We start from the raw sequence: 61,087 nt of genomic DNA on the forward strand, positions 1-61,087 counted from the left end.
CAAAAGAAAATATGACAACAAATTCACTATTGTTCTTAAACATAGTCGTTGTAAATCAACAGGGCCAATTCCAATTGAAATAAAACATGCTCTGCATCTTCCCGACAGGTCTACTGAATAACTGTATTTGTTGCAATATAGAATTCATCATAACCTTGTAAAAAAAACATTTGTTTTGTTTGGGAATTTTTCACAGTTAGTGTAGCTGTAGTTAAAAGTAATGGTCGATATTCATAGTTTATTAGAAATGATTCATTTTAAAAATTAAATGAAAATCAGTGTTCCTCTCAAAGTTACAAACAAATCAGCATTGATTACTTATCGCAGGAAAGAGATGCTAAAATACCGTCTTACTTGATTCTAAACGATAGCGTAACATTCATTAAGGGTGTTTCATTCGAACAAAATTCTCAAACAATTAATGACAAATTATTCGATTGTAATGAATACAAAATTTCTATTTATAAAGTCAAGGAAATATTATACAGAACCATCACACAAGGACATTCATTTGTTTGACAAATCAAATACACCTTTGCAAAATGATAATCGCTTTACAGATATTCAAGTGAAAGAGTTGACAATCCACAATGTGAAATGACTTAAACTATAAAGTAATTAGTACATTTAAATCCAGTAGCTATATGTGTAGCGTCACAAGAAACAAAAATGAATATACCTGCATACAAAGTTGCTGAACATTACACAGAGAAATCCATGTTAAAGATCATGAATCAGGAGGAGGATAGCCGTGTTAAATTTGAATATTAAACAGGTGATTCAGTACAAGTAATGTTCGTATAAGTTGGTGAGTTTGGAGATGAAATTCATCATACTTTGGTTTGTAAAACAAAAACGATAAAACAGGAACATAAAAGAATAGTGGAACCTTTTACGGGTGATAATCTGGAGTACTAGTTATTTGCAAACATGACTCTCTGTCAACCGAAGACATTAATCAATTTACATACAGCCTAGAAACATCGACTGTTCAAGGAGTTTAACTGGTGACTTTTCGGAAAGAACAAGAGTCTGGGTTAATCTACAAAACTTGAAGCATCGTTCAATCTGCTGCCATACTCACCCCAACAGCTGGCAAACTGTACTGCAACAAATGCGCAAAATTTATTAATGGTCAAAGGATGGTTAAACTAAAATGCTGAAATAAAAGACGATTCTAAACAAAGTGTATGGGTGACAATATTTAGTTGTATTTATAATCAACGCTCGGAATCATCTTAGAAAGACAATATGATGCTTTTATTGATTGTAGTCACAGCGAAGGAGAACAGGTTTTGAAATAGTAGATTTTAAGGAAGCCAACACTTCAAAGTGGTGAAGTTGAAATCATCTCTTCGTGAATTTTACGGACGCCATCACGAGTTGGCTGACCGTTATGATATATCTGTTTCACAGATGACAACGGATATGTTCCTATTATCGTAATTACAGTCCCGGTGCCTTTCCCCAGAATGTGACCTAAACCGAATAAGACTTATCACCAGGTTTGTATTTGCATGAGCAACACGACGGGTGCCACATGTGGAGCAGGATCTGATTATCATAGCAAAGAGTATTACAAAAATGGAATGATCATTTGGATGGACTACTGGACAAAATATATTGCAAGCATATTTTTCTAATAAAAAACGAGTTATAGATTAGTTGTAAGAAAACATTATTCTTTTCTGATATTTGACAGAATAAAAAATATTGAAAATACTGTGTCTCACGAAACCCATTCTCTTACTTTATTTCCAGTTCATGACTTTTAATATCGTACTTAAACTGATGCTGTAACTTCCTCAAGGTTTTTTTTCAAGAAACTCGTCTTGCCCTCGTAAATCGACATTATAAGTTGAGTTTTATATTTAATATATTATTATCTAATTAATTTATGTTTAGTTTTTGGTTTGATTTTGATTTGGTTTAGACTTCACATTTTTTTGTATTGATTTATAATTTACTATCAACGTTGACATAGTTTTTCTTTTTATTATACCAGTTACCTTACTTCACAAAGATGTGAGGTTAGTGTCTTCTTTCGTTACAAGGATGGTAGGAAAACTAAAATTGTCTATTATTTATAAAGTACAAGGCCTATGAAAAAAGTAAAATACAACAACACTGAACTCCAAGGAAAATTCAAAACGGAATGTCCCTTAACAAATATTAAAATCAAAAGCTCAAACACATCAGACGAATGGAAAACAACTGCCATATTCTTAAGCCTACCACATTTTGTGTCTGTCTCAAGGAAGGCGATTTTGACCAGGAGTTGTTTGTTGTTTGGCCTTTTTTAAACACCTTGTTTTTTCGGAGGAGTCGAGTGCTGGCAATTGGTGAAGTCTGTTTGAACTGTTCAATATTTTTTTTTTACAGTTCATGTTCATGATGTTATCCTTTCAAGTTTTCAGGTACTCAAATGGATGATCTTTTATGAAATTTTGCATACAACTAGAGCATGAGGGACTGCACATGATTTTCGAAACAGTTATATATATATGTATTTTGTATCTTTTATACTTTTTGAGATATAGCAAATCAAATATTTGGAAAATTGTAGTACGAATATATGTATAGAATACACGTAGATATCGTTAAAAAGTTTATCAATTTTTACTAAAAATTAATTTTCTCGATATACTGTCCTACGATTATTTTTCACAAATGATATGTTTGATGCTACTGAAATTTCTGCTTTATTGATTTATAATTTATAGGGGATCACTGAATTAGTTTTTTGAGTATAAAAAGTTGAATGTTTTGTACAGCATGGAAAAAAAGAGCGTCGCTAGAAATGTTATTTTTGACGATTTGAATATTGAAAGAGACTTGATTGATATATACAGCAAAGACGAATTCGGTGACCCCTATATTTTTCACATTAGTAAAACGTTAATTTTTACGGCAATAACATATCAATTTTAAAGAAATTTGATACCACACGTTTTTAAGAAAAAACAAATTTATTCAATAATTTTTAATTAAAAAAAAAAATACGTGCATCCTATACATTTGTAATCCTTTCTACAAAATATTCTATTTGCTAGATATCCGAAAGTGAAAAATGTACTTATATAATTTTTCTATATTCATATGTAGTTCCACATTCTCAAATAGGTTGCAAAATTTCATAAAAATCCGTGAGATTGTCTATTTACGTACCTGGTACCTTAATATATTATTACAAATCCTGTCGTTATCTCTTTACATTAGAAAACTACGTAAGTAATTTAACACATGATAGATACAACAAAAAATGGGCGGAGTGATTACTATATATATATATATATATATATAGTATAATTTACAATATAACTTTTATCTAAAGTAAACTCATTGTCAGCAAAGTCATCCGTGCAAAAAAAAAAAACAACATGAAATGTTTTCTATCGAAAAATAAATCTACATGTATATTGAATGGTTGTTCTTAATTACAAATGACAATCAAATTTAAAAACAAACGCTTCAGAGATGACAGGCTTATAATGTGGAACGCCAAAACAAATATAACGAACAATGTGTGTCTGCAGAGTGTAGATTAAGTACATTTGGAAAATAATTAAGTCATAATTGACAGCATATCAAAGAATAAAGATAACAAAAGCTAATTAATAACAAAGATAGAAGGATTGTTGCAAAATCATAAATCATACAACAATTTTAGTCTACAATGATTATGCTAATGATATCAGAGACATATTATTATATGTCTCTGATGATATCAACAGAGTGCATTAGTATAATATACTATACTGACTCACGTCATCAATGCTGCTTTTTCATGTGATTGAGTTAATTATAATTTCAAATATGGACAATGTATTTCCGGGCAGTTTAGATAATTTTGCAAATGTAACATATTAGAATACACACATTTAATAGACCAAAAATAATATACAAGCATGCCCAAAATGATACTATCTGACAGGGAATTCCAGTTTGTAATTTACTTGATTGTACTAAAACTAAACGTGAGAAAGTGTTCATAATTGGTTTGGCCTTCCAACTGGTTTGATTTGATCCCCAGATAAGAGTTATCTAGACGAAATGCGCGTGTAGCTTGTAAAATTATATGCCTTGTATCTTTGATATGTTTTTTTCTAAACCATAGACGGTTTTGTCTCTTTTGCCAAGGTAATTTGGTCATTGGTGCTATAATACGTTTTCGTCTTCACAAATGGTGCTCTCGAGCGTACCAGATAAAGGTTCCAGCCACAAATGTCTTGCCACTAAAATTGGTCTCCTTCCTTTATATGATGCAAACACCACAAGAGTATGGCAACACTAAAGGGTAAATACGTTGAACAAAAGCCCAGATTAAAAACTATCTATGAAGCACTTGTAGTCTTGATAGTTATTAATAAACAAATTTAACACACAATCTGACATGAACACTCAATTCTAACTAATATAACAAAAGATAAAATTTAACAATGTCCGGTTAACAGAAGACCAAAAATAAAAACAGTTCCGGGGACAGGACATTCACAAACATGTTGAGTCCTGTAACATTCTTTATGCAAAAATCCCAAGTCAGGAATCAGTAATTCAGTGATTGTCGCTAGTTTCTGTCTGTCTTAATTATTTTTCGTTAATTGTATTTATCATAAATTAAGCCGTTTGTTTTCTCTTTTGAATTGAAATTTTTTCGTGATAGTGACTCTTATAGCTTACTATTAGTATGTGTTTTACTCATTGTTGAAGGACCTACATTGACCTTTAATAGTTAATCGCATTCTTGTCATTTCGTCACTGGTGGAGAGCTGTCTCATTAGAAAACATACCACGTTTCCTCGTCATTTTTTGGGGGGAAGAAGAAAAAGTACAAAAACTAGTTACTTAGCCAAGGATTTCATCTGGACTGAATTCAAACAAAAACCTATAAGGGTTTTTCCCCCTTGAAGGTACCATATCAGAAGAAAAATCGATTTATCATTGTTAACAGAAGTACTATTTTTCTTTTAATGTGAGGAAACTGTCTTATTATTCAAACAACATTCATTTATATGTTTAATTAACCTGTACTGGAGCAAAAACATCTAACTCTTCTAGAGCACTGCAATCGTCAGGATTTAGAAGGGGTTCGTGTTTCCTAATCCTTAGTGTTCTGAGTAGTAATCTGTTATTTTGTTCTTTTTCTTTTTGCCAAGATTTTGTCTTACTTTCCTTAACTTATGGTTTTTGACCCCTCTTGGTATCTTCTTAATTTTTCAACTTATATGTGAATCTTCCACCTTAAATTCTCCCTAATAAATTCGTCCGAATTTTAAACATTTCTAATCTATCTACATAGCTAAATATGAGGCAAGTCAAAATGTAGGCTTGGTTTGCTCGCAGTAACTTATTATTTTCTGTGCGATGCAACATTTAATAAAGATTGCAAAAACATTACAAACATCTCTAAACAAACACACATCTAGCTATTCTACACTAAATCATTATAATATAATTCAAATAATATATTCTGCAGAACGTGTTGTACTCAGAAGTTACTGTGAGCACCTCAATACATGCTATACAAGTATCCAACTTATATATGACTATAGAACCCCACCCGTAATACCGCCTAAGAAATGCCCGTGCAGTACTAACCAAAGACTTATAATTAGATACTAATCAAACTAGTTCTACAAACTAGTTCCACAGTTACTAAAGATAGAAATAGGAAAGGGAGCATCTAAACATAACGGAATAGAAATAAATTAACATATGACGGTATTGCCCAGCCACAGGAATTCTGAACCAAACTCGATTATGACACTTGAAATAACTATTTATTACAGTAAAACTTTTATATCTATTGGAGAAAACGTTTACTCTTCATCAGTACTGATCTACCTACCGAAATGGGAGTTACTACATGTAGCGTAAAAATGTCTGCCTTTTAAAACACACTTAGAATAAAAACAGTGTTTCGACTTGGAGGACTCGATTCAATATAGCTACCTTCAAAAATCAGTAAGTAGTGAGTTAAAATAACAAAATAAAATAAAATAATTAAATTTTTTTATATTTATATCCAGTCTTGTGTTCTATGATGATCAGAGTCACATCATCAAAATCTAAGATAAAAATGAATTAATAAGAGCAATACATGACTGTGTATCATACATGATAAATAATAACACAGTTTTGCTTAATATGAATTTGAAGTCATTTGAGGCAAATATATCATGGTAGCCCTTAATGTTTTATCTTTCATTTTTGATACTCTGCAGTAGTGTCTATAGGGTCCAAAATTAAACTGTGTTTGATTTCATAAAAAAATATATGGGGTTCTTTGATATGCTGAATCTAACCATGTATTATAGGATTTGGATTTTGGACCCCGTTATCAAAATGGTCTACATTAAGGTCCAAAGGGTCCAAAATTAAACAATGTTTGGTTTGAATTAAAAAGACTCCTTGGGGCTCTTTGATATGCTGAATCTAACCGTATATTTAGATTTTTGATTTTAAGCCCGGTTTTTAAATTGGTCCAAATTAAGGTCCAAATGGTCCAAAATTAAACTTAGTTTGATTTGAACAAAAATTGAAATCTTAGGGTTTTTTGATATGTTGAATTTAACAATTTATTTAGATTGGATATTTGACCATAATAGGTAAATATCTAATATCAAATTTAAGTTCTTAGTCCACATTCATTTTGTGTCAGAAACCTTTACTATGTCAAATACCTAATCACAATTCAAATTCAGAGCTGTGTCGAGCTTGAATGTTGTGTCCATACTTGCCAAACATGTATTTAGATTTTGGATTTTGGGCCCAGTTTTCAAGTTGATCCAAATCGGGGTTCAAAATAAAACTTTGTTTGAATTCAACAAAAATTAAATATATGGAAAGTTGTTTAATTCGCAATTGATATTATTTTAGTATATATTAATCATAAAAACTACTTAGTACTCAACCGGCATCTTTATTTTGCAAAATTGCTTTCGTTATTTTAAAAGAGTACTTTTCCGAAATCCATGATTATAAAAGTACTTCATGGATCATTCTGTGTTTCGGCGAAACGTGATTCAACCAAACCAGCATATTACTAGAAAACTGGCTTATATGAATCATTTTATCAGTGTTTACAGGGGACATTGTAGTATTTTATCGTGAGTAAAACGAATGTCCCTCACAAACTTATCATTCCATAGGGGTTGCGTTCAGTCAGGTTCCACTACAAGAATAACACGATTGGACATCTAAGTGTAAACCTGGGATTTACCTATGAAACCAAATAAAGAATATATCCTTGTTTTAGAAATATTCTATACTTAATTTCATTATCGTGAATAAAAGAATATATCCTTGGTTTAGAAATATTATATACTAAATTTCATTATCGTGAATTAAACATATCACCCCCCCCCCCCCCAAAAAAAAAAAAACAAAACACAGAAAAAGCGGAGTTCATAATTCAGGAAGACCAATGAACTACAATACACTTATGACTGTTTGAAAAAATACGAGCGATAAAATTAACAAATAATGATAAGGGAGATAAACAAAAGATTATAACTGTATTCTACCTATGTAGATTGTAAAGATAATAATTACATTGCAATTAAATTGGTAATATTTTTTTCCTAAGTTAATATGTTCATTTAGTTGTTATATTTAACGCTTATTGGTCGGTTTGTTGTTGTTTGTCTTTTAATATATATATAAAATTAACAACGGAAACGGGGAATGTGTCAAAGAGACAACAACCCAATCAAAGAGCAGAAAACAGCACAAGGCCACCAATGGGTTTTCAACACAGCGGGAAAAGCCTCTTTAAAGATAAAAGTGTAATAAGGCCTCCGCCATGTGAGTTAGTTATTAAGCAACACGTACTACATTTGTACGTGTACTATGTCAAAGCAAAGTTTGGGTGTAGGCAAATGTTGCCAGCCCAAATAATGCCATAATGATCAATTATAGTCGTAAGATGGCCTGTTGTAAGGCAAAATGTTTGCCCTATCCAATATACCCTCATATTCTAGTGGTAGTTCAAACTTCCCGGACCTTCATCCCAGACGTCCTATATTACAGGACCTACCTATTGTATTAATTGCCACTGGACGTTAAGCAACTAACAATCAATCATTTTTTCTTGCACGAATTTGTGTTTTGTCAAAATGTAGGTAATTGTAACAATATCCAGGCCTTATTAGCATACATAGCTGATGGCACAGAAATCATATCATGTACATCATGTATTGAAAAAATTTTCCTCGTTCATGTCGTATGTGAATTTTAACATTCTATAATCTTTTTCAACGTTTCACTTTGTATATGAAAACGGTCATGTCTTACTTTTTTAATTTGTCATAAAACCCGCATGATTTCATTACAGTACATTAAAGTTAATCGTAGTTGTCACTTCAATAAATCATGCTCCTTGTATCATCTGAAAAATTATCGTGTATTGAGACTAACAGTGGGAATTGTTTTCAAGAAAACTCAGTGACATGTCGAATCCTGAAAAACTGAGACGAAATCTAACCTGCAAATGTTGTCGGATTTTGTCAAAAATATATTTCGGATACGCTTTGATACCTATTATTCTCAAATGTATGTTTATCTTGTCCAGAAATGCTTTTTATCGAGGTCGACGATCAATGTCATTCTGTTGCAGTTATTTATTAGGCTGTGAAATTTCCACCAAATGTGTAACCTTCGAAAAAGTTAAGTAATGCGTTATTCTGACGTCATGGGGAAATATGAAACATGTCTAAATCGGAACTTAAGCATTGAAGAATAGTACTACTTGTATAATTTATTGAATGGATTATTGATTTTGAAAAAAAAATCTGCAGTTTGTTTCTCTAGAGGAAAATAACATTTTTTTTAGTGATGACCTTTGACCTTGATTTTAAGCATGATGGCACCAGCTTTCAATTTAACGACACATATTTTCAAAAGATACACGATTTAAGCCTTCAGATTTGCGATATAACGCATGAGGTATGTAGGTCATTTAAATTTCTAAAATTGTCCTCTCACACGCTCCACTATTACTAACGGGATAAATAGCTCTAATTTTAACGGTGTTAGATAGAGCCCGAAAATTTAAAAACAATCCATGTAAACTTATTGTTACTTGTCTTTCAAATGTATGGGTTTGAGCGTTCCTGATGAAGGTAAATCCAGAAAAGCGCTTTGGACGCACGAATTAATAAAGTGTTATTTTCATTGAATAATCTTATTCTTAAAAGTTATCAATGTAACATTGTAATAAGATCTTTATCGGTACTCATATTGATTTTGTTTGTTGATCAGTTAAAAGATAACTTTATATTTATTGCTCACTGACTGTTGTTGTGTGCTTTGGGTCGATCTGATGAGTCTAGCCCTTTCCTGCTGATGTTCATAGTATGTTTTATGTTGTATTGTTACATCACTGCCCTGTGTTTGCGAGAAATGGGGATGGACGTTCAAAAACATGTTTATTTCCGAAACAACATTTTATGTAAATGTCCCAAGTCAGGAACCTGTAACTCACTGACTGTCGCTAGTTACTGTCTATCTTAATTTTTTTTTTAAATCGTTTTTATCATGAATCTGGCAGTTAGTTTTCTTTTTTGAATTGACATTTTGTCATGCTAGGGACTGTTATAGCTTACTATTAGTATGAGTTTTGCTCATTGTTGGAGTACACACGGTGACCTTTAATAGTTGTTCACATTCTTGTCATTTCGTCACTGGTTGATAGTTGTCTTATTAAAAAACATACCACGTTTCCTTATTACTTTTTGTGGAAGAAGAAAAGGTACAAACGCGTGTTACTAAACCAAGGATTTCATTTGGATTGAATTCAAACAAAAAACTGTGAGGCATCGTTTTATAAGATTTTTTTCCCCTTGAATGTACCATTTCAGAAGAAAAATCGATATATCACTGTTACCAGAAGTAATATTTTTCTTTTGATTTAAGTAATCTGTATTATTATTTAAACAACAGCCTAGTTACATGTGTAATTGACCTGTACTGAAGCAAAAACTTTTTTGAAGGGGTTCGTGTTTCTTAATCCTTAGTTTTCTGAGTAGTTATTTTTCGGTTTTGTTCTTTTTCGTTTTGCCATAATTTCTCTGACTTTCTTTAACTTATGGTTTTCGAACCCCTCTTGGTATCTTCTTACATTTTCAACTTTATATGTGAATATGCCACCGAACATATGACGGTATTGCTAACACACAGGAATTCTAAACCAAACTCGATAGTGACACTGGAAATAACAATTTATCATAGTAATACTTTTATATCTATTGGAGAAACTTTTACTATTCATCAGTACTGATTTACTTACGGAAATAGGAGTTACTACATGTAGTGTAAAAATGTCTGCCTTTAAAAAAAAAACGTTAACATTAAAACAGTGTGTCGATTTAGAGGTTTCATCAATGTAGCCCCCTTTTTGCCATATCCGGAATATTCCTTGGTGCCGTAACCCGAGTAACCACTGATTCTACCGTAACCCTTCTTGCCATATCCAGAGTAACCATCGTAGCTACTGTGACTTTCACCATATCCTATTTTGCCGTATCCACCAATTCCACCATAACTTCCCCAATATCCTCATTTGCCGTATCCACCATAACTTCCCCCATAACGTCCGCCATATGTTCCGGGATGTCCATAGCTTCCTGTACCGCCATAATAATTATCAGTGAGAATGCCGGTAATGCGACAAAGACACCTTGTAATGGCGATTGTGTTGATTGCAAGTTTCATACTGCAACATAACATTGAAAACCAATTCATAATTAATAAAAATCACGAATTTTTTTTTTATTCGACAACAATATTGCTACATAACCTAATGCTCTCATGCTTGGGTAAATATGATACATATCATAACTAAATTATAATTAAGTGTATTTAAATCGTTACGTTACGGATTTCAATGTTATAGTTTTTCATTTACATATTTATAAATAAAGGCAACAGTAGTATACCGCTGTTCGAAACTCATAAATCGATAGAGATAAAAACAAATCTGGGCTACAAACTAAAACTGAGGGAAACGCATCAAATATAAGAGGAGAACAACGACACAACAAAAACACAACATTAAAATGTAACACACACAGAAACGAACTATAATATAACAATGGCCATTTTCCTAACTTGGTACAGGACATTTTAAGAAAAAAATGGCGGGTTGAACCTGGCTTTGTGGCATGCCAAACCTCCCGATTTTATGGCAATGTTAAATATAACATTAAAATGACAACATTACATGACATGACTACAATACAAATAAATGGGAGAACATATAGTACAAAGAAACACACGAATAATAGCTAACAAAAGGTTCTAGGTTTAGAATTTAATACGCCAGACGTGCGTCTCGTCCACACAAGACTAACCAGTGACGCTCAGATGAAAAAAAGTTTGAAAGCCAAAACAAGTACAAAGCTGAAGAGCACCGAGGACCAAAACTTCCAAAAAGTTGCGCCTAACACGGCCAGGGTTTTTTTGCCTGGGACAAGAACATCCTTATTATTTAGAATAATATATACTTTTGCAAACAGTAAATTTTATAAAATGACTATATAATAGATATACATGATAAAACCGAAGTGGGGACTAACTACAGAATAAAAACGGATACATTACATAAAACAACTTAATCCAACACATAAAACTACACAGCCGATTTAGCCAAAGCCTCAACGCACAAAGTGACGTCACATTTGAAATTCTAAAAAAAAAACACACAAAGTGACGTCACATTTGAATTTGAAAAAATATTTCCCAAAAATAAGATAGAATTAGGATTGATTCAAGATTAGATCTGTAATACTGACATTACATTTATTAATAACAATGAAAATTACAATACTATTAATATCAAATTGTGGTAGTAATTAGATAATTAATTGTATTATCTAGCTATGTCGGTGTTTCTTCTGAATCAAACTGTAAACTAAATATATCGTATAAATTTCGTTGAACCAAAATAAAAACTAATAAATGAAGGGGGTGATTAATTATCTTTACCATAACACACGAATATAACAGAAAAGACGTTAAGACATTTGACAAAATCCGACGAGAATAACAAATATAACATCAAAATTAAATACATGAATTTGGGATATAAAGGTACCGTGACACGTCTTATAGCAATGCGGTTTAATACTCAACAAGACAGTCACAATCGGGAATAAGTCACGTTCGGTAATTAAAAGATCAGACGACGTAATGACAAACCACAATTTAACATGTGGTAAAAATGTCCTTAGTTAGTTCGGACAAAGACACATCGTATGGATCAACCAATATAAAACGGTTCAATTACTGGGTTTACGCAATGTTATTGGGATCCAAAGGATATTTTTTGTTGTTTTCTCCTTTAAGCAGCTTATAATATTTGAGTTATATGGATGTATGGTATTATTATATCTTAATTCAATTATCTCATTTAATCCTATTTCATTTCGTGTGCATGGCGCTCTGATAAAATCTTCAATTCAGAATATAATTTCGTATACACGTATGAGATAATAGAGATTTTTGTGTAATTTGAATCACTTGTTTTTAGTATAAAATCGTTTGTTGAACAATACGTTTCTCTTCTTTTTCATGTTTTTATTGACTTTGGATCACCGATCTTGAGGTATTGCCGGTGTCTCTCTGCTTTCACATTCTTTAACGTTTTGTAAGGTTATAGATGGCCATGTCCATGTCAATTCGGTAATATTTGTTCGATTGTTATCCATATCACATCACGCAGTTACCCATTTTGAATTGCCGAAAATACATCTTCGGTTTCAATAGGATTGATCTAAATCACTGGCAGTGGGACCGTGTTTAGTTTTCTATTTTGTTGTTGTGGTGGAAAAAAAAACAGCAACGTTCAGCCGGAATAGAATCGATATAAGTGCTGTACCGATAAGAAGAGGTCAATGCTCTCCTTTGGTAACAAATCCTTGCAATTACTTAAAAGGTGTTATAAATGCCATACTGCAAAGAAAAATGTCAACCCTTACAAACAAAAACTTTGAAAAACTGACAATCTATATTTCACGCTCTTAAGAATTGACGTTTTGAGATTTCTAAATATACAAATACCATTTTCAAATGGACGATATTATGGAAAACATCATCCTCGATCATGTTGAATAGTGCATCATAAACCGCTATTAAACGAACAGTCCAGTATAAAAATATGCAGATAAAACCAAAAATATGATGGACAAATATCGTTGTGGTCGGAAAACGAGACACAACGTTTACTTGATATCATACATAATTAAAATGGGTTAGTTTTTTTAATTTTTATGCCCCTTTCGAACGAAATTCCTTCAGTTTTACATCTTCAGCTATGCAAGTTTTACGGTCACTATCACGAATTGGCTGTCTGATACGATATATCTATGTCTCAACTCACAAGGAAATATTTTCGCGGTCTTCAGTCTTTGATTACAAAAAAAACCAGTTGTCTGATCTTTACATTTACATACACCTCTTCCCTATTATGACAATCTGACTGAGTGTAGACTTACATACCACTATTAATCGATAGTAACTTTATTTTGATAGAACATCTTTTAATAACTTCTGTTTAAATATTTAAATTAGATATGTTATGTCTTTTTAGTCCAAACTTCCTGTTACGGAATCATGTATCATTAAGTTCGTAGAAAGATAAATTCGTCATTCTGCTTTTTTTTTAAATAATGGTAAAATGATTCAGGTGTGGCTGTGAAGAATAGGGCCAGTCGGTGACTTGTAAACCACATGAATATTACACTTATGTTACCTTGTGAAATTGGCACTGTTTGAAGTCAACTGAAAATGCTAAATTGAGGGTACAGTGCCCAGTGAGTCATAGTAACCAAAATTGAGTTGAGCTTTTTTTTTTTTTTTTTTAAATGTGTTCCTTGTTAGAATAATATATGGATGAATCATTATCATCGTCTGATATAACAGTATGTCTATACTTATAAGTTCTGTCTATGTATGATTCCAACAAAACTCTCGAAGTGTGGATGACTCATATTTGTTTCAATCTTTTTGTTCTTGCTATTAAAAGTTTCCCTTGAAAACAACACATTGTGGGAGAATTTAATAATTTTAATAACTTCAAACACAAGACTAGACCCATATCATAGGAATATTTTATTCTGTTGGCCATCAATCTATTGCTCTATAGAAAATATTACAGTAACAACACTGGTTGCGAAATACGAAGTATGAATAAAAGGGTACTACATTGATAAATACCAGGTTTAACATTTTGTACTCCAGACGAGCGTTTCATCTACAAAATACTCATCAGTGACGCTAAAAAAAAGTTAAAATAAAAAGCCAAATGTTGTGATGAATTTTTGCTGCAAAAATAACGTGTACAATGATTCAATGAACTTACATATATGTAATACAAGTATACTACTTTTGAAGATTCAGGATTTTTTTACTACGTAATCATATTCCTAACTATGACGCCTACATGATGACAATACCTGGAATTCAACATTACAAATCATACTACAATTTCACTGTTCCACCCGGATATACCAGCTACATAAGTGTAGAAGTGGGACGAAAGATACCAGAGGGACAGTCAAACTCATAGATCGAAAACAAACTGACAACGCCATGGCCAAAAATAAAAAGACAAACAGACAAATAATAGTACAGATGACACAACATTGTAACATATGTTGCAACAAACATGAAATTACGATATAATCAATTTGATGAATTCAAAATCGATAATCGAAAGATGAATTTGACAAAATTATTTAACAAAACAATCAATGATTATTCCTTTGCAACATTTAGTCATGAAATAAAAAAGATGGTGCTCATGAGATACGTCATGAATTAGATTTGAAGTTTGGATTATGGATATATGGATAGAGGGAATCTGTAGGTTATGGATATTCAGGATGAATGGCTTTTATCAGTAAACCTTGACTTTGAAATACCCGAAAACGTTGTTCAAGTCTACCCATATGTATGCACATTCAACGCTTTTACCATTGCGAAAGTTTCGAAAATCAAATATATATTAACAAATTAAAAATAAACCAATAAAACGAGTGAGTGTATACAAAACTAAAAGAGTCATAACTATATAAATCTATCTGTTTTGCCTGAGAGTATAGCATCAACGTTTCCTGGACTGACAGACAACAACGATGGTCACTGAGTTTAAAGCTCGGAAAATGTTCATGATTTATTTTTTACTTTAATAATAAACTATATATATATGCTACTTATGTGTATGCTTTATGATGTCACTTCATTGTGTAAGGCATCATTTTGTTACATGACTGTCAAGAGTTTATTTGAATATTGTCGAAAACTTCCAGCTATATATTTACTATTGATTTCTTCAAATGGACAGAAAATCATTCGGCCACTATTGTGCATACGTCTAATTAACCTGATTTAATACGATATGCTCCGCTGTAGAATTTATGGGGAAATATTTGAAACCACATTTTTTTTCTGTTTACCTAGAGATAAAAAATAGTATCGTATACAATTAAAGTCAAATTTAGTCAATAATTTAGTACCTTCGTTTTATAAATCGATCGATGTCTGCATATTTCCTGAATATAAAAAAAAACTTCTTGATATATTTCCTTATTCGGCTGAGGGAAAAATATTTGTTTGATAGAAAAAAGGTGAAGATATTAATGAATAGCTGAGGTGAGGTCAATTTTTTGATATACTTTCAGGAATGTACCTTTTTGTTGTAAAAATATGCACTGGTAGATGTTGTATATCTTGACTTGCTAATAGAAGATTTGTATTATGGGAAGAGTATTGTTCATATCGACCTAAAAAGATATATCCAAGTTTAATTTGTAATGGAGTTATTTGTTTACGAAGTTACATTAATACTTTTATGTGTTTAACATAAGTTTTTGTAATTTTTGTATAGGTTTTTTTAAATATGCAATAACGGCGGGTTTGCATCGAGTGGTCAGGCTCTTTTAGTCGACTGGTCGACTTTGACCGGCTGACCGTTATGGAATAACCGTTTCACAGATGATATCGGATATGTTCCTTATGTCGTAACTACAATACCCTTCCCTTTTCACGAACGTGACCTATCGAATTAAACTATTTACCGGATTTGTAATAACATAAGCAACACGACGGGTGCCACATATGGAGCAGGATCTGCTTACCCTTCCGGAGCACCTGATATCACCCCCAGTTTTTGGTGGGGTTCGTGTTATTTAGTCTTTAGTTTTCTATGTTGTGTCATCTGTACTATTATTTGTCTGTGTGTCTTTTTATTTTTGGCCATGGCGTTGTCAGTTTGTTTTCGATCTGTGAGTTTGACTGTCCCTCTGGTATCTTTCGTTCCCCTTCTTGAATATCATGTCAATGTAGGATAATTTGGCTTCCGGTGAACTGTTGCCATGTGAATTAGCACTTTAAAAATTCAAATAAGCGTGTTGGTGTAAAACATGCATAATAAAATGTTCATACTCATGTTAACTTTATAACCTCACAACAAATGTACTACATGTGTATTTATATTTGTACGTTTGATTCAAAAGCATCCTTTTTTCTTTTTATTTTAAAGTTGTTTTGGGGGCTTTCTTTTTCATTGGAAATGATGCATTGTGTTTTTGTAATTGCTATTGGGATTTCGTTTGTTTGAACAGTATTCTAAATATATTTTTATGCAATTAGAAGCAACCTTCCTCAAGAACGCTTACACTTAGATATCTGAAAGCCAGGGATGTACAATTATGCAGAAACATTTGGAGATTTATAATCGAAAGAGAACTAAAATATAGCCAATTCATGTAAAGCTAATTTTGAATTATAGACCTATACTCTTGTCGTGATCGGTTACAAGAAATGATGTCTCTCCTTACCCTTCAAACCTCTTTTTCTAGTGGAATTTAACATTCCCTCCCTTTATCCCTGTCTGCATGTTTTGCAGTTAGTTTCGTAATCGTAATATAAAACTGTATGTTATTTGAATCAATGTAATACTATTTTTTTATCGTTGATTAACTGCTACCTTTGTTTCCTATCGCAAGGAAATTTCTAATCGGGAAGAGAATCAGATTTCTATTTTTATGCATTAGTTGCATAGATTCTAAAATTCATATTTCTATTTATACATGTTATATGTTATGTTGTTTTCTTCGAAACACTTAACCGGACTAATTGTAAGTAACTTGAAAAAAAGGGGGCGTTCAAACACTAATAAGTGATTATAGTATGATATTCTCTGAAGCCCGTGAAGGTAAGCCGCTGTACTTATATAATTATCCTATATGTTCAGTTGAAAAAAAATGAATTTATTTTACCTAAACAAAGCCGATATTGGTCATCCGTACGTAAAGATGACTTAGAAAGGGGTTGGTTATTTTTTCACTTTTCGCAAACCAGTTTCATGACAAATATTAAAGACTAAAAATTAAGTTAAAGTTTTCTTTTTCAAATTGTGGAAAACCTATATCAATGAAATTAATCATGTGATTTGCATTATAATCAAAAATTGTGCAGGATTCGCTCTAGCAAAATATCCTTATTTCCCAGTTGTTTTCCAAAGTTCTTGTCTTTTAACCCGTCGAGTTCTCTTATTACTGGACCTACATATTGCTTGAATTCTTTATTTGTTATCGTCGTAAAATATAAGAAATACTTGCCACTAGACATTAAGCAAATAACAATAAATGCATCAATCAATAAAACATCTGAAGTGTTTTAAATAGCCATTTGATTAAAAATTCTGCATAATTTTTAGTTTGATAAGATATGCTTAGTAGGATAGCATGTTTTTCAAAACATGACTTATTCAAATAGTCTATTGAAGTGATTTAACAAGCGTTGGAAATAGACACGAATTCTTCTTGTGGCAAATAAATAATAAGAAAAATAAAACTTAGTTTGTCAGGCTTATTATATAAGTCAAAAGTAGAATCTTGATATGTTGAACTACAAAGTTTTTCAACTTATGACAACTATTAGTTTCAAGTCTTAACATAACCATCGGCCCATTTTTATCTATATGTCAATTGATGCGTTTTGAGATCATGTGATTATCTCGTGTTTGTTTTTTTCCTTGAATTGTACATTCTAAAGGGTTTTACGTGTTTTGGGCATAGGTAGACTACTTTAGACTAAAATTTTAGTTCTGTCTGATTTTATTTGAATATTTTTGTTATCTGTCAGAAAAGTCTGTGTAATTACAATCTCTCTGTACTGCGAACCTTGTCGCTATCCGTTTGGAATTCTTGTGAATACCTCATATTTTGTTTTTTATCGTGATTTGTATTTTCGAAAGGGTTTTATTTGTTACCGACATCAGCAAGCTACTTTTGACAATAATTTTAACCATGTCTGATTTTTTTGAGTATCGGTGTTATTTGTCAAGGAAGTCAGTGTGGTGAACACAAAGTCTGTACTGCGAACGTAATGTTGTCTTTTTTGGAGACCATGTGATTGCCTGATGTTTGTTTTTTCCTTTGATTTGTATATTCTAAAGGTTTTTACGAGATCCGGACATCAGTAAGCTACTTTTGACAATAATTTTAACCCTGTCTGAGTTTATTTGATTATTGCCATTGTTATCTGTAAAAGACGTCTGTATAGTGAACACAAGCTCTTGTATTGCCAACCAATTGACATCTGTGTAACTCAAGTGGTGATAATTATAAAACATACATACTGGATACTCCAATTGAAATATTGTTTTAATTTACAATGTTATATGCAAGGTCTACAAAATGCTCCACGAAAGTATTTAAAAATTAGTTAATCTGTTTTATTTAATAGACTGCTCATCTCTAGACCCCAAAAAATGAAAAATAATGGATGGTTGAGAACAAAATTGACGTGAAAATGCAATATCTAATAATTTAATTTATAACTTTACATTCCGCAGCATTTACAAGGCATGTGAAACATTTCGGAGCACATTAGTTCATCCCTATTGATTTTAGATGAAAATACCACTTTGCGCTTTTATGGATTTATTAGCTACTGTAAACAAAAAGAATCCAGGATGTATAAATACGTGAATACTTAAAAAAAACTATATGTCAATTGGATATATAATAGCAAAATCCACCTAAGGTTGACTTTGCACGAGAGAGTTGGAACCTTCGTTTTTCTTTTATTTCTAAATTCATTACAAGAAATTTAAAATAATGTTGTAATAAATCTTGTCAGTTCATAATACTTACTAATGAGCGGACGATACCATTATTAATTATTTTTTGCGATCACTTAGATTATATAGGGCACTATACATCAACTACCAAAACTCATGCGGACAAAATAGACAAAGAACAACATACAATATATTGTTGTCTGTGTTGCTGGTATCGGTTACGGTATCACAATCCTTTGTTCCAAAAAAAGATATATTTCATTCATATACAGCTTTTAATTAGAGTTAGATATATCTTATGTTTGGTTTCCAAATTAAATTATGCAAACGTAGGCTCAGTTGAGCGATATTTACCAATCAGCTACACCGTGATACTCTCTTACCGGTTTCAACACGAGAAACGTTATGGATTTCCCTTCTTTAGCTGGAACAGTTGACTTCCCCGGAGCACCAGAAGTTGTTGAGGAATCTGTGCTGTTCAGTTTTTAGTTGCATTTGTAATGTTTTTGGAGTATTGTCTGGTTTTGAGTTTGTTTGTTATGATCTCCTATAATTATTTAATCGGCATCTAAAATAATCGTACATAAAATACTATAAGTCAATGTTATGTATTTAGTGTAGAGTGTTTTGTTTATGGAAATCCGGGATTAATTTTATTTATATGGTAAATTCATCATAGATACCAGGCTTACAATGTTGTACGCCCGTCGCACGTGTCGTCTACAAAAGACTTAATCGAATCAAAAAAAGTTAAAAGGACCAAATTCAGTGACTACAATTAAGGAATGACTGTTAATACACAATCAACCTGAATTTGAAAAATATTCAGTTTAAGACAAATAGATTTAAAATTTCAAGTTCTATACAGTGGGATATCCAGTGAACGAAAACAAAAGAAAATTCACTCTTCTTATGATATAGTCGAGAAAGTCAATAATAAAACAATGCCGGTGACGATACTGATCAAAAGTTATTTCCAAATAATAATTGTTCATTTTAAATAAATTAATTGTTAAACTGTGTTATTAGAAATATACATGCAAATACACGATGTTTTATGTTCAGTTATTTATCGAGTTAATTGCATTAGAAGCTTGTGGAACTGAGATTTAAAAACTGTCAATCTTTGCTGCATATTGATAAAAACAGTTGGTAAAAATCATGAACATACAAAATCTAAAGATCTTTCGGGTCACCAATTTTCGGAGTGTTCCAAAAAGTCCTTAGCATGTTACAAGTTCCCAAAGTATACTTATTTTTTCACACCTAAGTTATCGAGCACACCGGTCTGCTCTTGCCACATGTACATTCAGTAGAGAAATATTGTTTTTTTGTGAATATAAAAATTTAAAAGTCTGTCTGTGCAGGTTAAGAAGGTTAAGAAATTAAAGAAAACTATTTTTATAAAGTAGGTATCTTTCTACTATTTTTTTATACAATTTTAAGACAAGGTCGTCCCGATTTTTGTACACGTATTTGCAGTCTTCCCGATCTATTCACATTCAATGTTTACATCGAGATAAGGTCCGTTTGAATTTGCTTAGTAACTTGATTTCAAAAGTGCCAATCTTTGCTGCATATCAATCGATTCCTTTGGTATACAGCCAGTAGAAAAATAAATTGAAGTTGATACTTCAGGAATTTATTCGCATAGCATCATTTTAAACCAATTTTACATAAAGCTTCTATAGCCTGCTGTACTCGTCGTTTGCTTCTTAAGGAGGGAAATGATAACCTTAAATGGAAGATTTGTTTTTATTTCAACTTATTTCTATTTTTACTATTTACCAGAACGCTTTCCCGTGAATCCATAATTGATAGCGTCCTTGCTAAAATGGGACAAACATTGAGAAGATCTAGTTTTCAATATTTACAGGGGAGGTAATATTTTGTCACTAGATTTCCAACTGTTTACCTATCACACAACATGTACAAATCGTGAGGCTATTTTTATCGATGTACTAGTACTGCTTCCTCTGTTGACTTCCAACACGTGAATATTTTTAAATTGTGGAAAATCCAAAACCTATTTTAAGCATTGGTTTCACAAATTCTAAAATTAGTGTTTGTTATCAAGGTTGTTTCGTCGATGTATTTTATGGGAATTTTCTGTTCTAACACAGGCAACTCGTAACAACAGGAACACGTAGATGCAATTACAGTATCATCATTAATTTCCAGGAGCAGACAGGTAAGCTAAGTTTTGTACGAATATGACTAAAAATTATCTAGAAAACTCTGTACTTCATAATTTTTACTACATTAATTGTGTACACTCGTTTGTCATAAAATTGATACTATTTCTATTCAGTGTGAAATCAAGTTAAAAAGACTAATACCGATTTTATAGACTGACTTTGAGACTACGTCACAAGTTCACCGCGAAAATGTTTTATGGCATACCTGCAAAAGAGAGGCGAAAGCTACCAAAAGGGACATTAAGAGTAATTGGAAGAGAAATGCCTATTTGGTACAAATGAAGATAACTCTTTCACGTATCTAACTGGAATGATACATATACATCAATTTCTTTGAACATTTAATTAATGTCCTCCTTCACATGCCGAAGGTACAGTAAATCGATTCGTAAGGTAACAATTCCTACTTGTTCTTATTGTCGATCTGCTAGACACGCAAAATGGACACATGAAATATAATATAGAATTATATTTTATGAAGACAATGTACATGTGTTTTGATGTTATCCAAACATATTATGGTAGCTTAAAAATATAGTCTTACAAACATATGTATGTTTATACAATAGTGTATACGTAAACGTGGTTACGTGGACCTGAGATCTTCCAGTACTTATTTTTGATCGGCAGCTCTTTCCATCTCTTCTCACTCTACTTGTTCGAGTGTCATTGATAAGCTTGAGTCCTATGTAGACCTAATGATACGTTTAAGATTCGCTGTCATACAAAGAGTAAACCCAGGTGTTAATCAGGCTGCAGGAATAGTGTCACGTGCATTTCTTCTATTCGATAGTTTAACTCGGGCCTATAGGTGTGGTCATTAGTCTGGATACATAAATAAGGCATTATTGGTTAATCAAACAGTTGAATTTAAATCCAATGTCAGGATGACATTTGTCAAGGCATGATTATTTTTACTAAACAAAAATATTTTTATATGGAATTTGAATTTTCCAGCCTTTTTATCATCGTTGACCAACTTTTATCAGTTTAAAATATCATTATTGATGGGAACTCCTAGGTTTTTTAAATTTGTATACTGCATGAAAAGTTGATATGATAATATATTTTCATATCTAGACTATTTTATAGGACTGATGGAATATTTTAACCTTTCAATTATGAGATAAAGAAACATAATATAAGTCACTGTCAACTGAGAAATAATGCTAGCAACCTTAATCTCATTTGTTTAATCAGTTCTTATCAGAGAACACTATTTGTGCAAACTGTAATCACCCTGTTGAGGATAACCAACATTTCTTTTTTTTTGGCCCTAAGTACAAGGATATAAGACAGATCTCACTTCATTCCATTTACTCAATTGTTGATAATGTTGACATAGATATTGACTTATTACTTACTTTTTGGAAACAGATTATTTTCGTATGATATGGATATTGCTATTTTTAAATCTGTTTAGATATATATCAGTGACACTCTCCCTTTTGTTTAATTTTATTTTTTATTTTTGTTTTATTAATGGGTTTATTTATTAATTTATTTTTTTTTCATTCCATTTCTTTTTTGTCAATATTAATTCATTTATCCAACTAAGTAAGCGTAGTGTCTCTTTAAAATTATAAATGTATTTCCATTAACTTATAAAGGATATTGAAATGTCTCAAGGTACTTGAATGAATGATGATTGATTGCCCACATACTTAAATATACCATACATTTAGTAATCAACACTAAAAAAATATATTTGCGTGTGTTTGCACATAAGTAGTATGCATTTTCCACTATATTATGATATTTCAAATGCAGTTGTTTATATTTCATTTATACCTTGTACGTGTTATATGGAGAGAGCTTTTATAGGCTGTGCCTGTTGCTCAATCCTTTTCATATCTTAATGAACATAAAATGTTTAAAATCAAAATCATATCTAGACTAACATTTTTATTTAGGGGCCAGCTGAGCCCCACCTCCGAGTGCGGAATTTTTTCGCTGCGTTGAAGACCCATTGGTGGATCCGGCTGTTATATGCTCTTAGGTCGGGTTGTTGTGTCTTTGACATATTCCCCATTTCCATTTTCAATTTTTAACTTCTTAAAAATGAAAATGACGGATGGTTGAGAACAAAATCAACGTCAAAGGGAAATATTTTGCTATTTAATTTTTAACAATACATACCGCAGCACTTACAAGGCATGTGCAACATTTCGAAGCACATAAGTTCACCCCTATTTGATTTTAAATGAAAATACCACTGTATGCATTTTTGTTAGAAACTATAAAAAAAAAATCCAGGATGTATAATTACGTGAATACTTGAAGAAATGTATGTCAAATGGACATAATAGGAATAGCAAAATCCACCTCAGGTCGACTTTGCTTGAGAGAGTGGGAAACTTATTTTATTTCTAAATTCATAACAAGAAATTTAAGAAAGGAATGTTATTAAACTTATTAGCACCTGATACTGTCTAATGAGTGGACTATATCGCTATTAATGTTTTTTTCTGCGATTACTTATATTATATTGGGCACTATAACACCAACTTCCAAAAGTCGAATCCTCCGGTCAAAATAGACAAACAACAAAAAAAAAACAATGATAAATTAACTGTTTACAAAACTTTGAATTTTTGAAATACTAAGGCTTTTCTACCTCAGGAATAGATTACCTTAGCTGTATTTGGCAAAACTTTTAGGAATTTTTGGTCCTCAATGCTCTCCAACTTCGTACTTTATTTGGCCTTTTTAACTTTTTTAATTCGAGCGTCACTGATGAGTTTTCTGTAGACGACACGCGCGTCGGGCGCAAATACAAAATTTCAATTCTGGTATCTATGATGAGTTTATATATATCGTTGTCTGTGTTGCTGGTATCGGTAAAGGTATCTCAAACCTTTGTGCCAAGAAAATTTATTTCATTTCAAACTTTCATGTATATCCATTATTAAGAGTAAGGGATAGATAGATAACAGATAACATATATTTACGATTGAGCTACTCTGTGATACTCTATTACCGGTTTGGCTCAGCACCGATTTCAACAGGAGAAACAATACGAATTTTCCTTTATACACATACATCATAAATCATAACATGTGGAAAACCAATGTCTATTTTTAAACATTGGTTTCATAGAATCTAATATTAGTATTTTGTTATCTGGGAATTTTCTGTCAAAATACACATAAATCATAACACATCGTTGTAATAACAGTATGATAATATCTTTCCAGGAGCAGAAAGGTAAGCCCAATTTTGTAAAAAAAAAAAAGACTAAAATTGTTTGTAAAACACTTATTTATCTATATATTTCATAACTTGTACTACATGTCCAGTTTTAATCTAAACATTTAAAAATATTGAGTATACTTGTTTGTAATAGTTTGATGCTTACTAGTTCTATTCAGTATGCAACTAAGTAAAAAAGGATTATGCCGATGTAAGGTACTGATTTTATTTTTTGTTTCCAAATTTTGTCATGTTAATGTGTGGTTGGATAACAGACAATTTTAATGATAGCCTTTCAATCCAATGTCCGGAAAGATGACCTATGTCAAGGTTTACATGTATTTTTTTTTTACCGAAAACAACTATTTGTTATATGGCATTTTGATTACATGAAAAGTTGCTTTGATGATATTTCTCTAGTCATATACTTTTTCTTCTAAGGAATATCAAACCTTTTGGCATCAAAATAAACGCAAAAGATACCAGAGGGAAATTCAAAAAAGATAAAGACCAAAGACAAACAATAGTACACAAGACACAACATAAAAAACTAAGGACTGAGCAAACACGAACCCCACCAAAAATTGAGGGTGATCTCATGTGCTTCGGAAGAGTAAGCAGATCCTCTCTCAATATAAAAATTAATAATCAAACGATGGACAACTATCTATTAAACATTGAAAACATTGGGTTTTGCTCATTGCTGACGGCCGTACGGTGACCTATAGTTGTTAATTTCTATTTCATTTGGTCTCCTGTGGAGAGTTGTCTCACTGATAATTATACCACATCTTCTAATTTTTATATGAGTTGTTATGATTAGATGTCTAATTATCATGCCAGGTTTTAGCTTTTTTACAGTTGACTTTATAAGTGACTGTTAATCTCCCTCCATAAAGTTTCAATAATGCTGACATCATGAAAAATACGAACTTGTTCTTCCTTTTCCATATTTACCTTTGATCTTGATTTGTGGGCAGTTTATTGGTTTCAATGTTTCACGACCGGACAAAACATACAAAAAAACAGATGATAAGCTGTCGAATGATATTTATTTTGCAGTAAAGTATGAGAACTTATGTACTTTTTATATACATACATTTACAAGAAATCTACCCAAAAAATTTGTGTTTAATTATTGCCAAGCCTGTAAAGATGTAAATATCAGTGAAAATACACATCCGTCATGTAATTGTAGTAATTCCGAATACACTTATGGCCCTATTTCCCATATTATAACAGGAGACCTTAACATCGTTCGCGACCGAGAGTTAAAATCATTCCTCAGTAAAGGACCCAAATATCGTCCCCCGTCAATTATTAATTGGAATGAGTGTCGAAATATCATCCACGACTAATTTGGTGCTTACTGTTTGAAATGGATTAAACGGGAAAAAGCTGACAAAAAATCTTTAGACTCTTTTTTTAATTCAGTAATGAAGATAGTTGATATACGTATACAACTTTTTAAAGAACATTTTACTCTTAACAACAACCATAAAAATCCTTTCTCTCGTATCAAACATAAACTAAAAGAACTAGCCAAGGAATTTGTTTTTGTCCCGGCTGATAAAGCTGCTAATAATATCATTATAGTTTGACGTAAATTTTACATTGAGGTTCTGCAAAAGGAAATCACGAATTCACCAACATACCAACTGACATCATTTTCAGAAAACGATATCTGTAACAAACATAAACTATTAGCTACTTCTTTACAAGCAGAACCAAATACAATGAAAGTCCCAACTATGTACTGGCTTCCGAAGCTACACAAATCACCTTACAAATATAGATTTATTTAGTCTTCAAGTCATTGTTCCACTACTAAATTGTCTATTCTACTTACTAGTACACTTGGTACAATCAAAAACCTGATAATAAATTGTTCAAATAAGGCCTTTGAAAATAGTGGAATTAACTACTTTTGGAGTGTCAAAAACTCGTTGGAAGTACTTGATAAATTGCATGCATATATTGGTGATTTTGAATCTGTTCAAAGTTTAGATTTTTCTACCCTATATACCACTTTGCCTCATATTCTTATTAAGACAAAATTCAAACACTTAATTAAATGGGCATTTAAAAAGTCGGAATGCGAATACATATGTTCAAACTCTTTTAGGTCATTTTTTAGTAGCAAAAAACAAAAGAGCTATGTCAATTGGACATGCTTTGATACTATATCTGCCCTTGAATTTTTACTTGATAACATTTTTGTTCGCTTTGGAGATTCCGTATATCGTCAAGTTATCGGAATTCCAATGGGGACTAACTGTGCACCACTTATTGCGGACCTGTTTTTGTATTGTTATGAGTTACAATTTATGACTAAAATCAGCAAAGACGTATTAAATTTTAGCGAGAGAAATTTATATATTACTGAAAGATTATTACACCAGGGTTTTCGATATCATAAACTAGTCAAAACATTTACTAAATTTTATCATCGGTATAAGGACATCATTCGTAAATATAACTCAACATGCAGACATCTTATACGTTCGGGTATTTCACATCCAATCTTTTATGGTAATATTCTTTACAAAGCACAAAAATGTCAGTATTCACCTCAAAAGCTAACAAAACCTTTAAACAGACTTATTAGGAAGGGATATAGTTACGATACTGTTGTCAGGTCATTAAAAATTGCATATTTTGGCTTTAATATTGATTCACTTATAGGGTCTTTGCATCGGCATTAAACATATTTATTCTAAAACCAGTTGTTGGCATGACACAGGTTTTGTTCTTCTCATATATTTTATGACGGTATAATACTAAACCCCTAACAGGAGGGATTGTGCCTGATATTTATATGATGAAGACATAATCTTTCAATCAGTTTAATTGAGGTCTCGAGCTGGCATGTCAGTAACTGCTAGTAGTCTGTTGTTATTTATGTATTATTGTCATTTTGTTTATTTTCTTTTGTTTCCTATTCAGACATCGGACTCGGACTTCTCTTAAACTGAGTTTTACTGTGCGTACTGTTGTACGTTTGTTTTTTCTACATTGGCTAGAGGTATATGGGGAGGGTTGAGATCTCAAAAAACATGTTTAACCCCGCCGCATTTTTGCGCCTGTCCCAAGTCAGGAGCCTCTGGCCTTTGTTAGTCTTGTATCATTTTTAATTTTAGTTTCTTGTGTATAATTTGGAGTTTAGTATGACGTCCATTATCACTGAACTAGTATACATATTTGTTTAGGGGCCAGCTGAAGGACGCCTCCGGGTGCGGGAGTTTCTCGCTCATTGAAGACCCATTGGTGGCCTTCGGCTGTTGTCTGCTCTGTTGTCGGGTTGTTGTCTCTTTGACACATTCCCCATTTCCATTCTCAATTTTATTTTGATTTGTTTGTTTGTAGATAGATATAGGTAGATCTTATATGAGTGCCAATTAGACAACTCTCCATCCAAGTTACAATTTATAAAAGTAAACCATTATAGGTCAAGGTACGGCCTTCAACACGGAGCATTGGCTCACACCGAACAGCAAGCTATAAAGGGTGTGGTTATCTTTTATAACGCGAAATATGTGAAGTGTGTGTGAATGTATGAGTGTGTATATTTTGTTTTAGTTTTGCTCTCTTTTGTTTATGGGTTTTCATTGTCCCTTAAGGATGTTCGCTTGTCATGTTTTGGAATTTTTGTCAGATTTTCGGAATCCTGTGGTTTTATCCCTTTGAATGCCTTAAAATATTCTGCCCAATAACTCCCATTTTTCTTTTTATAAATCTTTTACATGTATAATTATAAGGCATTTGTAAAAATCTTATAAAATCTTTGTTATTTTTTAATAGTTTATGAGAACTTAAACTTGTCAATGATAAAGCTATGAAAAATCAAGAGAGAACATTTTCCCGTCGGAATTTCAATGGCTAATATCTCATAAACAAGCAAACGAACCAATATTTTTTCTTGCTCTTTTTGTTCCTTTACTAATCCCCTATCAATATATACTAGTGTTCTGAAAAGCTTGTTATTTTGAAACTGATTATCGAACTTCCTTAAGTATATTTTGTCTCATTCGACCGAAAACAGTTGTTTTACCTATTGTACAAGGAAAACTTGTGATAAACTGAAATAAAAAACCAAAAAATCAAACAATTTTGTGAAAATAAAGGTTTAAAAAATCAAACGATAGACAATTGTTACTTTTTTTATTGTCTACAGCCAGTAACCAAAGGGACAAGAACCAGTTAATCTTTATAACAATAAGTAGTTAGAGAGTTTTAGTTGTGAAAATGCAAAGCTTTTCATTTTTATTTGATGAACTCTTCAACAAAATGCAAACAGCGGTGAAAACATAAAGGATTTAGAAGCTGATACATCAAGTGTCACTGCAAATTAACAACTTCCAGTTAAGCGTTAAATAGAGAGACATTCATTGTCAACATGGACACTTGATGCAATACAATTTGTGACTATAATAATATTAATACCAGAAGGTCGATACTTCTTTTGGTTGGATGTTACTCCTTTAGGGTATCACCAGCCTATCTTTTAATTTACTCTAACATCTAAAACTTGGATTGATTTTATCACTTGATTTACGATACATGTAAAGTTGCTCACTTTCTAAAGCATTTAAGAAAATATTTATATAGGCCATCGTGATATCACGAATTCAAACGATGCGAATTTAGATTGTGTTAATAGATTGAGAAAAAAAAGATAGCGCGAAAACTATTTCCTGGTTTACAGTAGCCTGAAGCACTTCGTTACTGGCATGAAAATACGGATATAGAGGTATTGACATTTTTGTTATAAAGTATCAAAATCAATTTAAATTGAGGAAGTAATCTCCCTGGTTTTTTTTCTCGTATTCCTTGACTTCCGCTACTTTTTAGTTTTACCAGCTCTTCGACGTTTGAATTAAGTTTGTAATTTATATATTTTAGCCTCATGTATCACTGAAGAGCCATTACATGTTAAAATTCACAGCTGGTGAAATGTAAATGGTACCGTTAATATTACTGTACATATTATTTGAAGTTTATAGCAATGTATAGTCGAGCGTATATTTTTTTCAGATTTATATATGAACTTCCTAATTGTTGAATTTACTTCGGAGTTCGGTATTTTTCTTAATACATTTTTGAATACAAAAGTATATGTACATATTTATAGTCTTATATTTATTCTCTCATGATAATAACTTGTATTTTTACAGGTAAACTACATATTACCGGCACACCAACAGACGAATTTCTAACAGAAATCAGTAAAATATATTCCGCAAACAGTTTTGAAGTTAAATTTGTAAAAGTGATTAATTCATTTTCATTTTGTACCTATACTTTGTTTCTACCTACAAGTATATGAAATATGAAGTCTCGATACAGATAACAAATATTGATAAAAATTTGTGTAAAAGTCGTATGTTCTCTGAAAAAAAGATATCTTGATTTCTTTCATTTACAAAACGAAGAGTGACCCCGTCTCAAAAAACAGAAAGTGTGACAACTTGTTGCTTGCAATGTCTTGAGATAGTTACAAACACGTCACCTCTGTTTGTAAAAGGGTGCTTCCAAATCAAATGAGTGAAATCTTTAATGTCATTAATGAATTTTAGATAACACTTTCTTAATGTAAGAACTGTATCGTTCGTCATATTTCATCACAAAAGTATGTTATGATAAATATTCAAAACTAAGATCCACTTACCTAAATTGAACACGATTCTAAATATTTCATAAGGAGAAAATCTATAATAATTATAATTTATCTGTAAAGATTGAACGACAATGATGTAGGCCCAATAGAATTTAAAAGTATGTTGTTGAAATATGTGCAATATGACTTGAGTGACGTATAAAGATCTCGTTTTCAAGATTCAGGCGTTTGACGTTTCAGAGACGATACTTGAGGTCTCGTATGCATTGTATTTTGTAGCAAATCTCGGACAAGTACATGCAACTAGTATCCAAGTTTTTAGTGGCTTATATGTAGTTGCCTCATCAGCAAAGACACTACATCTCCTCATTTCATATTGAACTCATAATATTTGTTAAATTGACATTTATTTCCATAATAATAAGCCGATGCTTTATTCTTCCTGTCTTAGAAGTAAGATTAAATTTATCAAATTTTCACAAAACAAGGAATATAAAAGTTATCTATGAAAACCTTGATGAAAGAATCTATTGACAAGGAATTTTTACGAATTTAAATATCGGTACGTCCCCATTTCATACAAACCCCATAAACAAGCAGAAATATTTATGAAACGACAAAAAATAATGTCAAAGTGTACATATTCGACGGAAACGAACAAATGATTAAACCTTCAGTATTGAATTTAAAACATGTTCGATTGCAAAATTAATAAAAACTCATCCCTCAGTGTCAATAAAATGACACGATTTATTTGAGAAGGATTTAAATCAAATCTCTAACCTAAAAAAAGGCAAAACAGTAAAATAAAAGAACAGAACAGTTTTAGATTATCAAAGAGATATAAGAAGATGTGGTATGAGTGCCAATGAGACAACTCTCAATCCAAGTCACATTTTATAAAAGTAAACCATTATATGTCAAAGTAAGGTCGTCAACACGGAGCCTTGGTTCACACCGAACAGCAAGCTATAAAGGGTCCAAAAATTACTAGTGTAAAACCATTCAAACGGGAAAACCAACGGTCTAATTTATATAAAAAACGAGAAACGAGAAACACTTATGAACCACATCAACAAACGACAACTACTGAACATCAGATTCCTGACTTAGGACAGGTGCAAACAAATACCAAACCAAACCTTCACCTTTATCTGAAACAATAGTGTAACATCACAACATAGAAATACACGCTATAAAATATAAATTGAAATGGCTTAAGTCAATCAAAAGACAAATTAACACACGTGCAAATACACTCAACGAATAAATTTGATCTATGATACAATGTAAAAACAAAATCAATAAAATAAGGGATGCATAATTAAAGTAACAGTATTATACAGCTGTGAAATGTTAAACAATTTCAGAAAAAATAACATTTACATTGCACAAAGGTTCATTTAAAACAATAAGAAATAGTAGACCTTTTTCTAATTTCTGGAGATAACAATTGGCAATCAAAATGTTTTGTGCCGTCTTTTGATTAAATTTTCCAAGTCAATTTTGCTTTATGAACTATGCATGTTACTTTTGCATAATAAAAGGCAACGTTTAATGCACAGTTTATACCGATCACATTTAACTAAGCCTAATTTTTGCTATATGGGCTGCATGGATCATTTAGTGTTCGTATATTTTGTACGCCTATTTTCCCGGTGGAATCAATTGTTGATAGTAGTAATTGTAATCTGTTGAACTGTCAAACATTTTTATTATGAATTCCTGTTTTCAGAATGGCGAGCAAACCAAAAAAGAGAAAACTGGCTCCAGACCCATACAGTGAGTATTCAGAATGTTTATTTTTCAACTTCTAGGATTATCGTTGTTTATGAACACAATTTTTAATAAATAACGCAACATACCGACACGTTTATTTCAATAAAAAGATCATTTGTATACACAAATGCAGACAAAAAATACAGTTACAAGACGTCGTTCTGGTTTAAAATGCAAAAGCAGTGTCGAACATTTTATATGAAAATTTGACTATACTTCAGATGTTTTTTTGTTGTTGTTTGATCCGCTCTCTAACGTTCGTATAAGATTTTTGCTAATTAGATATTTTGGCATCGAGCATGACTGAATAGACAATAATTGTCAATATGCCCCTCTGGTGCATAAAAACAGTCTGTTTTAACTTCTTTGCCATGACCACGAAGTTCGCGCTTATTATACTATCAAATAAAAACTACTAAGGAATCAATTAAAACGAAAATCCAGGACAGACGAAAACACAAGAATAAAGAAAATCAAGAATCGAGCAAAACGAACCCAACGACGTTGAGAGGGGGTTTGTTTAACGACCTTGTTTTTATTTGACCTATGTAATCGTGTTCTACCATCTGTACAAAGTACAACCAACTATCTGTTACGAAATGGTCATGATATCATTGTTCCATTTTGTATACTATACCTTACTAATGAATCGTTTATTCCCTCCACTATACGTGAGTGGAATAAACTTGATCCAAACATTCGCAGGGTTGACTCTATTTCTAAATTTTAGAAAGAATTGAAAAAACGATTATCTACTAAGTAAAGTTGAAAAGTTTTATTTGTACGGCTCAAGGAAATTGAATATCATCTTACCCCAACTGCGATGCGTAATATCAAGTAACATAAATAATGAACTTGATTTTCAAAAGTTGGAATTTTAACTTATTCTCTTATTAAGATTTTGTTCATTTACAATCATACGTATCTTCTAACTCTTACATTGGAGTGTAGAAATTGCAATTTGGGTTTTATTCGGTCTCGTTTTTTGTTGTCTTGGTCATATAGAATCACGGTGACCTATTTATATGTAGAAATTTATTAAAATACCAAATATCTCAACAAAGATATCAGGCTTATAATTTTGTACGCCAGACGCGCGTTTCGACTTAAAATGCCTAATTATTGACCCTTGTATATAAATTGTGAAAATGTCAAATTCAGTATAAGTTGTATTCCATCTAGATAATTGTATCATTTACAATGAATATGATAACTACGTTAGTCCTTATATCTTGCAGGCATAACGTTTTATTTTGAAGCAAGAATATTATAAAACTCTGACGACAAGTACAACACATATCATGGGTAGTCAATGTCAATTATAATAAATGTTGAAATGATGAGCTCATTGAAAACAATCGTCAAATATGTTGTTTGTATGGTTCAACTATCATAACCTACATAAGAGACTTTCTACAGTCTTGCGTTACACACTTTCGGGGCAAAAGCCTTTACTCTGTTTCTTAATTTTTCCAGCATATGTTTTTGTTCCTACAGCAACTTCTTAAAATGCATACGTTGTCTTATCATTCAATAAAAAACCAAATTAGTCAATCCTGAGTTGTTTTAGTGATGCTTAAATTTGAGCATCAAAAGATCCATCTTTCGTCGTCAGTTATGGCATATTTTTTTGTCATACTATGATGTATTTATTTCTACAATACAGTTATATTAACCCAACAGTATCTATTGAAGTTAGCAAAAAAGATTCCAAGCAATTACCATGACATTTTGATCTTTCTTGGGGTGAAAGACTATACTATTGATCAAATTGAACAGGACAATAAATCCGTTCATCGAAAGGCTTTTAAAGGTTTGCTAGAATGGCAGAGACAGTTTAAGTGTGATGAAAACGAAATGATACAGCGGCTGAAAAAAGCACTAGCTGATGTTGACAGGAACGATTTATGTCAAGAACTAGGTATCTTAACATAAGATAATTATATTTATATACGATATTTATGTTTATCATAAGCTAATTGTATTTCAATAAGACTTTTTTACAATTAAAATAAAAGAAAACTGTATTCATAGTTTACAAACTTATAAACACTATTATGGTATAAATTAAAAAAGTTTAGCAAACAATAACCACACTGTATGAGATAATTTAGTAAAATAAAACCGTAAATCAAAAATAAAGTCAATTAAACACAATCATTCAAAAAAAAATTAATCTTGTTACGATTGTGTCCATAGTCATTGTTGTATATGACTAGTGACTCTAATGTACACGAAATATAACTGGCTTACAATATTTAAAAAATCAAAGTTACCATGATTTTACTGCTAAACGCGATACGCGCATTTCGTCTTTAAAAGTCTCGTCATTAGTGCTCTAATTAAAACAACTTGAAATCCATGTTAGGCTGAAGTAAAACCCGAATAAGCAGTGCGTTACATTTGAATCCATTGAGTCCGCCGTTTTAATCCATATGACAAAACACCTGATTTACTTTTAACAATACATTGATTGTCTCATCCATGCACTGTATAATCAACAACACACGTCCCTACATTTATCTGAATGCACACAGTAGTCTCCATTATTATTTATAAAATGTGTTATACAATTATATACTTTTTAGCACAAAAAGAGCTGGTTTGTCTTAATTATTATACATGTTACATGTAAATTGTTCTTGTATTATCAACGACTTGATTCGGTGATTTGAACAAATTGAAACAACATGTTGCTTGCTTATTGTGTGCTTTTTTTTGCAGACGATCATGCACAATATAAGGATAGAGAGTTTGAAAACAATAATTATTCGCCGGAGGGAGAAGTTACAGATGAACGGAATGATGGAGAAAAAGTAAATGGTAAGAAGTGCTTAGTTAATACAATGTTTCAAAAATATTTACGACTATTCGAGTCTCAAAAATACACTCGCGCACAAGCTTCACATGTTTTTTTCTTATTTGATCAAACGGTACTTAGAAAACTGAATGCAAAATTGTGTCCTGTATCTTTGATAAAGCCGTCTGCTGTGAGAAAGATCTAAAAAAAGAAGAAAGATAGGCTTACAATATTACTTAAGGTGGCTCGGCCCTTTAACAGTGCGCATATTTTAACGCATGTTTCTAACGACGAGCGCCCTGGAAACGGTCGCTTTGAGGGGTTTTCTCAAAAATAGTTTTGACGACGTTGGAACGCGGGCGTGTATGAAAGCACCCTTTCCCGATGTCAACAAACCATGCAAAACGTTCTGCAAATTAACAGGAAATATGTACGGTCAGAACTACAAAGTGGTTTGTTCATTTTTTCACATAAAAAGGACATAATTATACATGATATATTAAAGCATAACATTTAAAAAAAAAAAGAAGAAAATATAAATATTGACATGTACGACGGTATCTGGTGCGTTCGCTCCAAAAACACATTCTCACCCTACATGATCGCCCCTTGGATCCGTTCGCACCCTATTTTCATTTAAATACTGGTTGAATATATCAAAAGATGTCTTTTAGATGTATTAGTATAATATATATGAAAATATTTTGCCAATGATGCAACGTTTAACCGTAAACAAAGGATAGCGATGTACTAATAAACAACTGTATGTCACCTTACGGCGTTCAAAAACAAGTAAAACACATATAGTATGCTATTATAGTATAAAGGCATCGGGGTTCGTCTGCACGCTATAAATAATAAATAAATAAAGGATAATAAATAAGCTTTTTTTAGAGTCGGCAAAGTATATAAACAGAGTCAACATAAGCTCTAATGAGCTTTTAACCGTTTTATCCGTTTGGCGTATTATAACATTTTGTTACTGTCATAAATCTCTTTTTTACTTTCCAAGTATTGGTAGGATCTTATTCTGGAGTATGTGAAATATTTTCCCACTGCAAAATTTTGATAATAGTTACGTATTTTTTATTTGCCAAAAATATTTGAACATAACAATTCCGGAGTATATGAAATATTTTAACACTGCAAAATTTTGATAATAGTTAAGTATTTTTTATTTTCCAAAAAAAAAATTGAACATTACAATTTTCAAACAAAGACTAAATACTTGACAGTCACACATAACATTTTTATTTAAAGATTTATATATTTTATCAAATAATGGGCACGAAGATATCTAACAAAGAAGTAGGTCCACTAAGACCCCTTTTTGGCCCCAAAATATAGCAGTTTTACAAAATTGTTAAAATGTTAACTTTTAGCTTCTTATTGGAAAGAAGAATACTTCTGCTACATAAGTATGGGCTGTTTTTGACAATACAATGCACATGTATCGGGTAATAGCATCGATAAATCATGCTAAATTACTGAAATCTTCACAATTTGGGCATTTGAGTGAATTTTTAGACGGTTTTCGTCTTAAATGGAAGTGGCCGCATTTGTGTTCATTCTTAATATTTAAACGTAAGTTGTATTTGATGATAATACATAACATATATAAAGATTGAGGATGAACACGGATGCGGCCACTTTCATTTTTGACAAAAAACATCTGAAAAGGGACATATTATGGCATATTTGATAGATTTTTAATATTAAAGCTTGAATTTGAGCGTCTTTAATGACTAAATCAGTCCGAATCTTTCACATAAACTAATTGAATCTAATAAAGTAGACACTTAAGTGTTTAAAAAGTGTCCAAAATCTTTTATCAGATAAACTTGAAGTTTGAGGCCAAAATCGGCCCTTACCGGACTTACTCCTTTTCTCGTATCATGATTCTATGATTTTTGGAACTCTGGTCCTATAACATGAGACCTCGGGGCCAATGTTTTCTATTTATGATATTTTCCTTTTACTTATTTTGCTATTTGTTAATTTTCTATTTTCTGTTGTATCTATAAATATGCCAACAGAGTTCGCATTAAAAAAAAGAAAAAAAAAGAGGAAATATCAGCGTAAAAACTATTATAAAAACACATTTTTTGTTTTACGCAGAAAAAAAAACCGTACACTTCAATAATTTGCAGTTTTCCACCTTTGAGCATGTAGATGAAAATTGGTCAATAGCAACCGGGACCTTACTAGTATTCCGACCTTATATATCGGTATATGCAATTATCCTCGATCAATACCGCATGCTTTGCGTAGAACCGCAAAATATTTGGTTTGACCAAGTCGGGATTTTACCTAGGACACACATACACAGTCTACCGGGCAGTTCCAAACACTACCAGTTAAAGACATTATATATAAACAAAATCTATACTACTTACTATAGGTTCAGGAAAAGTTGGGATTGTAATTTTAAAACTCCGCCCAGTACACAGGGCCGCTATATTAGTCGGTGATATTGGCAAACTTTAACTTCTGCCTTACTTTTGACATGCGTTTTTTTCAAAAGGGAAGCTAATAAGGAAAGTTCTCGATTTAAAAAAAATTAAAGTGGAGTGTGTCATTGCGGCAAGAAATACTATGATGCATGAAAACATTTATAATGATGTGTGAACACTGGTTTGACCCACCTGCTAGCTGCAAAGAAACATAATTATCGGCCTATGATGATAATATGGAGATGAAATTTCTTTTTAATATTGACTTTTAAATTTGAACTTTGGTGGATAGTTGTCTCATTGGCAATCATACCACATCTCCTTATTTTCATATCGTAGGGTATAGAAATATGACTTCCCTAATCTGACAGATAATCCCTTGCTATGACAGGGTGTTCATACAGCAGGATGTATAAATAACTCAGGGGGTGGGGGCACTTCAATACTTAATTGATAGGGGTGCCGCTGGGGCCCACCTTTTTCATATAATTTATATTTCAAAAATGTATAACTTTTCATATATTGCGTAGGTAAAAATGTAACCTGTTCCCTATAATGCTTGGGTTTCATGTAGTGTAATGTAAGACTAGAATACCAAAGTGTTAAAAGAGAAAATTTGGTTGATAAAATCACACCCGGGAACACCAAGAAAGATGACAGACGAAGAAGTTATGGAAACTTTATTGACCTTATCATATATTTTTGATAGTTTTCCCGACCTATTCACATAATTTAAAGCTTGAAAAGGTGACCTATTCTAGCGGCACGTCCTATCACCTTGAATAAAGGAAGTGCCCCCCCCCCCCCCCCCCCCCGAGATAAATACGCAGCCTCGTAGGGTAAAAAGGAGGAATTTTGTCCATACCAAGCATGCATTCTCCATTCATTTTTTAGTGGCAGCGGTCTATATAATTTTTGTGTTAACAAGAGTGCACAAGCTGAAATGTCTCACCTGCTTTACTAATCATCATTCATGATTGGTTTTATATTGATATTCCTAAAGATAAAGTTTACTACAAGTATCAGAAAAAATAATATTATTAATGATCAGATAAACCAATCCAAGCCAGCCTTACACAGTGGCGGAACCAGAATTTTTAACGAAAAGGGTAGGGGGGACTGCCTAAGAGAGGCCTGCTCCAGTCATGCTTCAATGATTCCCTAATTAATCAACCGATGGGCCCTCCCCCTAAACCCGCCTCTGTTACAATCACCCCATCAACCAAATATTTTGAAACATATATATAGTATGCCAGTAACAGACAAAACCATGAACATGAGATTAAGTTCAGATAGACCCTGTAAGACAGGCATATTTGTTTTTCATTCATTATTTTGTACATAAATCATGCTGTTAGTTTTTCTCATTTGAATTGTTTTAAATTGTACATTTGTCATTTGGAGGCCTTTTATACCCAACTATGCAGTAATGGTTTTACTTATTGTCGAGGGTTGTATGGTGACATTTAGTTGTTTATTTCTGTGTTATTTGGTCTCTTGTGGGGCGTCTCATTTACAATCATATCACATCTTTTTACTTTATATTTCAATATATACATTTAATAATCATACTATACACCAAATATAATAACCTATTGATTACACAATGTAGCATGTTAAAAGAGGACTTACCATTGACCAATAAACCTTGCAAATGTGGTCAATGACATCTGCCAGACAGACATGTACTCCTTACATTTGTGAATTATTGCATACATATAGTTTATCTACTACATGTACATTTAGTATTAGAAAAAAACAGACAAAAACACAAAAACATGACATTGACAAATGACCTTTTGCTAACAGTATCTGATAAACAACCCTAATCATGTAACTTTAACCTTGATCACTGATCCATGAAATGAGGTTGAGACCTTTGTAGCAATCTGTATCAATTTGAGTGCATATCTAAATTTACAAAACAATATTAATCTGGATCATTGTGGTGCTGTAAATTCAGAAATTATTGTGAGGTTTTTATTAATGCAAATAATGCAACAAGGTGAATATCGCAATAATAAGAACTTGCATTCTGAAAACTGAATTATAGATCTTTATGCAGATTTTTTTTGTAATCGCAATAATTAAACTCGCAATTTAGTCAATTCGTCAAAAATCGCAAAAATAAATGCACGCAATAATTCTGAATTTACAGTAGGTAAAAATGTTGTCAGTTAATAGTGAGACACAAGTTTTCCAAGACAATATATAATTCTTTTGGTTGTTTTGTTTGGTTGCTGTCTCATGACTGTATTTTATTTCTCCTTTTATCCAGAAAATATAACTTTTGAAATAAAAACTGAATAGCATATGGATGGAAAACAAATGCCAAATGATGTAAAATAATTCAAGTGGCCATTTAGGTCAGGGGTTAGTGAGGTAAAAGATGAGGCAAAGGCATGTGCATTTACCACAACTGCCACTTGGTATTATAATTTCCAAAATTTACAAATCTCATTAGCTACCTTCTGTATTAAGGACAACTGCATATATTGCAGTTTGCATATCATGAATTGTGTTTGCAGCAACATTCACTACAGACAGCAAAAAAAAATTAGTTCAGCTCTATTAAAATTCATTTTTTGAAATATTTTTTTATTTTTATTCCTCAAATGTCTATGAGATCAAATTTATAAAACATTTATTAGCATTGTTAATTTCAATATACTTGTAATTGTTGACATGTATACATCATGTACATGTACTATCATTAGCTGATCAGCTCTGCATTTTCATTATTTTTATATCAATATTAATCTTCAGTGTTTTTTATAAGACTCAATAATCTGTATTCATCATTGGGACAAGTACACTATGTAGGTAAAGTAGGTCCTTTTGATCTTGGATTTTCTTTTTATGGACTTTGACAGCACTAAAGCATATAGTTCCAAATTATAGTTGATCTTGGCTTCTTGAGTGGATTCTGACAAAACATTGTATATAGACACCAAGTGTAGATGAACTTGGGTTCTCTCATATGGATTCTGACAGTACTTTGATTATACATGTAGTTCCAAGTATTGTTGATCTTGGCTTCTAATGTTGGTTGTTCATAAGTTTCATCACTTTACATATTATAGTTCCCAATTGCAAGACAAGATGATACTGGCTTCTCCTGTAAATTCTGTCAGTACTTTGCCAATAGTTTCCAAGTAAAGTTGAACATTCCAGGATCTTTCACAACAAATCACTCCTTCCTCTTACATGTACTTGAAACCTGACATTAAATGTCAGAGTAATTCTGTCAGAAAATCAACCATGATTGACATTTAAAAGCACAATCTAATTCATATTTTAAATAAATGGGGAATGTGTCCATGGGACACAGATGATGCCCCCGCTTGCATATTAAGTTGTAAAGGAACATAACTAAAGAACAGTAAGAGTGACACTACCCAACTTTTTTACTTGATCTGAGATTTGTTGTAATAAGTAATGTGTATAAGTTTCATAACATTTGGATGAGGCAAACTAAAGTTAGAGAATGGAAACAAAAAATTCAGCAATTTTTCCATTTGTAAAGGGGCAAAGTTCCAGAACAGTAAAAGTGACACCACCAAAAAAAATTCATATTTGATCTGTGTTTGTTGGTAATAAGTATTTTGTATAAGTTTCATAACATTTGGTTGAGGCAAACTAAAGTTAGAGAACGGAAACCAATTTTGGGATGTACATGTACGTACAGACAGACAAGGGTAAAACTTAATGCCCCCTCCGCTACGGCGTAAAAAAATGAAGAATTTGTGGCAACAATAATGAGCAAACAAAATAAAATTACGTGCACAGCAAGTGAAAATAGTGATTTATTTTTATATGTTGAATACAGAATTTTCGGGGCATGCTGTTTCGCTGCCAGGGACAAGTTATTTCTCTGCCTAAAAATTCTGAAATGCAGCTGAGCTACATTTGTACTCCTCGTCAACCAAATTATGCTGAGGTGTCTTGTACCTTGTTTGGAATATGGGATACACAAATTTTGTATTTAAAAATACTAAGCACAAAACAATAATGAATTTTTCAACTCAAATGTATGTGTTATTAGGTAAACAAGATAAGCCTTACATGTACGTGTATGTTTAAACCTGATACTTGATATTATGAAATGTTTTATACCAAAGAGAGACAGGGAGGGGGGGATGCTAATTGTAAACAAATTGTGATCAAGACGAATCCATCAATAAAATGTTTACAAATTAGGCCGTTCATATTCTCAAAAAAACAAATGAAACAATCGAACCCCTTGAGCGGGTGGACAGGGGTAAGGGAACATAGGAATGAGGGATCAGGAAGCGAGAAAAGGGGGTATCATGTGCATGGCCGTTAGTTAGCCTGGTCTGAAGTGAAAATTAAGTAACTAATTTGGTAGAAGTAAATCTTATGAAGATTATAAATAGAAAAACCCTTTGATCTCGTGTGAGTCACTTTATATTTAAACAATAAAAATAAACTTAATATATCTTTATTTTATAGTGTTATAGAACTATACTAACAAAAGCATGATTTAGATAAAAGGAAGGGTACAAACAGACTCAGGGTGGGAATGTAAAAGTGAATTGGAGCGAACATGATTTTGGGTGAAAAGACAAGAATTCGAAGAAAGGGGGAATGAATAATCTGGGAAATATATTTTGCCATTTTTTTGTCTGGGAGCAAGGGGGATGGAGGTAGAAGTTAGGGGAGAATTTTTAGAGTAAAAAGGAAGAGAAATAGAGGTTGGGGATAGGGAGTGGGAATCATGAACCCCTGTCCGAGGGAAGTTATGGGGTACACCATTTTACTAGTCATTATAGACGTTAACGATAAATATTTTACTCCATCTGACCCTAAATTAGATTTTACGAATGCCGATATAAAATCAAGACTCATTTGACGCTAACGGTAGCGCAGATGCTGAAAATGACCATCCCCTCCACTTTGACTGTTTTAAGTTTTGACACTGATATTTTTCAAAACAGGCTATACATGTTCAAAACTTGCCAGTAAACAGGTTAAGGGTCAAGTAAACACATAAATAAAATACCAGCCATAACGATTATACATAGAACAGAAATTTAGCCCATGCAAGGTTTCAGCCGCAGTGATTTTCTACAGTAGCGAGTATTTTGAGATAACCCCCCACTTTGTATTTTTCGTGATACTGATAACATTTGGCTGTCTAATATATTAAAATCTATGTTTTCTTATGTAATGACTCTACATTCATCGTTGTCTATTCGCCACTATGTCTGTTATTCATGCACATGGTCGTATTTATCAGTGCAGTATGCTGCTCAGCAATGGCGACCCTGAAATTTCTGTTGTCCGATTATGGCGCCAAATAAGAGGGAAGCAACTCGCGCCAGACAAAATTACCGTATTTCACCAAAATAATCAAAATTTCACTTTTTTATAACAAACAGTAAAAGCTTAACCACACTTATATTCAGCTATCGTCCATTGATATAATGACAAACATTATTTTATTTAAAGACAGCAATAAAAATTCACAAGAAAGTAATTAATTGAGTGCATTGAAATCAGACCTCATGGGGTAGAGGGGTTAAACAAAAGCTCGTAACTTTTTTAAAAGCCTGGTGACCCCCATTTTATTTTACCTTAAAATGCTCGAAAAGTTCATAGCTTTGACATATCCGTTTTTGAAAAAAATCTACCGGGGAAATTTTACGAAAAATCGATATAACCAATATTTTTAGCCTTAAACTGAAATTAAAAAATGCCAAATTTAGACATAAATCTGAAAATAAAAGAATTTTTAAGTCTAAAACAACCAAGGGGAACGTTTACATTTTAAATTTAATTGTTTTTTCACATAATAATCATACTGACATGGTTCTAAAAGTCTTTGAATTTGATGTAGACGTTGTTGTTGAAAGGGGGGAAAAGTTTGGAAATAGGGTCAAAATCGCACATTTCGCTTCCATTTGAGGGGAAAACGAGCCTGGTGACCCCCTTTTTTCTTTGCATTTTTGGATTCAGCATAAAAAATTCTACAAAATATGTGAAAATAAAAAAATTCTACCGGGGGTCCTTATTGGGGTGAGCCACCTTAATCTGTTTTAAATGAATGACTCGTTTTTTTTCTGTTTTGCATGTGCTCCGTACAAATCCTTTTAGTATTCAAAAGAAAGCTTTAATAACGAGGACACTTTCGTCAAATGATAGTTTCATCTGTAGAATACAAATTTAAAGTCGCCTTTATGAAACCAATTCTCACAAACAATATGCCATAACTGTGTCAAGTAGATGGTAATTAAACAGTTAATCATTTAACATTGACAGTAATTCTTTCTTATATAAGTAGAAAATTTGTCAGCCGTAAGCGGTTGAGCTAATGAAGTCCCTTTTTAGCTCACTCGATTAACGTGCAGCCTTGTAACACAGCGGTCCTGGGTTCCAGTCCCGGAGGAGACAAAGATGATTTTATTTGATGAATCATGCTCTCCTGTAACATTTGGCGTCAAACTAAAAAATACAAAGATGATTCTTAAGATTGGGGAAGTGTGACGGGATTGCTTCCCATCTTTAGTAAGATACTAAGTCAGCTGTAGGCGTTTTAGCTCAAGAAGTACTTCTTTAGTTCAGTCGGTTAACACAGAGGTCCCGGGTTCGAGTCCTGGGAAAGACAAAGATGATTTTGTATTTTGAATCAAGCACTCAGGTTACACAGATGTCACATCTTAATTATAGTAACGTGTAAAAATAAGATAAGCTGATCTCTATCTTTACTTTAATTGGTAACATGATACTGTCAGTTTGCTTTTATATGTTTCATCTTCTGTTGACCGTGGTCTTTATAACTTACTGTACGGTATATGGGTTGAAAAATGTTGACGACCGTGCGATGGTCCATAGTTGATTTAATTATTGCTCTTTAGTATATTGCTGGATACTGTGGATTCATTATTTGTCGTTGTATACCAATTTTCGTGGATTTCGCGGGTATAGCAGAACCACGAATTCAACTGTTCAACGAAAAACAAATTTTCTATAGGGCTGTATGCAGAATTAAGCAAAACCACGAAAGTGTACCTTTTCCTCAATCTACTAAATTTGAAACCTACGAAAATAAATTAATAAACAAAAGTAGTTATTCATCGTGATTAAAATTAGAACGTGTCATATCTTATCATAAATCCTGTATCAATAATGTCTTACAAAAAGATATTTACTCTTTTAAAATCTTCTTTTAAGCTGCGGTGCATCAAAGTATTCTTAGATAAATTATATTTAAAATTAACTTTCATTATAACACATTTGAATGTTAAAAAGGAAATAAACGACGGAAAGCACAAAAAGAAACACAACACGGAGATGAAGATTTTGAAGACGAAGACGAAGACGACGACGAAGAAAAAGAAGAAGAAGAAGAAAAAGATGATGATGACAAAGGCGATATCGAAAATAATGATGATAATGATAATGACGACGACGACCACGACGACGATGACGACGACGACGATAACGATGATAATAATGATGACGATGATGGAGACGATGATGATGATGATGATGATGATGATGATGATGATGATGATGATGATGATGATGATGATGATGATGATGATGATGATGATGATGATGATGATGATGATGATGATGATGATGATAATGATGACGATGATGAAGACGATAATGATGATGATGATGATGATGATGATAGTAGGTGTCATAATTTTATACGAGATTTTTAATTTATTTTGAGAGCACTAAAAGTCGGAAGAAATTGAATGACCGTATTTGTAATGTCATTAAATATATTGATTATGGAGAAAAGTTTTAGCACAACAAACATTTCAATTCTAAAAATGCTCGTGAAATCTAACGTAGTAATAATATGTCCTTCAGTACAGTATAAACCACATTGGTTTGTTGTCTTGATATCGTATCTCTTACCACACAAATCTTTACCCAACGTAACCATTCTATATTTTATTTGTATTTCTCCTTATTGTACGCGTGTCATTCTCTGTACTTTTGATTTGACTCGGTGTTATATACAGTTGTTTACCTAAAACACGTGGCCTGAAACTTGTACTCTACCTCTCAATGTTTTAAAGTAATATATTAGTGCTAGAATGAATATGTCAGTTCCTAGACTTTGAACTTTAATCATGTGTTAAATTCATTCATGACCTGCGTTTTAATACATGTATATGTGTATGCCTTTTCGTTTGTAATTTTATTTTCTCTACAAATCGTTTTTCATTTTAAACTATCATTTCAGAGTATTTTCCTGTAGACAAATGTATCGTAAGTAAAATTTACTACATCAATGAATCTCTTTGTTCATATCGGTTTTCCCAACGAAACTGAAACAAACTTTTTGTGAATGCTACTGAAATAACAAAATATTTAATCTAAATTCTTAACAATAAATATTGATTAATAAACATACAATATATAGGAATACTATAAAACACCTTTTAGTATATTATGAAGGTTGTTGTAATGACACAGCCATTGATCTTAGTTGTCTATCAGGAAATTCCCGTTGAAATATTTGCAACAAGGTCAGTTGGTCACACAGCCATTGGTCTTTGATGTCTATCAGGAAATTTCCGTTGGAACATGTACAACAAGGTCAATTGGAACTAAAATTGGAATATGTACAACAAGGTCAATTGGAACTAAAATTGACCTGTATATTTCTTGGAGGGTAGACTGGATAATTTAAATCAAATTATCATTGTCATTGTCAAACTTCGGATGCATGAAATTTAGAATGTGTTTTAAGATTGATTTGTATGCATTTTTAAAATTGTATATTGAGTTTCAATGCATGTTTGTGATATACAGTTTTGGCTGCTGGATCCAAATTTTTTTCACATTTACTTATTATGTCTGTTGGGTTAATATACTAGAATTATAAACAACTGGCATACTAAAGGGAGGATTAACTAGCTAGCAAAATGTTATATAACAAAATTATTAAACTCTTAGGAAAATTCAAAACGAAAAGTCCCCAATTAAATGACAAAATCATAAGCTCAAAAACATAAAACGAATGGAGAACAACTGTCATATTTCTAATTTGGCACAGGCATTTTCTTATGTAGAAAACCAGACTTAATCCACCATTTTGTTCGGAAAATGTATCTGCCAAGTCAAGAGCATGGCAGCTGTTTTTCAGGAAATTTCCGTTGGAATATGTACAACAAGGTCAATTGAAACTAAAATTGGAAAATGTACAACAAGGTCAATTAGAACTAAAAATTACCTGTATATTTCTTGGAGGATAGACTGGATAATTTAAATTAAATTATCATTGTCATTGTCAAACTTCGGATGCATGAAATTTAAAATGTGTTTTAAGATTGATTTGTATGCATTTTAAAAAAAATATTCAGTTTCATTGCATGTCTGTGATATACGTTTATACAGTTTTGGCTACTGGATCCAATTTTTTTTCCATTTACTTATTATGTCTGTTGGGTTAATATACTAGAATTATAAACAACTGCCATACTAAAGGAAGGATTAACTAGCTAGCAAAATGTTATATAACAAAATTACAAAACTCTTAGGAAAATTTAAAACGAAAAGTCCCCAATTAAACGACAAAATCATAAGCTCAAAAACATTAAACGAATGGAGAACAACTGTCATAAATCTGAATTGGCACAGGCATTTTCTTATGTAGAAAACCAGTCTTAATCCACCATTTCCTTAGGAAAATGTATCTGCCAAGTCAAGAGCATGGCAGTTGTTTTTCAGTTGGTCCGTTGATTAGTAGCGTTTGTTTTTATCAGTTTTTATGGACTTCACCCTTTTTTGAAATTGCCTTAGGGTTTAGTATTTTGTTATACATTTTTATACGTGATACCCTCATCACACTAATGACTCTGATTACTCAAAAATATATCATAAGGTTGAATTCTCAGATTAATAAATCAAAAACTACAAATTATTCTTGTCAGATACCAAACATTTTCAACTATTGAGAAAACTCATTGATTATGAACTAAAGATTAAAAATTGGTAACTCTACTAGTATATTGCAACTGGTATTACACAAAACGCTCTCATGTCTGCTTTCTTATAATTTGATGCATTCGTAGTTATCTTTCATCTTTCATAGAATGACCAAATCAGCATTTATATCTCACTGTCATCGTTTCTTACAATTAAAAACAATTTGTTTTAATATAATTTTGAGCTTTTGGATACCAACTTGGCCAATTAGAAACAAATCATTATCTACATCTTCCCTGAGAGAAAAAAAGTTTATTTGTTGCATTTTTACGATCTATAATACCCTGCTTGATTCAAAGTTTTAAAGTGTTAGTGGATAAACATCATAGCTATAACGAGTAGACAAAATCTGAAGACTAGAATTTGTTCACGTTAGTACTTCTTTACAAATTACCGAAAAGACTCCAGGTCTTCTTGGTAGAAATATGCTTGTTTGAAAATTAATCGATGTGACTAAAACTCAGAAACTGTAAGGCATAGATACATGTAACTGTGATCTTTGCCAGCTGTGATCATCAATTCATGTAATCTTGATAATGCCTCTAGATCAAACATCAGATTGATCTTGACCTGTTTACCCGATACTGTGATAGGGGATAATCTCAGAAAATGTTATACTTACAGTCGTCTTTAATCGAGGAAAATGTTTATGTCATGAGGTGAAACTATGTTACATTCTGACCTAAGAATTTCTACCTTACTGTAAGTTGACGTTTTCTGAATAGACATAATAACCTATTACTGTGAAAGCAAAGGTCCTAGAACCATGGGATCTTTCGTAATCACATTGTGAATCATAGGTGAAGTTCACCTCAAAGCTTTGTGTTTTAAGCCTTTTAAAAGGGTTTAGTGGTTTTTTTAAAGCATTTTCATCTGTTTAAACATATAATTTACAATATGAAAAGGAAATAACTTTGAACAGATAGTTAAACTTTTTCGTGTTTGTTCACAGGTAGCTGGTGTCAAAAGAAATGACACATGTTCTTCATTATCGGAAATCAGTCCATCAAAGTATATTGTGAAAAGCAGCATACTTCTAAAGGTTGAAAGTAAAGCAGCATTGGTAACTTATCGCAGGAAGAAGATGTCAAAATACCGCCTAGACTTGATTCTGAGCGATGGCGTAACGTTCATAAAGGGTGTTGCATTCGAACATAATGCTCAAACAATTAAAGACAAATTATCCGTTGGTAAGGTGTACAAAATTTCTAAATATAAAGTCAAGCAGGCTAATGTAGTACCATCATACATGGAACTTACCTTGTTTGACAATTCAAAGATATCTTTGCAAGATAACAATAAAATCACGGACATTCAAGTGAAGGAATTATCAATCAATGATGTAAAACAACTCAAACCTATCAATCAGTTAGTATATTTAAGTAAAGCAGTTATCATTGCAGTCTCAGAAATTCAGAAGAAAAAACGAAAATACCTTAGAACAGTACAGCTAAAAGACTACACAGAAAAAGTCATGTTAAAGATTTGGTATGAGGAGGAGGAAAAAAACGTTAAGTTTGAATATAAATCAGGAGATGTAGTCAAAGCAACGTTTGTAAAAGTTGGTGCGTTCGGAAATGAAATTCATCTTACTTTGGTGAGCACAACAGAATTGGTTAAACAGGAAGATAAAAGAATGGTGAAGAAACTTCTTAAGGGCGAAAATTTGAATATATTTACAAACAGAACTATGTCAATCAAAGAAATCAAAGAACTTAAATACAGCCAGGAAACAGTTACTGTCGTGGGAGTTGAATTGGTGAGTTTTAGGAAAGAACAGGAGTATGATTTAGTCTATGATACTTGCAGCATCGTTCCATCACATGGCAAGCTTATTCCAAAAGCTTGCAAACTGTACTGCAAAAAATGCGTAAAGTTTGTGAGTGGAAAAAAGATGGTGCAACTTAATGCTGAAGTAGTAGATGATTCTGCAAAAAGTGAATGGGTGGCAATCTTCAACCAATGTTCGAAGGAAATCTTAGAAGGACAATATGCTAGTTTTATTAAAAGTAGTCATTTTGAAAGAGTACAGATTTTGAAGAATATAGAAGAGGATGAAAATTTATACTATGTATTCGAAGTTACTGTTAAGAAGGGAAAATTCACTAATATCACAGCAAAGAGTATTACAAAAATAAAATGACTATTTCTATCGACTACTTGACAAGATATATTGCAAACACATTTTTCTTATAACATACGTGTTTTAGATACCTTGTACCAGGGTTATGTAAAAGAATTTCTCGTTTTTTTTTCTAAACAAGTTCATCGGAAAATATCAAGACCTTGTTGATATATATTCTATATCAACTTCACAAATAATACATGATGGGTTTGAACTATAGATTCTAAGTACTTACGTTGTTTATCAACTTAATTACGTGTTCTTTTATTTTATTCGTAAATTTTTACTTTTACTGTTTATTCTTTTTATTTTGTAATAACTATTTGACGAGGCTCGGTACTAATACATCCCGTTTTTGTTTTATTCTGCTATGGTAAATTTGTGTATTCTTGTCCTTCGTTTTTTCTTATGCGCTTTGTTTATATGCTTTTTTGTTTTTTCTAGGTTGACATATGTGTTTGAAATTATAGTGATTAAGATTATAAAACAATGTTGACTGTTGTGCCTCATTTTTTGACAAACTTACCCTATGTGTCTCTTTGTTGTATTCACACATTATTGTCAATATAAAGGAATTTCATGCAATTGTCATACAAGTGATAGGTTCAGCTAGCTATAAAACCAGGTTTTATCCATCATTTTCTTGAATATGACAGTTGTTTTTTATTCCTCTGGTGTGTTTGAGGTATTTAATTTGCCATTTGATAAGGGACTTTACAGTTTAAATTTTTGTTCGGAGTTCATTTTTTTTGGTTATTTTACTTTTTGTATGACAACATTATTTCTTTATGATTTCTATTTGAATAAAGATATTGAAATAACGTTTCTCTTATTTTTGTGTTATGTTCACATTTGCTGAGCGGTGTGAGAAAAATATTTCTCATCACTAGTGAAATATCTGTTCTCAGCAAATGATTGGTCGAAATTTAATTATGACCTTAAATTTCCTTGATTTCTTCTGAATTTCCTATTGTGACGCCATGAAAATTGCGACCATGCCTGATGACGTCACATATAAAAAACACTACTTTTTGCAAATGTTTGGAAAGGAAGGATTAAAATCGTTAAAGAAACAGATTCCGCCACTATAACTCGTCTTTTACGATATTTCTTTAATTTTAAATTATTTAAAAAGATTAAAATTTAAATGTCTCAAGTGGAGATAAAACGTAACATACTTGTTGCAGTGATGGAATCTATGTGCATAAATGCACTTTTCAACCTAAACCCATTTTGTTATCTATTTCCAATTCATGGTTTTTACTATAATACTACTTATACATATCATACACAAAGGTTGTCACTTCCTCAGGAAAAAGTCACTATCAAATTTTGCTCTTACTCTTTTCCCTTTTCACTCGTTTTACACCACTTTCCAAAATAGACGCTCGTACCTTTTCAACAAAAAATAAACGCGTATGGCTTACGGAAATCGATATCATAAAGTTATTTTTAATTTCATAAATTATTATTTGATTAATTTAAATTTCATTTTTTATTTGATTTTGATATGTTTTAGAATTTTCAAACTATTTGTTTTATTCACTTTTGAATATCTCCAAATTTTATTATCCCTTTTTAATTGACCAATGATATCATATTATAAAAGTATAGGTTAGTGTCTTCTTTCATTACAAGGATAAAGCGTAAAATTTAAATATAAATGTATAACGTTCAATAAAATTGAGAATGGAAATGGGGAATGTGTCAAAGTGTCAAAGAGTTTTTTGAGATCTCAACCCTCCCCCTATACCTCTAGCCAATGTAGAAAAAACAAACGTACAACAGTACGCACAGTAAAACTCAGTTTAAGAGAAGTCCGAGTCCGATGTAAGAATAGGAAACAAAATAAAATAAACAAAATGACAATAATACATAAATAACAACAGACTACTAGCAGTTACTGTCAGCTCCAGACCTCAATTAAACTGATTGAAAGATTATGTCTTCATCATACGAATATCAGGCACAATCCCACCTGTTAGGGGTTAAGTATTATACCATCATAAAATATATGAGAACATAACCCGTGTCATGCCAACAACTGGTTTTAGAATAAATATGTTTAATTCCGATGCAAAGACCCTATAAGTGAATCAATATTAAAGCCAAAATATGCAATCTTTAATGACCTGACAACAGTATCGTAACTATATCCCTTCTTAATAAGTCTGTTTAAAGGTTTTGTTAGCTTTTGAGGTGAATACTGACATTTTTGTGCTTTGTAAAGAATATTACCATAAAAGATTGGATGTGAAATACCCGAACGTATAAAATGTCTGCATGTTTAGTTATATTTACGAATGATGTCCTTATACCGATGATAAAATTTAGTAAATGTTTTGACTAGTTTATGATATCGAAAACCCTGGTGTAATAATTTTTCAGTAATACATAAATTTCTCTCGCTAAAATCTAATACGTTGTTACATACACGAGCGAATCGTACAAGTTGAGATATATAAACACCATAAGATGGTGACAAGGGAACGTCACCATCTAAAAATGGATAATTCACGATAGGAAATAAAAAATCATCTCTTTTATCATAAATTTTTGTATTAAGCTTCACGTTAATGATAACGATATCAAGATCGAGAAAAGGACAGTGGTCATTGTTAGTATTAGCTTTATTTAAAGTAAGTTCAACAGGATAAATTTCTTTACTATACACACTGAAGTCGTCATTATTGAGAGCCAATATATCATCCAAATATCTAAAAGTATTGTTAAATTTTTGTATCAGATGTTGTTTCGATGGGTCATTGCTGATTTTAGTCATAAATTGTAACTCATAACAATACAAAAACAGGTCCGCAATAAGTGGTGCACAGTTAGTCCCCATTGGAATTCCGATAACTTGACGATATACGGAATTTCCAAAGCGAACAAAAATGTTATCAAGTAAAAATTCAAGGGCAGATATAGTATCAAAGCATGTCCAATTGATATAGCTCTTTTGTTTGTTGCTATTAAAAAATGACCTAAAAGAGTTTGAACATATGTATTCGCATTCCGACTTTTTAAATGCCAATGTGAATGTCTATATTCACGAATAGACCACATTATTAATTTTAGTACTAATTCAAAAATCAGCCTACCAAAATGTTTGTCCGTACAAAGTGAAGTAATTTGAACCGTGTGCAGTTTGTTTGTTTTGTTTGCTGTTGTTGTTTCTTGGTTTAAACGTCTTGGTTTCTTTTTCGGATGAATTGGTTGTTGTAGGTTGGTTTGTTCGTACTGTTCAATATTTTTTTTTCAAATTCATATTATCCTTTGAATGTATTATTAATAAAAGAAGATTGTGTCTTAGAACACGAATTCCACCTCTCAAGCTTGCTTATGATATGTGAAAATATCTCTGGAACGGACCGGAGGCCGGTCGATAAGCCCATAGATGTATATATCTATGGAAAGAACATCAAAAAGACGAACAGACATTAAAACGAACGGTCAAGGGTACGAGTAATTAAATTCATAATTAACACAAAAAAGTAAGAACGGAGTGATTACCATATATGTAGTATCATTTAGAATAGAATTTCTATCTAACGATGAACTCAGTTTTAAAGTTTCTACAAATGTGACGATAAAGTAAATAATTATGAAAATATATTTTCTTTTCTGAATAATCTATATATAATGGTTGTTCTTGACTACAAGAGGCAGGCGAATTTAAAAATAAAATTCAGAAATGACAGGCTTATATCGAGATATGCCAAAACAATTTTTACGAACAATGTTTGTCTGCAGAGTGTAGATCGATTAACTACAATTGGAAAATATTTTTACATGACGGCGACGACAAGTCATATTTGACAACATAACAAAGAATAAAGATGACAAAATTGCATACATCAACTTCATTTGATCTTTGGTGGATAGTTGTATAGTTGGCAATCATACCACATCACGTTGTTTTTGAAAAAGATGAAACAAAAGATACCATGGATAATAAGTGATAACTATAGACGAATTGTTGAATCATAAATCATACAACAGTTATAGTCTTCTGCGACTAATGATGTCAACAATTGCAATGAAAGTAAACATGCAAAAGCTAAGTACATTAGTGTTTTCGTGTGATTTAGTTCAATGATTATCAGAAATTTTGACCATGTATTCTCAGGCAGTTCAGATAATGTTGCAACTGTAACATATATGAAAAAAGATGTTTTTACTAAAATAATACACATGCACGTGTTAAATGACACTATTTAACAAGGAATAACAAGTTTTTTAATTTTCTTGATTGTACATAAACAACTCCCCAAAAAGAGTTCATTGTTGATTCGGACTTCCAACCGTTTTGATTCGATCCCCAATGATAAGTCGTAGTTAGACCAAACGCGCGTGTGAATTGTATAATTATAAGTATACCTGGTATTATTAGTATGTTAACAGTTTTGTTTGTTTTTCTCAAGTTTTCAAGTTGGTTACTGATGCTCCAATAAGTTTTTGTTTTCACGAACATGACAAATTGTGGTTTCGAGCGTACACGATGATGATTTCAGTTTCAAAAGTCGTGCTAATAAATTCGATCTTCTTCAACACGAGTATTCGCAACATTTAAGTACGCTGCTATTCGCAACATTATAGTACGCTGAACATAAGCCCAGATTAGTTAACTTGATCTAAAACAACTCTATTCTTGATAGGTTTTATACAAATCTAAAAATGAATCACACAATATGACAATAACATTGAAATTAGACTTGTATAACAAATATAACACTTATTAATGTCAGTATAACAAAAGACCAAAAATAGTGCGTGCTTTAACCTTCAAAGTACTACATTATCATACACAACATGACTTACAGCAAGCTTACGTCGCAGAAAAAAAATCAAAAACGGCTAAATAAAATAAATTGTGTGTTCCATCAATATTTAAAACCAAATTAACTGCTTATATCGTTTAACCATAGCAACATATCTTTTAACCATGGCAACTTAGCACAATAATCATACAGCTAGGAACTCTCGTTTTGAAATTATTTGATAAATATTTTTAAATTATATTCATTAATCATTCAAACACTTGTTTCAATTTTGTTTCATTATGAAATCACATAGTGCAAAACTAAAAAGGTTAAACCTTTGATTTAATTTGACCTTCCAGTTGTGTGTTTGTTGATCTGACGCCGCAGACAAATCGTATGTTGACGAAAGTGGCGTATTGCGTGAGAAATTATAAGCCTGGAACTTTTATAAGCTTATTATGTATACCAATATGAAAACGCAAATATAAAATTGAGAATGGAAATGGGGAATGTGTCAAAGAGACAACAACCCGACCAAAGAGCAACCAACAGCCGAAGGCCACCCATGGGTCTTCAATACAGCGAGAAACTCCCGAACCCGGAGGCATACTTCAGCTGGCCCCTGTACAAAAATGTATACTAGTTCGGTGATAATGGACGTCATACTAAACTCCGAAATATACACAAGAAACTAAATTTAAAATCATACAAGCTTCGGACGCATGAAATTTATAACGTGTTGTTTTTATTTTGTAAACGTCACTGAGTCGATACCTTAGCTGGTTGACTATCAGTCTCTGACGTAATCTTCATCTTAGTAGTCAATATTTCAGTACTAAGATGATTTATAACAAAGTATAAACAATTGTCCGTTTATAAATTTTGAAATTATACAGAAACTAAGGTCTCAACTCCCTGCGGCAAAGTTGGCCTTAGATGGATTTGGCTATTTTTTTAGAAAATGTCCATGTCTAAAAATTTCTGAAATCAATTGTTCTTTTTTTATTTAATCTAAATCGGAGGGAGGGGGGCTATTAAGGCGACAGTAAAAAAGTACCGATGTTCAAATATCATAAATCGAGGTAAAATAGCATTGAAGTAATCTTATCAAATGTTGTAATGCCGCATTTATGATTTGGCTCATCGTTATAAAATATCTTTGTGACAGATAATCCCACACTTGTTGTGAAAACAATATCCTCGTCCTAAAAGATGAAATAACCAAACGAGATTTAATTTGTACTTCAATCATATTAAATTTCCACTCTTGAACAATTCAAATTCCAAAATGAAGTTCGTAATATTGTAATATTTTAACAGTTGCACACAACACTTATCATCTTAAGTGTCTATGCAGATATAAATACTTGAAACGATTCTTGAGCTTGAGTGGTTTAATTGAAATATTGATAATTGGTTTCCCATTGACGTAGACCGTGTATTTACGTGTTCATTTACGCCAAACATATTTCATTTTAGTTGTCAAATCAAAAATTGAAAATAATTATGAAATTCAAGGCTATCCTATATCTGAGGAAAAAATCATTATTGAAAATTTTATTATTTTTATATTAATTTTGAGATTGAAAAACTGTGTTTTGAACAGTTATATTTACTAAGTCAAATGGTTCTTGTATATCAATTTCATTTCTTAACATTGAATGATATAAAAATTGAAAATTGAAAATTGAAAATTGAAGTTTTACATAGAAGATAGTTTTCTATTTACTTGCAAATGCAAGCAATGTACACTTATACGGCTTTTCCAATTTCTCTTCAAAGAATGTAAAAAAGGAAATCCCTACTTACAACAAATTTTTTTCTTCACAAATTGAAATTGTAAAATGCGAAGATAAACATTACATTGTTTATTTTAGTTTTCTCCTATCTGAAGGAGTTTTCAATTTGAAATGTCTAAATAGATATACAAAAATTAGTCCATCATGGTTTAATTTTCATTTTTCGAAAATAGATGGATGGATGGAAAAAAGAAACAGTTACACATTTAAAAACCATATGATTTTGATGTGTAAACACGTTAATTATGAGCTATGAGAGTCAAGTAGCTCGTGCATATTTTCGAGTAGGTTTAACAAAGTTTCAAACAAATATACCTAATTGTGGGTAAACATTCGTTAGCTATCACTATAGATTAACAACTGTTTGTTATATTGATAATTTAAAATCTTCATTGAAGCTGGAGCACGAATATCGTATTAATTATTTCGTTTGATGTGTCATTTGTATGCAAGTGTGACATCTCTTTGTTTCAATTCCCAAAAAAGTATATCTTATCAATACGTTGATTTTCTCCCTTGAACAGGTTAATAATTTCACCTTTAAATATAAATATTATATTTGATTTTAGATCATTACAGAATTTATAAATTTAATAGATCTTAGTATTTATCATTTATGTATATCTATAATTTCATTTATTGTTTTGAAAACGTTTAAAATTATTATACACCGATTTAAAGAACCTTTCATAATTTTATAAATAATTTTTAGTTACATATTCTGATACTTTTTTTATACCGACCGTGCAAGACTCTCATGGGTAGTCAAGGTCGTTATAAATCCCCTTCATTATTACGAAACTGAGTTAGATGAGGCAATCTACTGAGATAGTATAGAATAGTGCATCTGTCTAACACTAATCCAGGAACAACTCTTAAGTTCATATTATAGCAATACATTATATAAAAAGTAATCTGTCTACTTTTAATTGAGGTAAAATATTTAGGTGAATAACAGATTTCATTCTGCTGTCATGAATACACTGTTTTAAGTTATTGTCTTCATCCATATAACTACTTGAAAACGCATTTATTGTTGAGGTATGGTGTATATATTTGATAACGACAGAATTCAAATGAAGCAGACATATTGTCTTAATTGATCTTCATTACTTTTATGAAGTATACGCTCTAACACAAACACACAATATACACATTCGCACGATTGCAAAAAAACAAAACACCTTGATAACCACTTTATTCCAGAAACTTACAACCTGTGTCCAATGCTTTAGTTAAGTATTATTGGAACCTGGATTAAACATTTAAACTTTTTTGAAAAAGACTAAATATGAAATCCGAATTATATTATCTCCCCATAATGATAAAATGTGAGGAAAATTAAATAGATTTATCTTACATTAATTACAGAAAGGGGGTAGCAAATAATTTTAATAAGAGCTAAATTCACAGTAAAACAATTTTCAACAAAAAGGAATGTTACTTTATTTAAATATATGGACTAATTAGTTAACCAAATCTACTAATTTTATTTGATGCTTGATTATTTATGACAATAGATAAACATGCTAGATGAAGGGCTCACTCATGAGAAAAAATAAATGTGATAAAAGAGAGACGTTAGATACCAAAGGGATATCCAAGAATAGTCTACAATAATAAAAAATGTAAAATGAGGAACGAACAAATAATGTATGCTGCCTACTTCTCTTGACAGAAACCGACTCGATGGTCTTGTGATAGCGTGATCAGTATGAAAAAGAGATTTAGAGGCTTTGACCTAGTGACAGATAATACCAAAAGGCTTGATTATTAGATCTTCCTCTGTTCTGCCCAGCGCGCGACATTATTGAATAACAACAAAGACATTTTTTTTCTAGAAGTAAGGATAATGTGTCTGATTTAGGTAACGGGTCCTCCTGCAAACTGTTCCTTTATGAAATAACATATTAAATATTGTACTATATTATGCAATTAAATGGTCTCTCGTCCGATGATCTGTTGATTTTCCATACTTACTGGTCTTTTACAAATACTGGTTACTTTAAATAAATCTATGAGGATACTTCATAAAAGAGAGGCAAACGATATCAAAGAAATATTAAAACGTATCAGTTCGAAGTAAACAGACAACGCAATGACAAAAAAAAAAACAAAGCGAAAAAAAAACGAAAATGAAAACAACTGTACACAAAATACCTCATAGACAACTAAAGACTTAGCAACACAATCCCCACCAAAAACCAGGTTAATCAAAAATATGACAGTTGTTTTTCATTCGTAAGATGTGTTTGATCTTTTGATTTGCAACTTTATAAATGACTTTCGTTATGAATTTCTCTTGGAGTTTAGTATTTTTATTATTGTACTTTTTAGAAGATTTGTTTTTTTTTTCAGTTGCAATATTCATTAACAAAATGCAACCTTAGCAAGTTTCTTGAGTTATTAAGCGAGTACTTATTTTGACAAGACAGACAAAATAAAATGTTTTAACCAATCACATTACTTTTCACATTTAAACGCGCTATCTACCGAATGTCCAGTTGGTATACATGCTAGAGAATTAACTTGGGTATATAATTATGGTCAGTTGGACTTGTTTTGAGTTGGGTGGTTTTTCATGTATAAACACAACCACATTAGAAGGGAATGGGGACATACAGCCCGTATTTCCGTACAGGGAAAACTCCATGTTCTTGTCAAAAAAGTTTTTGTTTTCGCTTAATCAATTTATGACTATTGAACAGAGGTATACTACTGTTGCCTGCAGTTAGTACTTTACTCCTCATTTCGATCAACATAAATCGTAAAATAGTAGTTTCTCCTGAATATTGCACAAGATATTTTTGTTTTACTGTATATAAGATGTTATGTTACAACAATCGATATATAGGTCGGCTTCACATTAACCGATTAAGTACTAGTATGTTGAGTCTTTTTCTCTCAGGTCATACCGTTTAAAATTATTTATCATTGTTTTTTTGTAGTTTGTGATTTTTTTTCTGCCTTTTATATCATCTTTTTAGTGAAAAAAAGAGGCGAGTTATATACATCCCCGTAATAATGTTTCTTTTATATGTGTTATATCATATCTACCTGTTTTTTTGATAGTTTCTGTTTATTTTTTGTCATATCTCTAAACTACAGACTACATTAAGATTTCTTTACTCTATAAACTCTTGCAATTGTTGACGACTGTAAATTGAACTCTTTATGGTTATTCGTGTCTATGTGTTAGGATGTACTAAGGTGATGTTTATGAATTAGTGTCAGATGTTCGGACTCCTTGTTTTTTTCCCTTCAATACAGGGTCAAATATTTTGCCCTGTAACACCCATTTTTCTTTTCATATAAGACTTCAGTAGCTCTTAAAATGTCATTTACCAAAATTTAAGCAGAATCTTGATTTCTGTTCTTTCTATATAAGACCCAAATAATACCAATGCAAATATAAAGTAAAAGTCCAAGTCAGCCTCTTTCCGCCATTTAAAAAAATCAAATATCTCGAAAAGAAGCTCCATAACATATTAATAATTTTAGATTATTTTGTTCCTTTTCTAATGCTCGACTGATATATAGATTAAATTTAAAAATATTGTTTTTTTTTTATATCATTTTAGTAAATCCCTACTGTCTTATCGAGGTCTACGTGTTTCATTGTATCACTCTTGTCGTTCTTGAGTTGATGACAGTTAAACACAGTTTATGCAAGTAAATTAGGGGGATCACACTTAAATGCACAACCTTGTCATAATTTATCACCCAAAAGACATAGAAACATGTAAATCACTCACATTCAGCAATTACTGTGATAATCACCATCGTAAGTAACTGAAAATCACCTTAGGACGATGACTTATGTCATGACAATTCAATTAGTTCTTGTGCAGATAAAAAATCAAGATGTATATATCTATTACCTTATACGATACACTTAAGCATCGAATGTGCATTACTACATGTAGTTGACGCAATTACTTGTACTTTGATCGATTATTGTTTACGTATACAAATTGGGACTTGGATGGAGAGTTGTCTCATTGGCACTAATACCCCATCTTCTTATATATATATATATATATATATATATATACACTTACTTATGTTTTGGTCAAAATGTCTTAACTATAAGAATTCAATGCGACAAGATGGATTCCTACAATACTGTGTTAACGGCAGTAATGATATTCAAATGAGAAGACTACTTAATGAGGAAGATGATATTGGAACAAAGTCACTGTTGAAGAGAAAATGGAAGACTTTAACTTTAGCAATAGGACTGTTGTCTGTTGTTTGTATAATCACAATAGTGGTTCTGTTCGTTTTAATGATTGGTAAGAACATATATTACTGTGCAGGCTTGTGTTGTTTGTGAAGTATTTACTGTGATAGTCAGTGGTCTGAAAAAGATAGGCAAAAGATACCAAAGCCACATTAAAACTCATAAGTCAAAAATAAACTGACAACGTCATGGCTAAAAAAGAAAAATACCAACAGATAAACAATAGTACACAAAACACAACATAGAAAACTAAAGACTAAGCAACACGAACCCAATCTAACACTTGGGGTAATCTCAGGCGCTCCGGAAGGGTTAGCATATAATGCTCCATATGTGACACCCGTCATGTTGATCAGGTGAGTATACACCCGGTAATAAGTCTATTTCGGTAGGTCACATTTGAGAAAAGGGGACAGAATTGACGCCCTTAGGAACATATCCGCTATCATTTGTGAAACTTGTATTCCGTAACGGTTAACCAACTCGTGATGTTATGTATAGTATGATTATAGTAAGCATAGTTTGACATACTTATTTGTATTTGCATACACGATTATGATTACAAGTGTATAAATTATAAATTTGCATGAAAACAGTTTCACTGGCTGTTAACAATAATCAAGCAAGTGAGATAAACTTACATCCACTTATCTTGTGAAAGGGTATATATATCAATGTATCCCTGTATATTAAAATCTTTTAGTTATAGCTTAATCGGTACTAACATGGATTTAAATTTAATACATTAAAACATATCTTAATATGTATTGCTATTTAGTTATGAACACTTATAATCCTACATCCTGTCGAAACGTATTTTTGAAGTATCAAAAAGGTCGTGTTTGTTTATAAAGTCTTCTCACTAAATCTAATGAATTTGTACTAGTCGATGTGTTAGTCGGAGAAATAAACTGTCTCTATTAGTTGTATTGGGTTTGAACTAGCTTTCAGTAATTGCAAGAAATCTTAGTTCGGTATATATTTTTTTTGTCATGTATTTTTGTGCTTCGTGTTGATATGATGAGTTAAACCCTTTCCAAATTATGTTTTAATGCC

At 31.8% G+C, this 61,087-nt stretch overlaps 1 protein-coding gene across 5 annotated transcripts; it reads left to right on the forward strand.

Moving 5' to 3' along the window:
- Positions 1 to 21,157: 21,157 nt before the first annotated feature.
- LOC127717618 (MATH and LRR domain-containing protein PFE0570w-like) lies at positions 21,158 to 50,047 on the forward strand. 5 transcript variants are annotated; one of them, XM_052223333.1, is made up of 8 exons: positions 21,158 to 21,278; positions 29,652 to 29,746; positions 31,830 to 31,876; positions 33,540 to 33,794; positions 34,598 to 34,696; positions 44,399 to 44,788; positions 45,354 to 45,379; positions 48,054 to 50,047. In XM_052223333.1, exons 3-8 carry the CDS (start codon positions 31,831 to 31,833, stop codon positions 49,242 to 49,244), a joined length of 2,007 nt encoding a protein of 668 aa, XP_052079293.1. In that variant the 5' UTR covers positions 21,158 to 21,278; positions 29,652 to 29,746; position 31,830; the 3' UTR covers positions 49,245 to 50,047. The 5 variants fall into 5 exon arrangements, with proteins under 5 accessions (XP_052079293.1, XP_052079297.1, XP_052079295.1 ...); XM_052223337.1 differs by having other exon boundaries at positions 33,653 to 33,794; XM_052223334.1 differs by lacking the exon at positions 21,158 to 21,278 and adding an exon at positions 24,452 to 24,492.
- The last annotated feature ends 11,040 nt before the right edge of the window (positions 50,048 to 61,087 follow it).

This window comes from Mytilus californianus, unplaced genomic scaffold (genome assembly GCF_021869535.1).
Source record: "Mytilus californianus isolate M0D057914Y unplaced genomic scaffold, xbMytCali1.0.p SCAF_10, whole genome shotgun sequence".
Classification (NCBI taxonomy): Eukaryota; Metazoa; Mollusca; class Bivalvia; order Mytilida; family Mytilidae; genus Mytilus; species Mytilus californianus.

Bases quoted from the DNA above. Each gene is read 5' to 3' on its own strand.
- LOC127717618 (XM_052223333.1), top strand. From the start codon at position 31,831: ATGGCGAGCAAACCAAAAAAGAGAAAACTGGCTCCAGACCCATACA. The intron at 33,795-34,597 runs GTATCTTAACAT...TTTTTTTTGCAG, and splicing joins CGATTTATGTCAAGAACTAG to ACGATCATGCACAATATAAG. The intron at 44,789-45,353 runs GTAGGTGTCATA...CTATCATTTCAG, and splicing joins TGATGATGATGATGATGATA to AGTATTTTCCTGTAGACAAA.